Source organism: Hibiscus syriacus, unplaced genomic scaffold (assembly GCF_006381635.1).
Source record: "Hibiscus syriacus cultivar Baekdansim isolate YM2019G1 unplaced genomic scaffold, ASM638163v2 tig00110318_pilon, whole genome shotgun sequence".
Lineage (NCBI taxonomy): Eukaryota > Viridiplantae > Streptophyta > Magnoliopsida > Malvales > Malvaceae > Hibiscus > Hibiscus syriacus.
The window spans coordinates 617,300-689,388 of record NW_024062677.1 but is presented as its reverse complement, the minus strand read 5'-3'; the positions used below and the strand labels follow the sequence as shown (position 1 = coordinate 689,388).

General features: G+C 33.5%; 5 protein-coding genes and 3 pseudogenes across 5 annotated transcripts; 3 read left to right on the top strand and 5 right to left on the bottom strand.

The window, feature by feature from the left end:
• Positions 1-14,279: 14,279 nt before the first annotated feature.
• LOC120117066 lies at positions 14,280-15,991 on the top strand (annotated as a pseudogene).
• A 937-nt stretch (positions 15,992-16,928) lies between these two features.
• LOC120117065 (DNA-3-methyladenine glycosylase 1-like) lies at positions 16,929-21,014 on the bottom strand. Its single transcript, XM_039137403.1, is given in 6 exon segments — positions 16,929-17,587; positions 17,817-17,958; positions 18,042-18,125; positions 18,226-18,283; positions 20,180-20,406; positions 20,408-21,014. Coding segments are annotated over 6 exon segments (999 nt in total). The 5' UTR covers positions 20,557-21,014; the 3' UTR covers positions 16,929-17,248.
• A 29,104-nt stretch (positions 21,015-50,118) lies between these two features.
• LOC120117041 lies at positions 50,119-51,109 on the bottom strand (annotated as a pseudogene).
• A 1,084-nt stretch (positions 51,110-52,193) lies between these two features.
• LOC120117064 lies at positions 52,194-52,691 on the top strand. Its single transcript, XM_039137402.1, has one exon. The coding sequence runs from the start codon at positions 52,203-52,205 to the stop codon at positions 52,674-52,676; it is 474 nt and encodes a 157-aa protein (XP_038993333.1). The 5' UTR covers positions 52,194-52,202; the 3' UTR covers positions 52,677-52,691.
• Positions 52,692-53,999: 1,308 nt separating this feature from the next.
• Positions 54,000-56,551, top strand: LOC120117063 (annotated as a pseudogene).
• Positions 56,552-56,888: 337 nt separating this feature from the next.
• On the bottom strand, positions 56,889-61,313 carry LOC120117031 (putative cyclic nucleotide-gated ion channel 8). Its single transcript, XM_039137373.1, has 7 exons — positions 61,056-61,313; positions 60,329-60,917; positions 59,575-59,787; positions 59,108-59,412; positions 58,500-58,611; positions 57,942-58,178; positions 56,889-57,650 (listed from the first exon to the last, which is right to left on the bottom strand). The coding sequence occupies exons 1-7, from the start codon at positions 61,112-61,114 to the stop codon at positions 56,919-56,921; spliced, it is 2,247 nt and encodes a 748-aa protein (XP_038993304.1). The 5' UTR covers positions 61,115-61,313; the 3' UTR covers positions 56,889-56,918.
• A 930-nt stretch (positions 61,314-62,243) lies between these two features.
• Positions 62,244-64,280, bottom strand: LOC120117093 (pentatricopeptide repeat-containing protein At3g14730-like). Its single transcript, XM_039137432.1, is given in 2 exon segments — positions 62,244-63,062; positions 63,065-64,280. Coding segments are annotated over 2 exon segments (1,902 nt in total). The 5' UTR covers positions 64,196-64,280; the 3' UTR covers positions 62,244-62,291.
• An 892-nt stretch (positions 64,281-65,172) lies between these two features.
• On the bottom strand, positions 65,173-70,456 carry LOC120117014 (lamin-like protein). Its single transcript, XM_039137364.1, has 3 exons — positions 70,254-70,456; positions 69,750-69,880; positions 65,173-65,517 (listed from the first exon to the last, which is right to left on the bottom strand). The coding sequence occupies exons 1-3, from the start codon at positions 70,420-70,422 to the stop codon at positions 65,293-65,295; spliced, it is 525 nt and encodes a 174-aa protein (XP_038993295.1). The 5' UTR covers positions 70,423-70,456; the 3' UTR covers positions 65,173-65,292.
• Between the last annotated feature and the right edge of the window lie 1,633 nt (positions 70,457-72,089).

Here is a 72,089-nt window from a genome sequence, read left to right as displayed (position 1 = left end):
AGTAAGAAAAAAACCAAAAATAAAGAAATATAGAAAATAAATAGAAAAATATAACTAAATATATATATATATATAAAAGAAATGTTAAAAGAGAAATAAAAAAAATGAAAAAGGAGGTTCTTTAAAAAATAATTATTATATTAATAAATAAAACGATGGCTAAATAATAATCTAAATTAGGAATAAAATAATTGATATCTAAATTAGGAATAAAATAATGATATCTAAATCTAAGGATTCAATTTAAAATTAAAGTTCTAGGACCAAAATGAATTGTATGCATAATATAGTGTCAAACTTAAAGGAAAAATAAACTTAAAGGAAAATAAAGTTAATGTAGCTCATCAAATGCCAAGTGACCAAGCAAGTAATTCTCCCAATACAAAAGAAATGGAACATATCAAAACATTTGAGTCTGATTCACGCAGAACTTAAACCCAAAATTAAAAAGAGAGAATAAGCTCTCTGTAACCACCGAATACTCTCGAACAATTAACGTAATTGGGGACCGAGCACCAGCGCCCTTGGGTAATTCGAACCTCTGGCGACCTCGAGTTCCCGACGACCAATGAAAAAAGGTAGGCTCTCGTTCTTTTCCTCAATTTTTTTTGGGTTTTGGTATTCTGCTACTTTGCGACTCAAATTTGCTCTCCCTCGGTTTTCCTCTTGTATTTTCGTCAGATGAATCTGGTATCCACCCCTGTATTTTCACATGTATTTTTTTGCCTCCCTTCCTCGTATTTTTCGTATTTTCTCTGTGTTTACAGGTATCTCCCCCGTCCCCTTCCAATGTATCGATTACATGCTTATAGTAAAAAAGAAGGTATTTTAGTTTGAGCTTGAGTCCTAATGGAACTAAAATTGATTTGGGGTTGTTTGTTTTTTTGTTGTCGAGAAATCGGCCGAAAAGCTTGGGGTCGTTGGCGTGAGGAACGGCGCGTCTTTGGCAAGGTATGTTGCGGCTGGAAAATTAGTGTCTACAATTCTCTTTACAGGTTCTGAGTGTAAGCAGTTATGTTTGCATAATGTATACATTATCAGTTGATTAAGAAAGTTTTGAACAAACACTAATCTATAATCACTTTAGAATATTAAAAAATAAGTAATATGTGTATTTTAGAAATATGCAGTATGATGTAATAATATCCATGAGCTATTTTTTAGTGATTTGGTAGTGAAATGAATCGAACAATCTTCACAAATTAGTTTTATGCCGATCAAGGAGATTGAATACTCATTCATGCAATATTTCTTGTTGAATCTCTTTACCAATATGTACATTTTTTTTAATGTAAAAACATAATTTGTTAAAAAAAATAAATATGCTGATTTGGTTTGAAGATATATTCTTTTTCAAAATTTCTTAGCAGAAAAATCAAAGTAAAAAAGTCAATTTTTTTTTACAAAAGAACTGCATACTCGTTCTTAGGATTTGATTTGGTAAAAATTTAGGTTTTGATTGATGGAGTTTTCAAACAATTCATAAGTGTTTGGTTCATTCTAGTTTAGGTCATTTTTTTATATGAGTCATTTGACTAAAAGTCGTTATTGGTTTTATGAATATATATATTAATTTGTCAAAAGTTGGAATTAATAATTGATTCTTAATTTATAAAAATAAATTAATCTAAATTACCTCATTCAAATTTAAATTTAAAAGTGTTTTTCAAGCCCTAATATTCGATCTTTATTATGGACACATATGATATCTTATCCTATGTATTAATTAATTCTGCTGTCACTCTCCGCATCTTCAACAACTAAATTGCGCTTAACCTTTTTATTAATTTGGGAATTAATTAGGATCATAACAATTTTACAATCAACAAATGAAAAAAGTATAAGAATATGTTTAAAGATAACTCTCAAACTCTCGATATAAAACACTTACACTTTCTGGCATTAGTGCTCGAAGTCAAGTCCTTAAAGAAAACAACAAATCTATTACTGCAAAGTCTACTGATTCATGTTACTCTAAAGATTTATGACTATTGGATTTTGTTTTATTTATCAATGATACGAATAATTATCATATATGTGTATTTTATAAGTATTTATATGAAGGTAATATTTTCCAAAATTGTAAAGTAAATGTTGATCACAGTTTTAAAAAACGTCACAATCGTATGTCGGCCAATAAAAATTCGTAAGAAAGAAAAGAATCCAACTCCGACCATTTTTCTTTCGTCTTATTTCAGCAGGCGATTCTCGTGATTTGAACGTGGACAGGAAAACCATTATTTTACATTCATTTATCCAGAAGGTATGTGAATTCTTGAGGATGCTTATATGCAATTAAAGTTCTAGTCGGAGGCATTTCACATTTGCAATTAATTCAATTCAACTCAAATACAATGCATTATTCACCCATACGTTCTTCATACAATATTCTAAAGATGCATCACATTGACAGAGTAAATTATATTAAGAAAATGAACTTTTAAACTTAAGAATGAATTTATAAATTATAGAAAATGAAAACAAAGTATCAATTAAAATATATTAATTTAAAATTTTTAAAAGAAAATTATTGTATTTTCCGTCCTTCTTCGGTCCATCTATGTGCACCAATGATTATTTTCCTTCGTAAACTCAATAGTTACTTTTGGCATGATTAAGGTTTAAACTGAGAAAAAAAAAAAGGAAACTAGTTAACCAGGAAAAACATTAATTTCGTCAAGGGCAAGCTTCTTTAGATTAATTAATAAAAAAAGACTTGTTCAATGACATAATTTATTCGCGTGCAACAAATGAAAGATAAAAAATTATTTTTTTAAATTTCTTTTAATTTTAACATTGAATTAGTTAAATTTTATGCATATCCCATAAGGTGTACTGTTTATATAAATAATAACGTCGTCTTTCAATATTATTTTTCAATAATATTTATTTTGAAAATATAAATTAATTATTTTATTAAAAATGCTAAAAATGTAAAAAATAAATATGATAGCACCCTTTTACAGGAAGGGTGAGTCAGAGTGGGGCAGTGAGTGGTGAAACTTTTTAATTGGACATAGGCAAGTGCATGAACTCAAGAATTATATATTATAGATGACTGAATTGAAAGATTAGAGGTGCATTGAACTGATCCAACAAGTAATATACATTCCTTTAGTGGTTGAGAAAACATGGTCGACGGTTGAGTCTTGAGGGTTGGAGGTTAGGTGATATCTCCACCGTCCACTGTTTTAGTACTAACATGTGATAGTCAAGCCTAAATACAAATTTTAAAAACTCAGATACTTACTGATATTTTTTAAAAAAAAGTATCTAAAATCTATTTAAAATATTTAAATTTTATTGCATATGTACGTCAATCATGAATAAACATATTGGATCAAATCGTATGATTTGAAGTGTAATTTATTTAATTCATCTTTTTATTTTGCAAAATCGTTGAGAAACCAAGTTGTCATAATCATTTTTCAGGTAAAACAATTAAACATTGTTTTAAAAACTGTCATGATTTTAATTTTAAAAAATTTGGTGATTTTGAAATTAAGTTGGATAGAGTAGACATCGACCTTTGTGTTAGGTAGGTTGAATACCTAAAAAACGTCTTTAAAAAACAATTTTTAAAAAATCATTTTTTAAGACAAAACAAAATGGTCTGCATTTACAAGATTCGATTAAAATGGGTTCGGGAGTCGGTTACAGTCAATGAATGATTAGCACCCTTGAACTGCCCTTTCGATACCGTTTAATTCATCGGTTGTCTTAATTGTGAAAATTTAAATTTAAAAATTCAATTCGAATTACTTACCTTTTATCGATTGAAATTACTACTGAAAAAATCAAACAAAATATTAGATGGTAAAATAAAATATTGAATGCTAAACAAAAAGAAAAAAATTTAGAAGATTAAATTAAAAATAAAAACTTTTAAGATAGTAATAATAATAATAATAATAATAATAATAATATGAAAAAAATGTCACAAGAGAAATAAATAAAAAATAGGAAAAATAGGAAAATAAACAATAATTAAGAAAATATTAATGTCTAAAAGAAATAAAAAAAAGGAAATAATATCAATAATAATTGTATTTCTAAAAATGAAGAAAGTGTTTAAAAATCACACAATAATTAAACAAAACACACAAAATAATTAATTAAAATGAAATCATTTCAAAATTAAGAAATCGAAATAAAAGAAAAGAAAATTATATTAGTGACCAAAATAAAACATGTATAAATTCCCAGGCTATATTCGAATAAAACATAAATTAGGGACTAAAATATAAACATAATAAAATTCGAAATCCAAATTAAAATACTAAAAATTAAATTTAGTGACTAAAATTTAAAAATTACAAATTACAGGAACTACGGACGAGGTTTGCCTATTTTCAAAATTATGCAGAGGTCATTCCCCAAAACGACATAGTTTTGGGGAGAGTATTTATATCCCATGCCTAAATGCTTCCCCCATCTCTCATTTTTCATTTTTTTGCTTCTCTCTCTAAGAAAGAGAAGCTCTGACTTTTCTCTAACTCCCTCACCGGAGAGAAACTGGCTAATGGTCGGCCACCGTGCGCTGCCACCGCCGATCACTATTCACCACCGCCGGTCACTATTCACGATGGTCGAAAAATATAAAAATACATCAAATCGAAGCTCTCACCACCCTAAAGCCAAATCCGACGACCTTTCTTTCTAAAAACCCCTAGATCGACATATATCTAATTTTTTACCTTCGATGTTTCGACTTCTCCGGCGATGTTTAAAGCCTCCGACGGTTGTGGTAAGTCTCTCTTTCTCTTCTTTCTATTTTTATATTTTTTCTTGTTTGGATATTTGCTCTCCGTTTTTCCCCCTTTCATGTTCGAGCGATCTCTTTTTATAATGGTTATGTGTAGTTTCGGTGATAATCCCATATCTTTCGGGATTGACTTTGGCTTGATTTTGGGCTACTGGTGACGTAAGTGATAACGATAGCAGCTTCAAGAAGTCTTGGCGGCCAACTGGAATATCGTTGTTGGCGGTTGATTTTCTTTTGACCCGGACAAAACGGGTGTCTACAGTTTTTGTCCGATTCTCTTTTTTAAAATTTGATGTGTTTGTTGTTGGAGAACAACTGTAATTGGGCTTCAGGTTGAGCCTGGAATTGGGCCTTGGTATTTTTCTCGATTAAAGACTTCAGCTTGAAAATTCTTCCGGAAGGTAGTTCCTCGTTGCTACCATGCGGATATGCCTCCGAACTGAATAAAATCGAACTTGGAAATTCTTGTTGACAGATAGCCCTTCTCGCCTTGAGTTATGCTGTAAATTTGATATGTCCATGAACTGAATGTAATCGAACTTAAAGGTTTGGTGACAGATAGCTCTTCTCACTTTAAGCTATGCTGTAAATTTGACATGTCCTTGAGCTGAATGTAATCGAACTCAAAGGTTTCATTGTTGACAGATAGCCCTTCTCGCCTTGAGCTATGCTGTAAATTTGATATGCCTCTGAGCTGAATGTAATCGAACTCGAAGGTCTTTGATGACAGATTCTCGCCTTGAGTTATGCTGTAAATTTGATATGCCTTTGAGTTGAATATAATCGAACTCAAATGAATTTGATGACAGATAACCCTTCTCGCCTTTAGTTATAGTGTAAATGATGTGCCTTTGAGCTAAGTGTAATCGAACTCGAATGTCTTAGGCAGATAGCCCTTCTTGCCTTGAGCTATGCTACAAATGATGTGCCTTAGAACTGAGTGTAATCGAACTCGAAGGTCTTTGTTGACAGATAACCCTTCTAGCCTTGAGTTATGTTGTAAATGATGTACCTTTTAGCTGAGTGTAATCGAACTCGAAGGTCTTTGGTAGATATCTCTTCTTGCCTTAAACTATGTTGCAAATGATGTGCATTTGAGCTAAGTGTAATAGAACTCGAAGGTCTTTGTTGACATATATCCCTTCTTGCCTTGAGCTATGCTGCAAATGATGTGCCTTTGAGCTGAATGGAATCGAACTCGAAGGTCTTTGGCAGATAGCCCTTCTTGCCTTGAGCTATGCTGCAAATGATGTGCCTTTGAGCTGAACGTAATCGAACTTGAAGGTCTTTTGTTGGCAGATAGCTCTTCTTGCCTTGAGCTATGCTGCAAATGATGTGCCTTTGAGCTAAGTGTAATCGAATTCGAATGTCTTTTTTTGAGGGTGCTTTTGAATCGAGTATCTTTCATTTTGGAGTCAAAACTTGACTTTAAAAGCTGCAAAACATTATGTATGTGAAAAAATAACAAATGTAATGCTCTTAAGTATGCCTAAGATGCATGCAACATGAATTGGCTCTGTTTTATCTTCTGGGTGGAGCCTCATTTTGTATTTCGGTCTTGTACTCGGAATCGACCATGCCTTATTTTCTTCTTGGGTTGCAGCCTTTCACATTTGAGACTGTCATGTTCGAAAACGTTTTTCTCATTTCTCTTATTTTAGGAGGAAAAAATATATGAATTTTGTAAAACATTGTTCCTTAATTCATGCTTGCAATCGAATCAAATCATAAACATGAGTTCAAAGTATATCAAAGGAATCAATAGCTATTTTAATGCTTTCAGAGTTATATCTCTTTGACAAATATTTGAATGAATGAGTTGGCTTTAGGTTAGCCTCCTATTTTCTAAGGTTTCAGCCATAAAATTGCCATTTCTCAGTCATTGCAACATGCTCTTTTTTTAGCTTGGCATTTTAATTGAAGGCGAACAAAATGATACAACTAGCATAATCAATGGCTAGACATATCAGAACACTTCTGTCCCAGTTCTATGAAATCTTTCATTTGTTCAAGCTTTGTAGAGTCACCTAGTCAAGGTAGTGCATAAATATCAGTCTGAAAATGAGATTTCTGAGTGCTCATGTGAGTTTGACTATAACAAGTGTTCCTCAACTCCCTTAGTATATATTCACCGAAACTCCTTATTTAGTAAATTTGATTTAATTTGCCATTATTTGGCTAGCTGAATTTATTCATAAAGCTGAGGCATTTAACCGATTGCTCAAGAGGGACAGCTCAAGCTTTATTGTATATATATTATAATCATCTTTATCAGGCTAGTTGAAGGATTCATATCGTCACAAAGTCTTTGACTTGAAAATCACAGTGGAGCATACACTGAATTGCCAGATACCCGATTAATGTCATGATTTGAATATAATCTATTCATAAAGTCAGGGTTTTCGAGTTTCCTCTATAACCAATTGCTTTAGGGGAATAGCTCAGCTTTATTCTATATATATATATATTATTTTTTGCTGGGTAACCGGATTCTATTTCTTAAGCTCGCTGAGGAGAACCTGTTATAGTCTAGGTGTTTGTCGAATGTCAGAAAATCTCATCGTTAGAGTTCAATTCCCAAGCAACTGACTTAAACTAAATTCACCCAATTGGCCATTCCATCTGAAAAGACCATGATCATTATTGAACGTTATAAACAGATAAAAACTAATTAGATTTGCAATCTCATGTGCTAGTTGTCTCATTCTGTTCGCTCCTAACACATACCTGAATACCAAGCCTCTTGTTCATTCCCTTATGAAAAGAGAAGGCTATGTCGGTTCTTGTAAAAGAAGGATATGGTGTTTGAGTGTGTCTTTTGGGGTAAAACCAAGGGTCATTATTTGATCATGTCACTTTATCAAAGATTTGTAACTCCGATCATTTACAGAGTTTTTAATCCATTTGATATTCAACGAATTTCAAGTCTGCAAATTTTATTCATTGCTCACCATCTTTAAAGTAGCATAAATTCATTTAAAGCTCCTTAAAAAATAATTGAGAAAATAAGAAAAACAAATTCAAACAAAATACTGCAAATGAGAAATGATCTTCTTCCTTATTTGGATGCCCCGAGTTGTTGAAGTCGATCCAATTCTTGTTATGCATTTTATGCATGATTCTCTTGAATGAGGAGTAGTTCTCGATAGTGTGCCTTGTGACACCGCTATGATATTCGCAATGAGCGCTCTCATAATACTACCTGGGGTATGGGGGCTTCATGGGTTTCACAAGGTATAGTGATACTACATGAGTGTCACAAGTTGTTTGTAAAGCTCCTTGTAGGTCATGGGAATAGGATCAAAATATCCCCATTTTTTATGAGACATGTAAAGGTCATGAAAAAGAGAAAAATAATGTGAAATATGCAGGAATGCATGATGCATGAAATGTTCGAGGCATTGATCCAAAAATGTGTATGTTATTATAAATAATCCTTATTGGGATAAAAGTGTTATTTCTTAAGAGATAAAAAACATTTTAAAGGTATATTCTTCTAGACCCCGAACAGCTTCTGACAGGTTGATTCGTATTTCTCCTTTTTTCTGTCACCGATTAAATACCCTATCAAACAGTTCCAACTTCTTTGGCTAAACTGTGCAAGTGACGAGCTGCTTGCCCCAAAAAAGTCTCGAATGACTGCATCTCCGGCTTTAACTCTCTGTTGAGCCTGTTCCTAACGAAAGTGCCATTGGAGCCATCCATCGATAGGAACTACCCGAAGTTTGCTTCTTAAATTTGTCAACAATGGCCTCTAGTTTCAACTATCATTTTTCCATCTTGTTCTCGTTGTCTTCGAAGGGACTCCCCAGGTCAATAACATTTTTCTTGTCTTGCCCCTGTAACTTTCTCCATCCTGTTTTGGAAAAGTTGACTTTTGACGTACTTAGTGGAAATTCAGTCCATTCCGAGTCTTTTCTGACCATAGCTGGACTTCTGAGCTTTTCATCACTTGTATTATAACCCCTTTGTCCATTAATGCATACTATTTACGTTTAACGAACACGTTTTTGGTGGATCAACACCTCTTTTTTTAATGATAAAAATTAAAATAAAAGAAAAAAATGAAAAGAGTCAGGGAGGTAAATCAAAACAATAATGAAAATAAAATGTCCTACCTCACATGATATCTACCCCACATGCTTATTATTCCTACCTGGACATGATCTTTATCCTACATGTTAATTTTGAACCAGTCCTAACCGCATAAATTTCTAGTTCACATGCTTTAAACAGAAAATATAGCAGGAAATAATATCGAAGCAGCCTAGGGTTTGAAATGAGATTTCAGGGTGGGCTCTAATTCCCTATAGTCTCCCGGTTTAGGTTCTAAAAAAAGGGTACCCGAGTTCTCCTTGCTGGTGTCACCTTGGGCTTGTCAGACCCTTAGTCCTAAGCACATTACAAGCTTATGTGGACTAAGTTAAACTCGAGATGATACATTCCCTTATACCTATGCGGTGAATAAATTCACACGAAGACATAAGGTATATGAATCCTGAAGGTTACTTGCTAGGCTTGTGCGGAGAATAAATTCTCACGAAAACGTCACTTTCACCCCCACTTAAAAAGGGTTCGGAGCTCGGGTATAGAGCTAGAGATAGAAACTTTTCAAAAATTTGAAATCATTAAAAAAATGTCAGTACAACTATTTATTTGAAAAATAATCAAAGGTAAATAATTGGAATCAAATAAATAAATTTAAATTAAAATTTATTATTTTCACATAAAAAGACAACCGAAAATTAATTCTAGCATGTCTCGCTTACCTGTCCCCAACGGAGTTGCCAAGCTGTCGCAACCATTTTACGGGTGGAACAATAAAATATTATTTTAAAAACGGTCACGACTTTAATTTTGAAAATTTTGGTGATTTTGAAATTAAGTTGTATATAATTGAAAAAGAGTCGTCATCGACCTTTGTGTTAGGTAGGTCGACTACCTAAAAACGTCTTTTAAAAATAATTTTAAGAAAAATCATTTTTAAGATAAAAAAATTGGTCTGTTTTTACAAAGACTCGATTAAAACGGGTTCGGGAGTCGGTTACAGTCAATGAATGATTAGCACCCTTGAACTACCCTTTTGGTACCATTTAATTCATCGGTTGTCTTAATTGCGAAAATTAAAATTGAAATTTTAAAATTTAATTTGAATTACTTACCTTTTATCGATTGAAGTTACTACTGAAAAAATCAAACAAAATATTAGATGGTAAAATAAAATATTGAATGCTAAAAAAAAAGAAAAAAATTTAGAAGATTAAATTAAAAATAAAAACTTTTAAGATAATAATAATAATAATATAAAAATATGTCACAAGAGAAATAAATAAAATTAGGGAAAAAATTAAAATAAACAATAATTAAGAAATATTAATGTCTAAAAGAAATAAAAAAAGGAAATTATATCAATAATAATTTTATTTCTAAAAATGAAGAAAGTGTTTAAAAATCACACAATAATTAAACAAAACACACAAAATCATTAATTAAAATGAAATCATTTCAAAATTAAGAAACTGAAAAAAAGAAAAGAAAATTATATTAGTGACCAAAATAAAATATGTATAAATTCCAAGGCCATATTCGAATAAAACATAAATTAGGGACTAAAATATAAACATAATAAAATTTGAAATCCAAATTAAAATACTAAAAATTTAATTTAGTGACTAAAATGTAAAAAATTACAAATTACAGGAACTGCGGATGAGGTTTGCCCATTTTCAAAATTACGCAGAGGTCCTTCTCCAAAACAACGTAGTTTTGTGGAGGGTATTTATATCCCATAACATGCCTAAATGCTTCCCTCGTCTCTCATTTTTCATTTTTTGCTTCTCTCTAACTCCCCACCGGAGGGAAACCGACTAACGGCCGGCCACCGTGCCCCGCTACCGCCGGTCACTATTCACAGTGGCCGGAAAATATATAAATACATCAAATCGAAACTCTTACCACCCTAAAGCCGAAGCCGACGACCTTTCTTTCTAAAAACCCTTAGATCGACGTAGATCTAAATTTTTACCTTCGATGTTTCGACTTCTTCGACGATGTTTGAAGCCTCCAACGGTCGTGCTAAGTCTCTTTTTCTCTTCTCCCTATTTTTATATTTTTTTCTTGTTTGGATGCTTGCTCTATGTTTTTTCCCTTTCATGTTCGAACGATCTCTTTTTATAATGGTTATTTGTAGTTTCGGTGAAAATCCCAAATTTTTTGAGATTAATTTTGGCTTGATTTTGGGCTTCTGGTAATGTAAGTGATGACGATGGCGGTTTCAAGAAGTGTTGGAGGTCAATTGAAATGTCGTTGTTTACTGTTGATTTTTTTTGACCCGGACACAATTGCTTAGCTCCTTTATTTTGAAGAGTCCAAGGTCCGTACCAATTAAGGTATATGTTTGTTCTTTGGCCACGGCCAGTTTTAAAAAGTTTGAAAAGTATATTAAATATTTTGTATTAAAAAAAAGTATTTCGTGTTCATCAAGTTTATAATATTATTTTGGACAATATAATTCAATTGTTATGCACCATTTGTCTCTATTTTTTTATGTATATTAAGGCCCATATGATAAACTAGTTTTTCTTTTTCCTTAATTTTTGCGCGGCTTGTCTTCTTCTTTCTTTATCTGGATTGGTTGGTTGTAGCACTAATTTTAGTGCTGTTGTTGATCGTTACTATTCATTATTATTATTTATATGGTATATTTGTTTTTCTTTTGGACACATTTTAGTCTTTTTATTGTTTGTTTGGTTGATCTCATTATTTAATTTTCTCAGGGTTAGATTTGATATCGTCTCGACTTATCAAAGATAATGTTTATTGTTATCCTACCAATCTACCATGTTTTGGACCTTCAGATGAATTTGATATGCGGTTTACTTTCGGAGATCATTTTCTCACGACGTTCGATTCTGATTCATGATCGGTGGTCTTTCAATAGCTTGATCTCATGTTGTGGTTCGTTTGTCGATATAGTCAAATCTATGCGCATCTTTATTTTATTCAAGTTTTTTAGATTTGTTTTTAACTTTTTACTTGTATGATCATTATAAGATCTTAAGTGACTAATTTCATATCCATGATTATAGAAAATGTTTTAATTACGTATTTAATTTTACACTTATAATTATAAATTGTCATTATAATTTTAGATTTTTTAATAAATCTTGTGATTTTTATTTGCTTAAAAACTAATATGAATTTAACATATTTAAATGTTCAATGTTCATCAATTTGAGGGAAGAGGAAATGAATTATATTCCAATCATTGTATAAAAATATCGTTAGTACCCTAAAAATTTCGGTTTTCTATCTTCACATATATATATATATATATGGGCTAAGATTCACTTATATAATTTTTTTTAATTTTATACAAATTTAGAAACGTTTGACGAGTGAAAATATATGTTTAAAATTAACAGTAGGAAATGAAAAATAGTTTTATATATATATATATTATATGTGTGTGTTAAATTCAAAAAATCAAATTATTTAAATATGTTTAATTTGATATAATTTTTTATATTAATTTTTTATTTATTAATCTAGGGTAAGTACAAAATAATATATATTTTAAGATAACTCTCAACTATTTGATATTAAATGCTCACATCTTTAGCAGTTTGTGACCCAATACCTCAATGAATAATAACAATTCTTTTACTACCGATGTTGATTGGTTCATGCGATTGAAAAACTTTTGAATAGATAAAAAATGTAATTTAATAATAAAATATCCTTAATTTTTTTTAGTTTTGAACACACGTACTTCAGATCTAGACCGTTTATTTGAAAATTAGAATGATTGTCCTCAACCAACGAGACTAACCCTGGGATTGAAATGCAATTTATCAAGTTAAATGCATATATTTATTAATGGCTTACTATATTTTATTGATTATTTAAAAGATTATTAGTATTTTAATATCTTATCCAATCTATTGACCAGTGCCCATCCTTTTTGGCAATGATCAAAGCCAATAGTTTCTAAAAGTTTATATGTTGTAATTTAGTTACTTTTGTCTTTATATTCTTTTACGATCTTTATTTAAATAATAATAATAAAATTTGTAAAGTCAGAATTTATTACTAGTTGATATACTATGTATAAATTGTAGACTTAATTCATATATTTTAGTTGTATATAGTGGACGCTTATACTACCGTACATCGTCGTTTATCGATCATTGTTTGCCAACATTAGAAATTAATAAAAATATAATATTTCCAAATGCACTTTCTCTGTTGAATATGAGTCTAACAACCTTTTCCTATAAAAACCAGTCCATATTAGTTAATCTATTGGAAAAAATGATTTTTACCTCCTATGTTCATGGTTGATCACCCATCAATCATTTCTGTTTTGAGATACGCGATTCATCTCGTTAAGATTTAACTTATCGTATGTGTTTTCCAATAAAATTTTTAGTTGTCACGATTCACTAAAAATACAAATATAAGATTTTAGTTTCTGTTTCATTTTTTCAACTTTCTTTCAATAATATTTAAAATTTTCGTTGTAAGTTCTTGTTTTTTTTTTCCATTATAAATCCTATCCTCAGCGTAGAGGGCTAGGATGATTTAAAAAAATAATAAAGAATCGATAATTAGAGAGATAGTAATCGATTAAATATTTAGAGATATGATAGTAAAAGGATTCATAAAATTTGAGATAAATGATTATTGAGATCTAAGAGTTCGATTGAATTCAGATAGTTAAATTCAGACTTAAGTTCATTAGAATTTTGATTAAGTTTTATAAATTGACTTTGTAGGTAAATGTTAGACTTCTGATTTTAAAATTTTACGAATCAACTTAAACAATTGGACTTATAGTGTAATTGCCCCATCTAAAGTTATATCTCAAACAATACTTAGCATAAAATCTGACCCCAAAAGATTACTCTAAAAAAAAGAGGGATTAGGTTTAATGATTTCTTCAATATCTCAAGTTATTTTTATTTAACTTGTTAAATTTATAATTATATTAATTAAAAAATAAACATTAACTTATAATTATTTTTAAAATTGTAAAAATTAAAGAATTATGTTTGTTTTAAGAGGTTTCATCTACTCATTACGGAAACATAAAGGACCTCAACCATTTTTGTAATATTAATCAATAAGAAAATAAGAAAAATAGGGCTAATAGAGAAAGACGATATTGTTCAGGAGAGATTGGTCAACAGCCAACTTCTTTTTTGTCCAGAAACAGTATGTAATGAATAGAAGAGCTCCCAGTTTCATTTACATTATGGTGTGCTTGACTTCGACAAAAATCAAACCTAACCGACAAATAATCCAATCTAATTTTCTTTTTGGAAATAAGTTTTGTTTTGTTACCACTTATGAGCACATTCTTCATGTTTCGACCACTATGTAAATATATAAATAAACCCTCCCTCCTTCATTCATAACACGCAACCTTCCTCCTCGCCTGTTTGTTTAATCTTTCATTTCCTACAGGTTTCCTCAGCTTTTATTTCTCATGTTGTAATATAATTTTATGTATAGCTTCTGGGTTTCATTCGTTTGAGCCAACTGGGAGAACTTCAGCTCAAGGTTTTCAATAGCATATACTATTTTCTTCTTATTCTTCTTTGGTCGTTTTGACGAAATTTCCAGGTATTTTGTGGCTAAGTTCCATCTGGGTCTTTGTTAAAAGATTGAAAAGAGGTAGTTTTGTTGAGACAAAAAGCTATGGATTCTTCTTGGGTGGGTACTTCATTGGATCTTAATCCTTCTTCAGCTAGGCCCCTAAGACTTGAAACTGCGGTACATCAAAATTTGTTCGAATTTTTCTTCTTCATGTTTTAATTGAGTTTCTTAAACTGAAAATCTGTTATCTTATGTTTCAGAAGAAGGAACCAAATGGCAACTTAATTGTGTTTGGAAAGAAACTTTCTGTGAAAGAAGAGGTAAGTTCTATGTATATTATTTTATGGAAAATTTTCAAGCAACAAAAATGAATCTGGAGATTCGACTTGATTTTCTGGGAACATGTGATGCTGTTCTTATTTTGCAGACTGGTTCTTTAGTGGAAGAATTGAACCGTCTAAATGAAGAAAACAAGAAGCTGACAGAGACGTTAACAGCAATGTGTGAGAGCTACAATGCTCTGAAAAGCCAGGTGATGGATTTAAGGAGCAAAACCCCAGAAAAAGAGCTTAGCCATTCAAAGAAGAGAAAATCTGAAAACAGCAACAACAATGATAATATTTACAACTTGGGCAACTCAGAGAGCAGCTCAACTGATGAAGATTCATGCAAGAAACCCAGAGAAGAAATTATAAATGCCAAAGTCTCCAGAGTTTATGTCAGGACTGAAACATCTGATACAGGCCTGGTAAGATATTTCACATATAGTGTAAACTCCACTGGATTCTAAGTAGTTCAAATTTACTTAATTTCTTATGCAATTTTATTTAAACGAATTCAGATTGTTAAGGATGGATACCAATGAAGGAAATATGGGCAGAAAGTCACCAGGGATAATCCTTCCCCGAGAGCTTACTTCAAGTGTTCTTTTGCTCCAAGCTGCCCTGTTAAAAAGAAGGCAAGCCTGCCTCTCATAATTTTCTCATTACATTGCAGTTTGAAGAATGAAAACTCGGTGACAAATTGGAGCAGAAAATGATAAAATTTTGATTTTTTGTTGTTGTTGTTGATGTTTACAGGTTCAAAGAAGTGCAGATGATGTATCAGTTATGATTGCAACATATGAGGGTGAACACAACCATCTACCCCCTTCTCAAATGGAACCAACATTGGGTTCAAGCCATGGTTCAGCCTCATTGAACCCATCGGGACCAACCATGAGTCTAGGGCTCACAAAATCTAAGCCCAGTGGTAGTGGTGAAGCTAGGAAGTGCAGTTCCAGTAAGGCAGAAATGGATTCACCACAAGCCAGACAATATTTGGTGGAACAGATGGCAACTTCTTTGACTAAAGATCCCAATTTCACAGCAGCATTGGCAGCAGCCATTTCCGGAAGAATGTTTTCAGCAAAGTCCAATTGAAGAAAAAAAAGGGATGGGATATCTCAAAGTATAGGATCAAACTAGAGTTTTTCTTTTCATTTCTCTTTTAGGATTTTTATAGTATATATAGCTGGGAGAATATATACCAGCCGACTCATGATTTTGTGAACTATAAGTAATTGTTACCAACTTAGAATGTTGTAAAAATACAGCATTACAAAAGAATCGGGGAAACCAAAGGAAACTGGAACAGAATATGGAATCTGTTCAAGAGCTTCTTGTAAATATTCTTTTCATTTGATTATAAACATCAGCTTCTTGTAAATACTGTCGTAGACTTGTAAAAATAGTAAGTTTGAGTGCACTAAGAAACGCAAATTTCTAGTGTGAATGTTAATTAGTTAAGGATTTGGGAGTTAAGATATAATCTCTTCGGGTTTGAGGGTTAGAGAAGATTAGAATTCTAAAAAGGAAAGATAATAGTATGTTTTTCATCTGAAGATCCTTGGCCTCGCACAGTAATGATGCTTTAGTGTATATAACGAGCTTCTTCATCTTCACTATTCTTTAAAACCATTCATAAAATTATAAAATTTTCTCTTGATTTGATAAAATTTTAATAAGATTATCCTATTACTAGTACATCATAGGTTTGATCTACGCAGAAAATCCTGATTATTGAAGCCTATAAATATGTAAAAGTTATATTATTATTTTAAAGATATTATAATCCTTTTTATAAAATAAAAGTGTTTAATATAAATCGGAAACAGTAAAAAGCAAGTAAAATGAGTAGTTAAGTCGCAATGAAGAAGGAAAAAAAAAAGGAGGGGAATTCAAAGTTGTGTTGTAAAAAGACAAAAAAGATAAAGAAAAGCCATCGACGACCGCAAGGAGTAGGCTACAAGTCTCCGTTCCAAGAGTGTGCGCCACCACATGCAAACGTCCCAATTCCGTACGTGATTATTTAGTCTTGCGCCCGATGACAAGGCCATGAAAGCCAGCTGGTGACTAACATTGCCGTAGCTAGCCAGTCAAGTAAAATACTGAAAATATAATATAAAAAAAAGAACATGAAAACGAAATAAGCACGAATTAAGAGTCTATTAAATATAAAATTATTAAGGAGCATTGGTATTAACTGTGAGTCCATATTCCAAAAAACGTTTGGTTTACCTTGTCCCACCCTGGATTCCATTGCCAAGATTTTCAAACTGAAAATATTCTCGGCCGCCTCACCTGATATGACATTTCAATTCATACAAGTATTCTTCAAACAAGTTGTGGCATTTTCTATTTGATTGAAAAAGTTTCTTAAAATAAACATTCCTCACCGTATACATAGACATTTATAACAAATGCGACATCTTTCTCCCTGGTTCTACATAACGAAACAATTTGTACACAACAGCAATCATCATCCACCATATTTCCAAATGGTGTGAAAACACTCGATCAATGTAACAAAACAAAACATACAAGCTCTCAACCAAAACCCAAATCATATGTCCAGGGCACTTGTCTCCTCAAGTTTTCTAGTTTCGTCATTTGCTTCTTCATCGTTATTGACTTCCCCCCTTGATTCCACCCCTGTTATGCATTCCTGAAACCGAAAGCAACTCATAAGATGGTCATTAGTCAATCCAGCCACTTGCATGAATGAATATACAACTGTCGGCCCCACGCTTCGGAATCCTCTTCTGATAAGGTCTTTGCTTATCGCCTCTGCTTTTGAACTCTTGACTGGAACCTGGCGAGGGTACCGGAATTGACCAACTATTGGCTTGTGGTTCACGAAGCTCCAAATGTACTTGTCAAATGACCCAAACTCATCTGTTACCTGCATATAACAGAAATCAGCTGTGAATCACTTTAAACTTTTTGCGTTGTAAATGAGTCGGAGCTATTTATAATTGATGGGTTTTTTTTCACCATAATATATGCTAGCCAGGGTTTTCTTTGCTAAACACCAGTGATTCAAACAACACTTTAATAGTTTGCATATTACTTCCGCAATAAGAAAGTAGAGATTAACAAATCAGTAATGACTAATGAAAATAAGTCCTTGCCATGCATATTTGGCGTGCATTTTCAATGATGGCTCGAATCTTGAGTTCTGATAGCAGAGAGGTAGCAGGGCTTCCAGGGGTGCCTATCTTTTTCTCACTTAGTTTGGAAACAGCCCTCGGATCAAACTCCAGAAAGGTTTCTCTGCATACGAATAAAGTCAACATCAGCTTCAGTCACAGATGAAAACCCACCAAAAAAAATGTAACATAGAATATCACCAATACCTAAACATGTGTCTTTTGCTAAGGATGGTAGGCCATGTCAGTTCAGCCAAAGCACCAGATAAGCTGAGCAATTCAAACAATTTCCTGCATTTACAAAATAAACAGGCCAAGTTAACATCTAAATTTCATGCATGAATTGGGGGGAAAAGTAACGCCAGATGACACGTGCAACCAGATTACATACTTGTCATCATGAATTGGAACTCCCCATTCTTCATCGTGGAAAGCAACATAACAAAGATCTTTCAAAGTGCAAAAAGCAGTTAGTACTTGAAAATGTTTATAAGATGGTAAAAGTGACTTGAAAAACACACTAAAAGTGAATGGAACATGAACATCAGTAGAAGCCTTAGTAGTATAGGATTTTCTTGGGGAAAGTGAGTCCCAAAAGCCTAAGAACTGCAAAGGAGAGAACTATAGCCGAAGTAAGGACTTAGGAGCAACAAAACAAACTTATGAAAGGGGAGAACATATTAAGTAGCTGGAAATTGTAAAAACGAGTGCAATTCGACATAATTGAAATCAGCCTTAAGCCTAGCTACCAAAATTCTTTTCTCTATTTTACCCTATCACTGAGTTCAAAACCCAGTTACCATATTTTGCATATGAAACACTTGGTAATTGTGCTTAACATTTTGCCCTTTTTGTCACTTAATCTGAAGATAAGCCTTCCTATCCACTGGATCCATACACAAGATTGCCCTGCCATCTTTGGGGTCCTTTTCCTTTATGAAGAAAAATCATAGAATTTGTATTCAAGATAAAATAAATCTGAAATTGCCAAGATAATTGATAACTTTGATCAATCTTTCTCAAATTTTCACTTAATTTCAACCCAATAATCCCTTCCCTCTGAACATCTCTAGTGAAGTTAGTCTTAAGAAGAAGAATATTATTCCATCTCAACCTGGGGCACAGCCCAAAGAGTTCATGCACCCAATTAATTGTTGGAAGCACAGCAGGTTTGGGGTTCAAATACTAGCTCCTGCAACCCCTCCCCAATGCCCAATAGTATATTTTTCTAAAAAAAAGTTCAATCCATCTGAAATTCTATGTGACTCTTGATTAACAGCTCTACATTAGCTTACAAAAACAATAATAACATTTCCTTTATAAATTATATTCATAGCCTTCCTAACATAATTATTTCAATCTGAAATTACAAACTTCAAGATGTGAAAGAACTTAGTGTATAGGGAAAGCAAGCAGCCACTAAGTGACTAAAGCAAATCTTTATTCCCTCATTAATTGTAAAGAATGTACCATAAATCTATTAGAAAGCTATTCACATATTACCAACCATTTACTTCCAGCATATGCGCACCAGTTACCATTTGATGCAGATACTGTAAGAGATTAAGAGTTAAGAACAAGAGCAAATTGACTTCTAACCTAAGGGAATAAAAAGCTACACCTTTCCTAGAAGATAAAATCTTCTGTATAGGTGCCTTAAGTATATAGAATGCGATCCAGTACAATTTGCTTGCATTCCCAACAGAAAGGAAAACAGCTTTCTTATGTAGCTTTGTAAGTACTCAAGAGTAAAAATCTTCTCCAACGGCAGAAATTTTGTTCATATTTGAATACCCTCTAAAATAAGTGCCAAAATCAGCATCGATTCGATACCAAACTTGTTCACTAACCAACAAGCAATCTCTTTTCAACAACTACTATAAACGACACAAAAAGCTGTGTTACTTGCTAACTACCTAAGCACTAACCATGCATATATCTTCAATAAACCTGATGATGCCATCTTATAAAAAGTTGTTTATATTTAAGTTTAAAACTTTTAATGATGTACTGTAATCTGATTCACTGATTGTGAATAGGCATATAGAAAAACACCGCATCAAAATATAACTCAAAAGAAGACTTGACTGGCAGTGTAGCTTGCGTCATGTTGTTTCTCCCTTCCTATATGTGAATATTGAACTCAAACCAACGTAAAGGAGTTACTACATAGGCAAAATATCTCTTTCAGCAGATTGCCTCCAGATTTGTCGAGATGTCTGAATTTGATTAACCTATCTTAATATAATCTACTCCAAAATCCAAAGCATAAAAGATATAAGAATAACACCGTCATTACCAATAATCTCAACTTAAAGAACACCAGAAAGTATTTAAAAACATACCTGAATTGGGTGTTACCCACCCACACCTTTTCTTTTTTACCAAGCAACCGTCTTCCCCTGAATCCACCACCGTAACCTCACTCTCCCCTTTCGATTCACTTTGCTTCCTTCTCACTCCAACTCCAACTCCCCGCCGGCCTCCTCTGCCAGTCTTCCCACTGGAAGACGACCCTGCCGATGAAGACGATGCTCCTCCGTCCGACAAACACGACAAACTCATTGACAAAAGTTCCCACCTTCCTTTCCTGCTGCCTCAAAATTGATGCAGTCAAAGTCAACGGTTGAGAAGCCGCCATTGGTTCCTTCTGTAGACCTAACAGTTCTTTATCCTTCTCTCCGTCTTTTCCCTCAGACAATTGCTGAACTGGTTTTTCCATTTTTTTGGCCGATTTCGGTTCCAGTTTTACCAGTACCTTGTTCCCGCCTCGCTTCCATTTTCGTCGCAATGTTAGCCGACCTTACCCTCTGTGGTCCCGACATTTTCTAATCCTCCCAAATTGCCCTGCAAAACCTTCTAATTTGAAGTTTTCCGGACTAAACAGTGAGCTCCGAATCAGTAATTGAAGTTGTAATGGAGTGAATAAGGAAGGTTTTGAATTGTAGGGCTGAGGTGAGAGAGTGTGAGCGGAGATTCGGAGAACAAAGCCGGGAAGACAGTTCGTGTGATTAGAGAAATTATGTAAATGAAAAATACTGCAACTGGGTCAATTGCTGTTTTCGAGAATGGTGTTGTTTAGGTGGTGAGAAAGTGTGAGAAAATGAGATGAGAAAACCAGAAAATGAAACCAAAAAATTTCTTTCGATGGAATCGGGTTTTCGGTGGCCAGGGGTAGTTTCGGGTATTGGTGACAAAAAGGAAAAAAATCAAAATAAGTGTTTTTGCCCTTTCTTTGAAAAGGTTGTTTTGTCTTATAGTATATATTATTTTTTAGTTCTACAGGTACAAAGGTTTTTTTTAAATGTTAAGTTTATTTACAAATACTCATTTAAATGTCAAATTTTTTATATATTAATGATGAACTATATTTTGATATAACAAATAAGGTAAAATATTTTTTGGATTTGAATTGAATTTATTCAAAGTTTTCAAAAATAATTCAAAGTCCATCTAACTTGAAATTGAGCACAAAACAATTTTCTGGACAAGCAGTATCGATAATGTTCTTACAGTATCGATACCTCATGAACAATACCGATAAAGTTCATATGGTACCGATACCAAGGTAAGAGAAGTATCGATACTATCAACATTGCTCAAATTTTGAAATCCAAAAATGGTACTGATACCCAAAGGAATACCAATATTACTTTACATAGTAGTATCGATACCATCAGGCCCTAACAGCTAGTAACGACTAGTTGATTTAAAAATAACAAAGGTAGTACTGATACTCCCTTTAGGAGTACCGATACCCTCTGCACTGTCATTTTATTTTGCAGAGATTTCATCCCCAAATGGCTATAAATCATCCCCGACGACTACAAACGGCCACAACTTCATTCCAACATATAAATACAAGTTCAAAACACTTGAAGAAGGGTTAGAACACCCATTCAAGCATTCAAACACAAGAGAAGAGTTTTCCAATTTAATTTTATTTCTCTTGTAAATATTAGTGTTTTAGTAAGCTTTAATTTGTAAACACCTACCTTGTAAGCGTTTTCTTGTTTACAATATATTTTCTTTTGTAAAAAGGGGTTTGGTTCTAGTTTAGTCAAGTGAAAAACTAAGGAGTGTAATAGTTATCACTTGATCATTTAAAAAGAAAAAACAAATTAGTGAATTTATTAGAAAATCCTTAGTGATGAGCTAAGATAGTGGAGGTAGACTTGGTTGATAAGTCGAACCACTATAAATCCTTATGTCAAATTTCTCTATCTTTTACTCTCCTTACTCCCTGGTCAAATTATTACCAATTCACCCCTTGTAACTTTTCGGTTTTCAATTCGTGCTTTCGCAAATCCCAACAATTGGTATCAGAGTTTGACTCGTTAGAAGACTCCACATCCTTGAGACAACCTTCGAAGAATCTCTACCGATTCTCGACGTAACTGACAAAGAGAGGCTTCAACTTCTGGTGCTTATTACATGAAAGATTCTCAACCGATCAACAAGCCACCCTACTTCAATGGAGCAAATTATGCCTATTGGAAGAATAGGATGATACTCTTCATTCAAGCCAATGATCTAGGAGCTTAGAACTCAATCATGAAGGGTTACTCCACTCCACCCGGTGAGATGGACGATTGAAGTGATATAGAAAAGAAAAAGTTCTAGCTCAATGCTATGGCTATGCACATTCTTTTTTGTGCATTAGGCCCAGATGAAAATGTAAGAGTCTCCTCTTGTTCCAATGGCAAGGAGATATTGGATAAGCTCCAAGTCACTCATGAAGGAACCGATGAAATGAGGGAAACCAAGATAAGCCTTCTCAACCATAGCTACGAGAATTTTAAGATGAAACCCGATGAAGACATCAAAGCTATGACATATATATTTTTTGTGATTGTCAACGATCTAAAGGGATTTGGAGAAGTAATCCTTAATAAGAAGCTTATGAGGAAGATGATCTACTCTCTTTCAAAGTCTTGGCAATCAAAGAAGACAACAATTATCGAAGTTATAAACCTACATTCTCTTACTCTCGATGAGCTTATTGGTTCTCTTCTTACTCATGAGTTGATGGTGAAGGAAGAGGAAGATGATGAAGAAAAGAATGACAAGAAGAATGAAGAAAAGAAGAAGAAAATAGGCATTGCCTTCAAGTCCACCAATGAGAGCTATCAAGATTCAAATGAAGAGATGAATGAAGACGATGATGAAGAAGAAGAGATGGCCAAGCTCTTCAAAAAGTTCGAGAGATTCATGTCTTCCAAGGAAGTGAAGCATGAATCGACCAAGAACAAGAGTCCCCCGGTGTGCTTTAATTGTTAAAGAATGGGCCATGTCAAGTATGAATATTCCCTCCTAAAGAAGAAATGAACATCCAAGAAAAATGCATTTGTGGCAGCTTGGAGTGATGAAGATGACTCCAATGATGAAGATGAAGCAGCCAACCTATGCTTCATGGCCATCGAAGAATATTCAATGGTATCTTTTAACTCAAATAAATTAAATTCACATTCTTTTGATGAGTTACAATATGCTTATAATGAGTTGTATTTGGAATTTGAGACAGTGAATTCCAAATATAAGAAATTAATTTCAAAACTTAAAGCTGAAAATGATTTAGTTTTGAAAGAAAAAGTTGATTTTGAAAATCAAAATGAAATTTTAAAAAATGATTTAGAGCTTTCAAAAGTCAAAATCAATGATTTAGAAAAAGAAATTTTTGATTTGAAAGTTAAGCTTGAGAGCTTAACAAAAGAAAATGAATTAATTTCTAAAAACAACTCATTATGTTTAAAAATGGATAAATGCTCACATTGTCATTTTCATGGTCATTTGGAACATACTTATCATTTGAAGAAAGGAAAATGTTTTAAAATTAGATAAGTATGGGTTCTCAAGGGAACAAGGGGCATTGAAACTAACGTCCTAGGATCCAAAGAAATTTGGATACAAAAATCCAAATAAATGTCTCTTGTAGGTGTGTGGGAACAATGGTGATGAAAGTGATGATACTCAAATGCTCTAGTCACACTTGAAAAATGAATCAATAACCTCTAAGCTTAATGCTTTTATTTTGGTTATTTGGTTGCTCATTTAGTTTATGCATGCATGAGTTTTAATTTTAAATGATTATGCATTGTTTTTAATCTCATGTACGTTGAAAAATGCTTTATTATGAACATTCTAAAGTTTTAATGATTTTTTTCATAATTTTTAGTTCATCATAATGAATTTTGGTCAAATTTGATTTTCAATGCAATGATATATCTCTAATAATTGATATCAACTTTTCAAATGCTTTGATTTTACAAATTTTAAATTTTTTACCTAAATTTAAATGTTTATGCATGCGTTTTAAATGCAAAAGATATCTCTCTAACAATTGATATCAAATTCTTCAAATGCATAACATTTTTAAAGCTTTTTGCACATATACTTAAATTTCAATAATTGGTATTACTTAAAGTATTTTAGACTTAGATATATTGAATTTCATGTGCTACTAACATGTTTGTTATTCTTTGTTGAAATTTAATTTTGTTTAAATGTCAAGCTTTTAAAGTCAATTTTTTATTTGGAATGCACTTTTTGAGGGAGAGTTTTGATTTTCAAATGATTTTATGATAAAATTTAACACTTAGGGGCCGTTTGTTTACTGCTGAATGGAACCATTCATCGCTGAATGCTGAACCGTTTAACATTCAGCGTGTTTGATTCTCACCTCTGATTGAAGACTATGTTGAATGAAATAACAAAACACTGCTGAATGATTCAACATTAAAGTACATTCTGAATCATTAAGCACTCAGTATTTTACCATAATACCTATTTTTTCACATGTTGTCTTATTAAACAATCATATCTTATAATATAATAAATCAATATGAAGGTAAAAATGAAAATATTCATAATTCAGATTGTACATTCATAACCATTATCAAACAGCATGTCACATTCAGAGCCAATTGTTGAAAACATTTTGATATTTCGATATAACAAATTAAGTTAAATGAATTTTAAGATTTTCCAAAATGATTTTCTAAGTATATTCGATATAATTATTCGAATATCAAAACATTACTCAAAATATTTCAAAAATCATTTTTAATCCTTACTTAAGTGTAAAATTAAGTTTTAATCTTAAAACAATTTCAAAATAATCTTTCAAAGTATTTCGAACCATTTCAAAGCCAAAAATTCCAGATTGCTCAGAGGGAACCGATTCCCCCCCAAGGGGGTACCGATTCCCCCTGAATGGTTTGGCTCCGAGATTTCCAGAATGCTCGGAGGGAACCGATTCCCCCATAGGGGGTACCGATTCCCCCTGTTCAACGGTCGAAATATTTGAATTTTACACTTAGGGAACCGATTCCCCATAGGGGGTACCGATTCCCCCCACGCTCCAAATTGTTTTATTAATTGTTTTCACACTAAAACGGCTATATGATCTTCACTAATCATCCCTAACGTTCAGAAGAGATTCAAGGTGTATTTAAACAAGTTCTGAAGCCCTTGATCAACAAGAAATCATAGAGAAACAAGAGAGAAAGCATCAAACATCAAGTTTGTGCAAATCAAGCCAATTTTCCTTTTAATATTCATTTTGCTTTCAAGAACACCATTTGTGCTCATTTGTAATTATCTTTGAGTGTTCTTTTCTTGTTCTAGAATTGTGAAAACATCTTACCTTGTGAGGTTTTCTTGTAAGTTTGTAAATTTGTAATATTCTCTTTGGGAAAAAGAGTGTTCTCAAGAGTTGGGGTATACTCTTGAGGGATTTTGTAAGGTTATCTCTTTGGCCTTAAAAGAAAGAACAAATTAGTGAATTTGTTGGAAAATCCTTAGTGTCGATAGCTAAGGTAGTGGACGTAGACTTTGTTGAGAAAGTCGAACCACTGTAAATCGCTGTGCAATTACTTTCAATTTTTCTGCAAAAGCTTCCACGGAATTTTTAATTGCCAATTCACCCCCTCTTGGCCGATTCCGTCGATCGATTAACTCAATAATTGGTATCAGAGCCTAACTTATTTGAAGGTTTAATCGCCTCTTGAGTCGATTCGGGAAGAGTTATATCGATTATTAAAGTCATCAATGGCCTCCGCTTCAAACTTCGACTCCGGTCTCGATTCGATGCCCGTCAACAAGCCTCCTTTCTTCAATGGAGCTAACTATGCCTATTGGAAGAATAGAATGATGTACTTCATTCAAGCAAGTGACATGGGAGCATGAAATGCTGTAGAAGAATGATACATCAAACCTCTCACTCATCCAAGGTTGTGGAGTGAAGGAGAGACAAGAATGTTCCAGCTCAACTCCAAAGCCATCCATATTATTTTTTGTGCTCTTGGACCAGATGAATACGGAAGAGTTTCATCGTGTACAACCGCCAAAGAAATATGGGACAAGCTTCAAGTCACACATGAAGATACAGATGAGGTAAAGAAATCAAAAATTAGTATTCTAACGCATAGCTATGAAAAATTCAGGATGAAACCAAATGAAGACATCAAAGCTATGACGGATAGATTTTCAACGATTGTCAATGGTCTCAAATCATATGGAGAGATCATCTCAAATGAAAAGCTTGTGAGGAAGTTAGTATACTCCCTCCCAAAATCATGGCAATCAAAGAAGACGGCAATCATCGAGTCTAAGGACCTATTGTCCTTAACTCTTGAAGAACTTATCGGTTCACTCCTCACTCATGAGATGATGCTTGAAGATGAGGTGGACCTTGATAAAGTTGAAGAGACACCAAAGGAAAAGGAGAAGAAGAAAAATATTGGAGTTGCTCTCAAATCCACAAAAGATGAGAGTGATTCTAATAATGATGATGATGACGAGGAAATGGCATTGTTTGCCAAACGGTTCAGAAAAATGATGAGACCTTACCAAGGAAGAAAATTCAAACGAAACGAAGGCCTCAAAAATGAACCAAAAGATAAGGACCCAATCATTTGCTATAAATGCAAAAAGTCGGGGCATGTTAAATATGATTGCCCACAATTGAAGAAAAATGGTCAATCAAAGAATAAGCACAAGGCTCATGTGGCTACATGGAGCGATGAAGAAAGTTTCGATGAAGAGGAACAAGAAGTAGCAAACTTGTGCTTGATGGTATTCGGGGAAGATTCTAAGGTAACCTCTAACTCATCCGATTTTGATGATTTATCTTATGATGAGTTATTCGGGGATGATTGTTTTTAAAATATAAAAATGATGTTTCAAAATTGAAAAATGAAAACAAACTCATATCCACAACCAACAACGATCTTGAAAGTAAAATCAAAGATTTGCAAATCAAACTAGAAGAGTTTGAAAAGAAAAATTTAGATTTGCAAAATTTACTTTCAAAGATCAATGATGATCATCAAAAGAAAATTGATGATCTTAAAACTTCTTTTGATAAAGTTGGAACAAAACATTTTGAAAAAGGTGGAAATTCAAAATCCAACTTTGTTAGAAAAAGTTTTAGAAACTACAATCATAGAGGTCCCCAAAGAACCTCTAATAGAAAAATCATTAGAAGTATGTGGGTTCCTAAAGAACTCATTACTACTAAAGATAAAAATATCCTACACAAATGGATACCTAAGGGGACTAGGATTTTGGAAACTAATGAATATGGACCCAAAAGAATTTGGGTACCAAAAATCAAAAATTAATCTATGTTTGTAGGGAAAGGAGCATTGCTACAAGGCACGGGAAACAAATTCAAATTCATGGTACCTTGATAGTGGATGCTCAAGACATATGACCGGAGACAAAAGTCGGTTCATTGAGCTTAATGCCAAAAATGGAGGAGAATTGACTTTTGGAGACAATTCAAAAGGTCACATTGAAGGTATTGGTACAATAGGTAATACCTCTTCCATACAAATTAAGAATGTTTTATATGTGAATGGATTAAAGCATAATCTATTGAGTATTAGTCAATTATGCGATAAAGGATTCAATGTCTTATTTGAAATTAATGGTTGTAAAGTCATTGACATTGCATCTAATCGGATTATGCTTGTTGGTCATAGAATAGGAAACATTTACATGGTGCATTTAGATTCTATTGATATGACTAATTTATGCCTAGTTGCTAAGGATGAGCATGATAGTTGGTTATGGCATAGGAGACTAGGTCATGCTAGTATGAGTGTTTTGCAACGGTTAATTCAAGGAGACTTAGTAAGAGGGTTGCCTAAGCTTAAATTTGATAATGATAAAATCTGTGATGCTTGTGCTAAAGGAAAACAAAAACGAGTTTATTTTAAATCTATTAATGATGTATCAACTAGTAGAGTATTACAATTGATCCATTTAGATCTTTTTGGGCCAACTAGAACTACTAGCTTGGGAGGAAAACAATATGCATTTGTCTTGGTAGATGACTATTCTAGATACACTTGGGTTCTATTCTTAAGTACTAAAGATGAAGCATTAGAAAATTTCATCACATTTTCAAAAAATAATCCAAAATGAAAAAGGTTACTCTATCACTAGTGTTAGAAGTGATCATGGAACTGAATTTGAAAATCTTGGATTTATTGAGTTTTGTAATTCTAATGGTATTAGCCATAATTTTTCAGCACCTAGAACCCCTCAACAAAATGGAGTTGTTGAGAGGAAAAATCGAACTTTAGAAGAAATGGCTAGAACCATGCTTTGTGAAAATAATTTGCCAAAATATTTTTTGGGCAGAAGCCACAAATACCGCTTGTTATGTTATAAATTGAGTAATGATTAGGCCAATATTAAAGAAAACTCCATATGAAATTCTCAAAAATAAAAAGCCTAGCATTAGCTATTTTCATCCTTTTAGATGTAAATGTTTTGTTTTAAACAACGGTAAAGGAAACCTTGGCAAATTTGATGCTAAAAGTGATGAAGGAATTTTTCTGGGTTATTCCTTAAATTCTAAAGCTTATCGTGTATTTAATAAAAGAACTTTAGTTGTAGAAGAGTCTATACATGTTGTTTTCGATGATAATCCCCTTCCGAGGAAGGATTCTTCTGTTAATGATGATGTAGGTATTATACAAGCAAATGACGTTAGACATGACGTTGGAGAATCATCATCAAAGGAAGAAACAAAAGATGAGGAAACTCATGATCCCCTCGAGAATCCAATCAGTGAAGAAAAGGAAGTATCTTTTCCAAGAGAGTACAACTATGTTAAGGATGGTGAAATTATAGGTGATCCATCAAAAGGGGTAACTACTCGATCTTCTCTTAGAAATATCTGTAATTATGTTGCATTTATTTCATGCATAGAGCCTAACAACATCAAAGAAGCATTAAAAGATGAACATTGGATTATGGCTATGCAAGAAGAATTAAATCAATTTGAGAGAAGTAAAGTATGGACATTAGTTGAAAGGCCTAGTAATAAATCTATTGTAGGTACTAGATGGGTTTTTAGAAATAAACTTGATGAAAGTGGTAATATAGTGAGGAACAAGGCTAGACTTGTTGCTCAAGGCTATACTCAAGAAGAGGGCATAGACTATGATGAAACATACGCTCCCGTAGCTAGGATGGAAGCAATTAGAATGTTATTAGCATTTGCATGTTTCAATGAATTTAAATTATATCAAATGGATGTTAAAAGTGCATTCTTAAATGGTTTTATAAAAGAAGAAGTGTACGTGGAACAACCTCCAGGTTTTGAAGATTCAAATTTTCTGGATCATGTTTTAAAATTGACAAAAGCTCTTTATGGTTTAAAACAAGCTCCTAGAGCTTGGTATGAAAGATTGTCAAATTTTTTAATTGAAAAAGGTTTTTTAAAAGGAAAGGTTGACACTACATCGTTTTTAAAGAGAAAAGGTAAAGATTTATTAGTAGTTCAAATTTATGTTGATGATATAATATTTGGTTCTACTAATGATGTTCTTTGCCAAGAATTTTCTAAGCTAATGCAAAGTGAGTTTGAGATGAGCATGATGGGGGAGCTCTCATTTTTCTTGGGACTCCAAATCAAGCAAAGAAAAGATGGTATCTTCATTAATAAAGCTAAGTACGTCAAAGATATGCTCAAGAAGTTTGGACTGGAAAATGGGAAACCTCATAACACTCCAATGAGCTCTTCAACAAAGCTTGACTTAGATGAAGGAGGTAAATGTGTAGATGTTAAATTATATAGGTCAATGATTGGCTCTTTGCTTTATCTAACCGCAAGTAGACCGGATATTATGTTTAGTGTTTGTTTGTGTGCTAGGTTTCAATCATGTCCTAAAGAATCACATTTACTAGCTGTTAAGAGAATCTTTAGATACCTTAAGGACACTCCTAGTTTAGGACTTTGGTATCCTAGAGACTCTAGCTTTAGCTTGCATGCCTTTTCTGATGCGGATTATGGAGGATGCAAATTAGATAGGAAAAGCACCTCCAGTACTTGCCAATTCCTTGGAAATATGTTGATTTCTTGGTTTTCAAAGAAACAAAATTGTGTTGCATTATCTACCACTGAAGTGGAATACATTTCAGCCGGTAGTTGTTGTGCACAAGTTTTATGGATGAAACAACAACTTTTTGATTATGGAATTGAAGTAGGTACCATTCCTATCAAGTGTGACAATACTAGTGTTATTTGTCTCACTAAAAATCCCATCCAACACTCTAGAACTAAGCACATTGAAATAAGACATCACTTCATTAGAGACCATGTCACTAAGGAAGATGTAGTTCTAGAATATGTTGATACTTGGCATCAATTAGCGGATATCTTTACAAAACCCTTAGACAAGGAAAGGTTTTGGACACTTAGAAGAGAATTAAGTTTAACTAACCTATCTTCACTTAGTGTTTAAAATAATTTAGCACTTTTAATAAATACTGAAAAATGCTTATAATAATAATTTTTGATTGCATTCTTGCTATTAGTTAGGGGGAGTTTATGATTCTTAGTGAAAATTAATTTTATGTTCAAATAATGTTTAAAGATTAATTTAATTGTTTGAACATAATTATTTTTCAATATATGAGTTGCCTATACCACTAGAGAAGATTAATTTAGCATTTTATGTGCTTAAAAGTCAGATTTTAGCATTTTGGTGCAGAGGGAATCGATCCCCCCATGAGGGAACCGATTCCCCCTTTGAAGGGGAACCGATTCCCCCCACAGGGGAACCGATTCCCCCCACAGGGGAATCGATACCCCCCTGGGGTTCTGTTAAAATCGGGCAAGAACACCCAAAACCCCAAAATCCCAAAACCTATTCCGCCGTTTCTCTCCCTCAAACACTCAAATCTCCATTCTTGCCTCAAATCATTGATTTTAATCAGAAATCACTTCAAATATCATCTCCTAAACTTGCAATCATCATTAAAATCGTGCAAACAACATCTAAATCCCCTCAATCTTCATCTTTCAAGGTAAATTTTTCTAAACTCTCTATTTCATTGATTTTGAACATAGGATTAGTTTTAATTAGTTCTAGGTTGAAATATTGATCGGGCATTGATTGTTTAGTGATTAGAAACTAGATGTTACAACTAATTTCATCAAAAACACAAAAAAATTTTAAATTTTCGAAATTAAAAAAAAATATATTATTGTTTTTCAAATCATTGTGTTTTGATTAAATTATGTTATTGTTATGAAAACTATATATATATTGTTTCTCAAAACCATATTTTTTTAAAAGTTTTTCAAAAACTTTGCCCATTAGGATTGATTTAGAGAACCTTGAAATATTGAGGACTCAATTGAGTTTTGGGATTAATTGAATTGCATACATTTGTTTTTAAAATTGCAGGTTATCCAATCTATTCCGATTTCCTTCACCATGTCTAATCCTAAACGTGCTAGGTCTTCATCTAGTCGTTCACATCGACAACCAATCCACCTCCAAATCCTCCACCTATTCCAATTTCTAATCCTAATCCTATTGATCCTAATTTGACTATCCAAAATTCGTGTTTCAATCATCCTGGTCCTAGAAATCATCGTTTTTGGTATTATCAATATTTCGACTCTTACAAAATCCGGGAAGAACGTATTCCTTCTCGTCAAGCTATGTTAGCTATCAATTTTAAATATCTTCCTCTTTTACAAGAGTGGAAATTTGATAAACTCTTTGACCTTGAACCCATCGTTTACCATCAACTTGTTCGTATTTTCTATTCTAATGCCGTTTTGTGTTAAAGACCAAACTGAAACCGAAACCATAGGAATTCGTTCCTACATTCTAGGACAATTCTTATATATTGACTCGTCTTACATAGCCAATACATTTGGATTAGATAATGAAGGGATTTCAAATGAAAAACAGGTTTTAGGATCTCGTTATAAAAGAAGGGATAGTGCAAGTGTCCTAGACCTTCATGAACGTTTTCTTCATTTAATGATTTCGTGGTGGTTTCGACCATCTGGAGGTCGTTATTCTACTCTTAGAGCCTTAGATCTTTGGTGGTTACATTGTTTCGAAAACAATATTAAAATCAACCTACCTCAGATTATTTTTGCTGAAATTGTTGAAACCGTAAATCTTGTTCCTAATAAAAAACTTTGTTCATCTCTTGTTTACGGTTGTATTTTGAGTAATCTGTTTTCCAAAGCTGGGCTTAGAGTCGGTCTAGATGTCGTTTTTCCTCTTAAGAAACAAATTAACCTTCTTTCCTTAACGAGAGCGGGATGGATTAAGGATAAGGAAACTGGGGAATGGGTTCGATCTTCTGCAACTACTCCGGGAGCTAGTTCTTCACAAGCTCCACCCGAAGCTGACGAAGATCTCGAGCTTGAGCAACTAATGCGAGACATCAATGAAGCTGAAGATGAACCTGAGCAGGCCGAGGAGCAGCCTGAAGAGCAAGCACAACAATCGACTCAAATGCCTTCATATTTTCAATCTTTTATGGAGACATTTGATTACCGATATGCGACCATGGATTCGCGCTTTAATTCTATAGAGTCCCATTTATCCACAATGGGAGCTCAATAATTAGAAATTCTTCGGGAAATGCGTGCAAATAATGAAGCAACCAACGCACGTATTAATGACCTCACTAACGAAATGGCCGCTATGCGAGCTCGTTTTCCTCCTCCTGATCCAGATATATGATTAAATGTTTTACTTTATTTTCCAAACTTATTGTTTTAACATTTTGAATATTTTGGGATGTTTGAATTTGAGGATTGTGAATTTGTTTGGATTTATGGATGGTTTGAACTTATATGTTTGGTGTGATTTATTTATTATTGCATCATTTACATCATTATTAGCAATATGACCAATTTTGCCATATCACATTATTTATGAATATTGATTACGGAACTAATGGCTAACGTTTCTCTTAATTGTGATCTTAGCAGCTTATGCATACATATACCTAATCAATTGGCTTAATATTTTTCACGTTTATTTGAATCTTTTTGATTTAACAAAAAGGGGGAGAAGTGTGTTTTAAGTGTGTTTTTTAAAATGATAAATGAGAGAAGTGTTAAAGTAAGGGGGAGTAATTTCAAAACTTGATTTCAAAATTTTAAAATTACTAAAATGTTTTGTTATATCAAAAAGGGGGAGATTGTTGAAAATATTTTGATATTTCGATATAACAAATTAAGTTAAATGAATTTTAAGATTTTCCAAAATGATTTTCTAAGTATATTCGATATAATTATTCGAATATCAAAACATTACTCAAAATATTTCAAAAATCATTTTTAATCCTTACTTAAGTGTAAAATTAAGTTTTAATCTTAAAACAATTTCAAAATAATCTTTCAAAGTATTTCGAACCATTTCAAAGCCAAAAATTCCAGATTGCTCAGAAGGAACCGATTCCCCCCCAAGGGGGTACCGATTCCCCCTGAATGGTTTGGCTCCGAGATTTCCAGAATGCTCGGAGGGAACCGATTCCCCCATAGGGGATACCGATTCCCCCCTGTTCAACGGTCGAAATATTTGAATTTTATACTTAGGGAATCGATTCCCCATAGGGGGTACCGATTCCCCCCACGCTCCAAACTGTTTTATTAATTGTTTTCACACTAAAACGGCTATATGATCTTCACTAATCATCCCCAACGTTCAGAAGAGATTCAAGGTGTATTTAAACAAGTTCTGAAGCCCTTGATCAACAAGAAATCATAGAGAAACAAGAGAGAAAGCATCAAACATCAAGTTTGTGCAAATCAAGCCAATTTTCCTTTCAATATTCATTTTGCTTTCAAGAACACCATTTGTGCTCATTTGTAATTATCTTTGAGTGTTCTTTTCTTGTTCTAGAATTGTGCAAACATCTTACCTTGTGAGGTTTTCTTGTAAGTTTGCAAATTTGTAATCTTCTCTTTGGGAAAAAGAGTGTTCTCAAGAGTTGGGGTATACTCTTGAGGGATTTTGTAAGGTTATCTCTTTGGCCTCAAAAGAAAGAACAAATTAGTGAATTTGTTGGAAAATCCTTAGTGTGGATAGCTAAGGTAGTGGACGTATACTTTGTTGAGAAAGTCGAACCACTGTAAATCGCTGTGCAATTACTTTCAATTTTTCTGCAAAAGCTTCCACGAAATTTTTAATTGCCAATTCACCCCCCTCTTGGCCGATTTCGTCGATCGATTAACTCAACACCAATTCATACAGAGCCTTTGAATCATTCAACGCTTAATCATTTTATTTTATCAAACAACCCCTTACTCTCCAAAGTTATTTTAGAACTTTAAAGTTGAGTAATTTTAGATATAACAAAAAGGGAGAGAAATACGGGTTTGAAAAATTTAATTTCTTAATGAAAAAGGGGGAGCTAAACATTTTCATATATTTTCCAATAATTGGTATCATTTTCATTAAATATTTTATTAAGGGGGAGTTTTGCCAAAAAAAAAATTTCAAATGTTTTATTATATAAAAAAAAAGGAGATTGTTGAACTATATTTTGATATAACATTTAAGGCAAAATGTTTTTGGACTTGAATTGAATTTATTCAAAGTTTTAAAAAATAATTCAAAGTCCATCTAACTTGGAATTGAGCACAAAACAATTTTCTGGACAAGCAGTATCGATACCTCATGAACAATATCGATGACTTAGTGAGGTATTAATTAACTTAAATATAAAATCTCAATATTAATTCCTACCATGCACACTTCATAAAATCATACTAAATTATCAAATACATTATGCATCACAACATAAATACATATATATATACATATCATACCAACTCATTTATTCTTTTATGTAACAGTTACACATATGCACACATATCATTATTTACTTAATAACCTTATCATATATTATTATCATTTATCCCTTTTTATCTTATCATCTTATTCTTATATTTAACACACATACACATCATATGATATCATATCACCAAACAAACATATAATATCACATAAAGTTTTCTCATATAATATCTTTTTAATGGCCCATGTACACATGTGAGAACTACATATATGTGAGTCTATAGAGATTGTGCACATATGTTGTCACCATAGCTTGTATAAAATCCCACTAGGGGCACTTAGACGTTGTCCCGAAGGACCGCGTAGAAATATCCCGAATGACCTATCCATATGTTTCGAAGAACATAGGTAACCTGTCCATATGTCCCGAATGACATAGGTAAACTGTCCATGTCCCGAATGATAAAAGTAACCCTCGACTCTTGGTATGCCAACTATACCCCTAGCTCTCATGACATATAACATGGGCATTATCCTTTATATCATTTCATATACTTACATAAACACGTAATTCACTTTCACATTTTACGTAGCTTATGTCACATAACTTGAATCACATATACACATAGTCACGTAGATCATTTCACATTTCTTGTCACACAGCTTATATCTTATTCTTATGTCTTCTCATAGACATATATTCACATGTTCATATAGTCCACCATTTCATCACTTAAATATGTACTCATATAATTCATTTCATATATAGTCTCATAACTTATCCCGGTATAAATCATATAACATTCTTATAACTCATAGTCATATATATATACATATATCATTTTACCTATATTTGTATTCACATAGTTTATATTTTTCTTCTCATAATCACATATCACATCTATTATTTCATTTATATATTAATCTAATATATTTACTTAGTTCAATTTCATATAACCCATATGTTATAATTTTATTTAAGCACATGAATCTTTCTCTTATAGCTTATCTTATATGTTCGTATCATCATTTTTGTTCAAGTCTCCTAATTGGTATACTATTCTCATATCCTTCTATAAGTCAATCTTGTTTAGCTTATCTCACTTCTCATTTAATCATACAATTCTATTATATTAATTCACATAACATGTACTCACCACAATCATATAACAGTTGCAATAGAATGTATCACACATACTCATATCAAACACATGCTTATAATCATGAATTCATGCATTCTAATATAGAAGATAGATTATCGCAAGTCTTATTTCCCTTCATTATCATATATGAACTAACATGCAATCACCTGACCTCACTAGTCAATATCGATCTCTTATATTTTTCTCGATGACCATTACTTGTTCGATTTGTCCAGACTTTACTCTCGATCGTTATCTACACGAATACATTGTAACATCCTCAATACCGGGTTAGTGATCAAATTGTAAAGTTTCAGAATTTGATGACTAAAGTAGAAGAATGAAATAATTCAATGATTATTTGAATATATATTGAAGGTTATTTAGTATTTATTAAAGGAAATTAAGGGTATTATGGTCTTTTCCTTTAAAAGATATTCTTCCCCCTTTTATAAGAGTGAAAAACGTGGGAAGAGAGCTATCTGGAAGCTTTCTTCTTCTTGCTTTCTCTTCTTCACGTGGGGCTTAGCTACAATAGGTAAGTTTAATTTTAGTTGGTTAATTCTTGAATTTATAAATTAGTTTTGATTCTTTGGGTATTAAATAAGCTTAAGGAAAGCTTATATGGGATTTAAACAATAAGATAAAGGAATTATGAAGGAATTTGCAATATGACTTTTAAGATGAAATTTTGATATGGTATGGTTGTTGAAGTTTTATGGATGAATTTGACTTGTCATCAATCTAATTAAGAAGTATGAAGTGTTAGAATTGGAATTAGAACACATTGAAAATTTGTTATGATTTTTGAATCTCATATGGAAGATAGGATTTTGAGGTTTAAGATGAAATAAATGAATATAGATTGGTTTAAGTATGTGTACTAGAGTTAAGAATGAAAAGGGGATGATATATGAAGTATTTGAGAGGAAATGAAGTAATTTTCGAGTTAAAAATATGATTTTTGGGCAAGGGGAATCGGTACCCATTCAAGGGGAACCGATACCCCTTCAAACGAACAAAAATTTCCAGAATGTCATGAGGGAATCGACACCCCCTTAGTAGGGAACCGATTCCCCCTAAAGGAAATTGTGAATATGGGTTTAATAAGTTCGTTTAAGTTGCTAGTATCTAATTACAAGGTGTAGGTATCTAATGATTACCTCAAAATGTACATTTATGTAGATTCTGCGCGTAAAGCAATTCCAGAACATTTGGCAAGTAAGATCAATCAAGGGAAAGATAAGAGATTGAAATTGACTAGTGAGGCCAAGGTGAGTGCATACTAGTGATATGTAGTGTTTAATGGAAATAAGACTTACGATGAGTCTATTTCCTAGAGTAATATGCATGAAGTCATGGACATGATTATGTGTGGTTATAATTATATGTGATTATCTGTATTACATTGATTGTATGTATGCATGACTAAAGATAATGATATGCTTTGTATATGCTATATGATGTATGTAAGACTTTAACATGTAATAATGGAAGAACATGAGATAAGTTATATGATAGAGTCATAAGAAATGAAATGAACATGAGAGAATAAGATAATCAAGTATAAGTTATATGATATGGTATAAGTGATTATACGAGAAATGTTAGGAGACTCTAAGAGAATAGTATGAATTCGAAGGCATAAATAAGGATACATAAGTAATATAGGGAAGATTGATAAATTAAAGGAAACTATGGTTTATGTATTATAGTGAAGAGCTACAAAGTTTTATTAAAGAGTATTGTGGAAGTCATGAGAAATTGAACTAAATAAATAGATGGTTTATGTGAATAAAAAGGGAAAATGATATAAAATAAGTTATGAAATTATAGGAATATAGAAGATAAGTCGAGAGATGTAGGGAAATAGAAATATATGTTTATTAAGGGTCATAGGAGAACAAGTATATGTAATATGATAATGAAATATAAGACTATGTGGATACATGGTTATGAGATAGAATATGTAATAATAGGAAAATATGATGAAAGTAAGTTTATAAGAAGTGATATGAACTAGGTAAACATGGGTAACAGTATATGAAAAATGGAAACATGAGTTGGACAAGTACCTAGTGGTATGATTTATTATGAGAATTAGTATAATGGAACTATATGAAAAGTTTATAATGAATATATGAAATTGAATTAAGTAAAGAGATTAAATTAGTACCTAAATAAAAATACTATTAAATGATATATGTTTAGAAATATGGCATAATTTATAATCTATGGGAATACAAAGAAATAGAGCATAAGGTAGATAATATGATATCCGTTATTATATATCTATATGATATATGTCATCAGGTAATATGAAAGAACTCTGAAAATTGATATAAGCTAGGAGAAAGTGTTATATGTGTTATATGAAGCATATATGATCATATGTGAACAAGATATGATATGTATGTTTATATGAATATCTGAGAAATGATCTAAGCTATATGATATGATATGTGTGATTATGTGCACTTTGTGATATATGTTTATATGATATGGATCTATGTAAATACGTAAGAAAGTATATAAGCTATGTGACATGTAAATGTGACTCATATGAAAATGTTCTATGAGTAATTGAACTATGTGTTATGTGAAATGATAAGTATAAAAGAAATTGCCCATGTTATGTGTCTTGAGAGCTAGGGGTATAGTTGGCATGCCAAGAGTAGAGGGTCTACGCGGTCCTTCGGGACTATTCTACGCGGTCCTTCGGGATATATATATATTCTTTGGAACATGTGTGAAGTCTGGTGAGACACATATATGATCCCTAGCATATGTATATGATTCTTAAGGAATTCTATGTGGTCTTTATGGACATCATTATATGGCACTACGGTGCAATTCTACGCGGCACTTCGGTGTATTTATACGAGCTGTGGTGACAGCATAGTGCACAACCTCACAATACTCAGATACCTTAGGTTCTCAATATGATATCATGGGCCAATAAACTCATTAATACAAATTCATGAATGTTAAAGTAATATGCTTACAGGTATCGATATTGGTGATATGAGAACAATGTATGTGATATATGTATATGATTTGTGATATGATGTGTGCATGATATGATATATCTGTGATAGGGGTAATGGTATCTGTTACATAATATGTACGAATATATGTTGATGTATATGTAAATGAGTTGTATAATTTGGTAGCATAAAACAGTCATGCATGATTAGTGGGTATGAATTCCATTAGATTTGTTTTCTTTATGCCTCACTAAGTCTTCGACTTAGCGTGTGATTGTTTCACACGTAGGTTTCGAGAAGAGTAAAGAGTAATGCGGAGCAAGACAGGTCAGTTCTCCTTACCAAATGTCAGATCAGAAAATATATGTACTGTTTATAGAGTGTAGTTGACATGTAGTCTAAAGATATAAATTGTATGAACTCTGATATATTTTGTAAACGTTTTGAATAAGTTAAATGTTATCAAAGTTTTTAAATTACTCACTATTTTATATGAATAAATGTTTGAAAAGTCAATGTGACACTTCGGACTCGTATCCGGGTCGGATACGGGTTGAGGGTGTTACATTTAATGGTATCAAAGCTAAGGTTTAGCCGATTCTCGGCATAAACCGAAGTCCAAAGTGTTATAAAAGGTGTACATGCCAACCTAGATTGAAAAATTTTGATCTGATAGTGTAAGGAATATGTTGTCTTGCTAATAGAATAAGAATAGTTTAATACAGTAGAAATCCGATCGTGATAATTTCGAAGTAAGTGAAAGGTGATATTCCTGATTGTGATAGCTATTCACCTGCCCTGGCCAGGCAGGATGAAGAGCGGACACCTCAGGAAATACCTAGTAAGATAAAAAGTTGATTTCAGAAAGCTGAAATCATATCTGAATAATGATAGAAAGTTTTCATCGTTTGGAATCGGAAAAACGATATAGAGTAGTTTTGCTATTATGTGGATAAGATAGAATATGGTGAACAGGTGTCACCATAAGAATGTTAAAAAGATCTAATGACGTGGTGAGTACGTATAGAAGAACTCAAGGATAAGTGTATCAATGACAAGTGTATAAGATGTATAAAGTCAGAGCTTATGAGTTTGAAACGAAGTGATAGTATAGCGCATAAACAAGAGTATGTTTATGATAAGGGTTTGCAGTAGAGATAGAAAGAGTTAGCATTGGCTAACTAGAGTATGTGATAAAAATGTACTGGAATTATAAGATTATAAGATATTGTCAGGATATGATAACCAAATCTGCAATGGATCTGAATACAGTTGCATATTTGGATCATAGTAATGTGGTATAGTAAAGGAAAAGGAAGTAAGAATTTGTATATTTAAGTAAAGCTGAGGATTGATAAGAAGAGTATGAGAATATGTATATCGATGATCAGATTATAGGACACAGGAAGTCAGAATGTTGAGTTTGAGTAAAAGAAATTTCAGGATGTATGAGAATAGAGGTGAAATTGATAAGTTGAGTAAGCGAATGTTGAGATAATTTAGATTGGAAAGGATGTATATGATTGGTATAATAGGGCTTGTGCCCTAGATTGAACAAAAGTTATTATCTAGCTGTCAGAGTAAAGGTGCTAGAGTTATAAGATTGGAGGAAAGATAAAGTGGAGTTAATTGATTATGATGTGAATTTGAATATAGTTGTATATTCTGAGCAGATAGCTATGAGGTAGAAACAGAGATAAGTATTTGCATGGAACCTTCAGGAAGGAAAATACAAGTATAAGAAATGATAAAGAATGAAGTTATGTATAAGAAATGGGTTATTAGAGTAATGAGGATGCAATGAAGATTGGTACATAAAGATGAGTATAAGTGATAAGACAAGAGTATGTGAATATGAAAGGAAATATATGATTTATGTATAAGGAAGAAGAAATAAAGAAATGAAAGGGATTGATTTAAAGGATCAGATACGATAAATATGGAAGTACAGAGGACAATTTGATATAGAAATAAGACAAGTGTGCAAGGTGATGTGAAAATATTGTTTGACTCCTTAAAGTATATGTTTAATCACATTGAAGAAGATTTAAAGTTGTGTTTTGGGTCAAATGATGACGAAATACAAGTTTGGTATGGTTATAAGGTAATTAGAGAGTTATGAAGAAATAGATGGATTTATGATATAGAGATAATGTATAAACGAAAAAGATAGTTGGAAAACTAAAGGATTGAAAAGTAAGTTTCTGATGATGACAAGAAAGAATAAGTCAGGGAAGCAACATAAGAACATTAGAAGATATGTTCCTATTAAGATGTGCAGTGAAAATTCGAGGACGAATTTTCTTATAAGGAGGGGAGATTTGTAACATCCTTAATATCGGGTTAGTGATCAAATTGTAAAGTTTCAGAATTTGATGACTAAAGTAGAAGAATGATAATTTGAATATATATTGAAGGTTATTTAGTAATTATTAAAGGAAATTAAGGGTATTATGGTCTTTTCCTTTAAAAGATATTCTTCCCCCTTTTATAAGAGTGAAAAACGTGGGAAGAGAGCTATCTGGAAGCTTTCTTCTTCTTGCTTTCTCTTCTTCACGTGGGGCTTAGCTACAATAGGTAAGTTTAATTTCAGTTGGTTAATTCTTGAATTTATAAATTAGTTTTGATTCTTTAGGTATTAAATAAGCTTAAGGAAAGCTTATATGGGATTTAAACAATAAGATAAAGGAATTATGAAGGAATTTGCAATATGACTTTTAAGATGAAATTTTGATATGGTATGGTTGTTGAAGTTTTATGGATGAATTTGACTTGTCATCAATCTAATTAAGAAGTATGAAGTGTTAGAATTGGAATTAGAACACATTGAAATTTGGTATGATTTTTGAATCTCATATGGAAGATAGGATTTTGAGGTTTAAGATGGAATAAATGAATATAGATTGGTTTAAGTATGTGTACTAGAGTTAAGAATGGATGATATAAGAAGTGTATGAAGGAGTTAAATATGAAAGGGGATGATATAAGAATGAGGGAATCGATCCCTTAGTAGGGAACCGATTTCCCCCTAAAGGAAATTGTGAATATGGGTTTAATAAGTTCGTTTAAGTTGCTAGTATCTAATTACAAGGTGTAGGTATCTAATGATTGCCTCAAAATGTACATTTATGTAGATTCTGCGCGTAAAGCAATTCCAGAATATTTGGCAAGTAAGATCGATCAAGGGAAAGATAAGAGATTGAAATTGACTAGTGAGGCCAAGGTGAGTGCATACTAGTGATATGTAGTGTTTAATGGAAATAAGACTTGCGATGAGTCTATTTCCTAGAGTAATATGCATGAAGTCATGGACATGATTATGTGTGGTTATAATTATATGTGATTATCTGTATTACATTGATTGTATGTATGCATGACTAAAGATAATGATATGCTTTGTATATGCTATATGATGTATGTAAGACTTTAATATGTAATAATGGAAGAACATGAGATAAGTTATATGATAGAGTCATAAGAAATGAAATGAACATGAGAGAATAAGATAATCAAGTATAAGTTATATGATATGGTATAAGTGATTATACGAAATGTTAGGAGACTCTAAGAGAATAGTATGAATTCGAAGGCATAAATAAGGATACATAAGTAATAGGGAAGATTGATAAATTAAAGGAAACTATGGTTTATGTATTATAGTGAAGAGCTACAAAGTTTTATTAAGAGTATTGTGGAAGTCATGAGAAATTGAACTAAATAAATAGATGGTTTATGTGAATAAAAAGGGAAAATGATATAAAATAAGTTATGAAATTATAGGAATATAGAAGATAAGTCGAGAGATGTAGGGAAATAGAATATATGTTTATTAAGGGTCATAGGAGAACAAGTATATGTAATATGATAATGAAATATAAGACTATGTGGATACATGGTTATGAGATAATATGTATAATAGGAAAATATGATGAAAGTAAGTTTATAAGAAGTGATATGAACTAGGTAAACATGGGTAACAGTATATGAAAAATGGAAACATGAGTTGGACAGTACCTAGTGGTATATTTATATGAAATTAGTATAATGGAACTATATGAAAAGATTATAATGATATATGAAATTGAATTAAGTAAGAGATTAAATTAGTACCTAAATAAAAATACTATTAAATGATATATGTTTAGAAATACGGCATAATTTATAATCTATGGGAATACAAATAGAGCATAAGGTAGATAATATGATATCCGTTATTATATATCTATATGATATATGTCATCATGTAATATGAAAGAACTCTGAAATTGATATAAGCTAGAGAAAGTGTTCTATGTGTTATATGAAGCATATATGATCATATGTGAACAAGATATGATATGTATGTTTATATGAATATCTGAGAAATGATCTAAGCTATATGATATGATATGTGTGATTATGTGCACTTTGTGATATATGTTATATGATATAGATCTATGTAACTACGTGAGAAAGTATATAAGCTATGTGACTTGTAAATGTGACTCATAAAATGTTCTATGAGTAATTGAACTATGTGTTATGTGAAATGATAAGTATAAAAGAAAATGCCCATGTTATGTGTCTTGAGAGCTAGGGTATAGTTGGCATGCCAAGAGTAGAGGGTCTACGCGGTCCTTCGGGATAATATTCTACGCGGTCCTTCGGGATATATATATATTCTTTGGAACATGTGTGAAGTCTGGTGAGACACATATATGATCCCTAGCATATGTATATGATTCTTAAGGAATTCTATGTGGTCCTTATGGACATCATTATATGGCACTACGGTGCAATTCTACGCGGCACTTCGGTGCATTTATACGAGCTGTGGTGACAGCATAGTGCACAACCTCACAATACTCAGATACCTTAGGTTCTCAATATGATATCATGGGCCAATAAACTCATTAATACAAATCATGAATGTTAAAGTAATATGATTACAGGTATGGATATTGGTGATATGAGAACAATGTATGTGATATATGTATATGATTTGTGATATGATGTGTGCATGATATGATATATCTGTGATAGGGGTAATGGTATCTGTTACATAATATGCACGAATATATGTTGATGTATATGTAAATGAGTTGTATAATTTGATAGCATAAAACAGTCATGCATGATTAGTGGGTATGAATTCCATTAGATGTGTTTTCTTTATGCCTCACTAAGTCTTCGACTTAGCGTGTGATTGTTTCACACGTAGGTTTCGAGAAGAGTAAAGAGTAATGCGGAGCAAGACAGGTCAGTTCTCCTTACCAAATGTCAGATCAGAAAATTTATGTACTGTTTATAGAGTGTAGTTGGCATGTAGTCTAAAGATATAAATTGTATGAACTCTGATATATTTTGTAAATGTTTTGAATAAGTTAAATGTTATCAAAGTTTTTAAATTACTCACTATTTTATACGAATAAATGTTTGAAAAGTCAATGTGACACTTCGGACTCGTATCCGGGTCGGATACGGGTTGGGGGTGTTACATACATAATCCAATAAATATCGAAATTCGGATTTCTTGCAAAGATTCTTATCGAAACAAACTAAATAAAATACCAATTTCACTTTCCCAGCTTAAGTAGTATTGGTACTACCCTTAGGGTACCGATACCTCTGCTAGGGTACCGATACCCTATCTAGGTACTGATACCAAAATTTGCTTCAAACTTCCCCGGGTATCAATACCCTCCTCATAGGTATCGATACCCCTTCCATATGGTATCGATACTATTCATACAGGTATCGATACCCCATGAATCAATTCCTCATAATTTTCCTTGTAGTATCTGTACCTACTCAACAAGTACCGATACCCCTTGCCCAGATTTCCATTTTTAAACCTAAAAATTCAAGCCTTTGCCCCCAAATTCTACTTGTTAACTTTTCCTTATACCTTAAAACTTATATATATATATATATGTAAACCCTCTTAGAACACTATAACACTTCATCATCTTTCATAACTAACCATAATTCTTGAATCAAAGAATTTTATCAAATTTTCCATGTGTTCTAAATTCATTTCTAATGCTTCATACTTCTTAATTCTACCGATGACAAGTCAAATTTAACTTCTAATTCTACTTATTAACTATATTCCAAGTTTTCATTCAAAAACTTCAAATCTTTAATCTCTTCTAACTCCTTCATCCTTTGATTTTAAGATAACTTAAGCTTTCCTTAAGCTTAATTATCATCTAATGATCATAAATCTACCTCAAATTCAGTAAGAAATTAACTAACAAGAAATTTCACCTTTTCTTGACTCTCACGTATGAAGAAGGAAGAAGAAGAAACAAACTTCGAGATTTATTTTTCTCTCAATTCTCTCATTCCACGTGTATATGTCTTATATAAAGGGAAATACAAATCTTCCTTGTAAAATGACAATAATACCCTTATTATTTTCAACCTTTACTATTAAATCCAACATCAAAATTCTCTAATTAAATCCCTAAACTTTTTAATCTTTCAAAATTAGACCTCAAAGTTTTAAAATTTCTATTTTAGTCACTAGCCCTGATTTTGGGATGTTACAACTATGACCTCTTTGAGTTAATCGATCGACGAAATAGCCAAGAGGGGGTGAATTGGCAATAAAATTTTGGTGGAAACTTTTGCAGAAAATAGAAAATAATTGCACAACGATTTAAAGTAGTTCGACTTTCTCAACCAAAGTCTACTTCCAATACCTTAGCTATCCACACTAAGGATTTTCCACAAATTCACTCATTTGTCTTTCTTTTGAGGACAAAGAGTAACCTTACAAATCCCTCAAGAATTATACCCCAAATTCTTGAGAACACTTTCTCACAAAGAGAACAATACAAATTTTGCAAACTTACAGAAAAACCTCACAAGGCAATGTGTTTGCGCAATTCTAGAACAAGAAAAGAACACTCAAAGATGATTAAAAATGAGCACAATATGTGTTCTTGAAAGCAAAATGAATATTTAAGGAAAATTGGCTTGAAACGCACAAACTTGATGTTTAATGCTTTCTCTCTTGTTTCTCAATGAATTCTTATTAATCAATGTCTTCAGAACTTGTTTAAATACATCTTGGATTGATTCTAGCTGTTGTGAATAATTTGGGTGATGTTAGAGCCATTGTAGTGTGAAAACCCTCTTGAAAAAGACTGTTGGGAGCGTGGGGTATCAGTACCTCTTCAATGGGTATCAGTACCTGCGGTGTAAAATTCAAATATTTCGACCGTTAAATGGCTAGGGGTATCGGTACCCATAGGCATTCTGTTTTTCTCGGAGCCAAAATTTGCATAGGGTATCGGTACCCTATGTGGGGTATACCCTATGAGGGGTATCGATACCACCCTATTTAGAAATTATTTTTGACTCGATTAAGGCTTGAAATACTTTGTAAAATTTGTTTCAAAAATATTTTAAGATTAAAATACAATTTTACACTTAAGTAAGAATTAAAATTGATATTTAAAAAACTTGGAGTAATATTTTGATATTCGAATAATTTAATCAAACATATTTTAAAAATGATTATAAAATCTTAAAATCCAATAAAACTTAATTTGTTATATCGAAATATCAAAATGTTTTCAACCTCTTTCCAAATTAGTCCCAAAACTTTTGAATATTCCAAATTGGTCCAAATATGTAATTAGTTTCAAACATAATTTAACCTTAAATTTATTTTTTCAAACAATATAATAATATAACTTGGCCTAACGATTTTATTAATAATAGATATGATTAGTATATACATATAGTTTGGTATAAAATTAGAATATTAAAATGGTTTGGGGCCAATTTAGAATAAAGGTCATAGTTTGGAGATGAAATTGATGTGTTCAAAAGTTTAAGGACTAACTTAGAATGATAGTCATGATTTAGGAATGAAATTGAAATATTTAAAATTTTAGGGACCAAATTAAAATATGGGTCATACTTTAAGGACATGTGATGTAATTAACTATATTATTAAAAGAACTGCGATTTAAGAACACTAGAAAACTATAGATAGTACGATTCAAAGTATAAACCTATAGCATTGATTAATTAATTAGATTAATCGTAGGTTCAGCCTCATAAGGGTGCAATTGAAATTACTTACAAACTCGCAGTACTGTTCTGTAATTATTCCACAATAAGCAAAAGAGAACTAAACGGCCTATGTTTTGGTCGGGACCCACTTATCCAAGCTCCTTCCACACATTCATACCCTAAATTGATTCTCCTTTCAACAAGAAAAACCATATAACAGAAGTAAAGGGAGAAATCATTATTAAAAAGAAAATCAATGGCTACTGCTGTAGTACCCAAAGCTGTTTCTCCATTTCTTACTAATCCATCTTCACTTCCTTCTGCTCACTTAACCACCAAGACACCATGTTATAGGCCACTAGACCACTCTCCATGCACCAAGACTAGACAAAGTGTTCGAACCCATGCTAAGAAAAAGAACCCATGGCTGGACCCTTTTGAAGATGATGTGAACACTTATATCCCATGACGAACCCGGTTGATTATATGTTCATCTATGGAACAGCTAAAGAGTCCTTGGAAGATCATATCCTATAAGTAATATCCAGATAAACATTGGACATGAGTACTGTCATAGCCATTTTTCTTAAAACAATTATATATCATTTAAAAAAAACAAGTACAACTTTATTTGCAAAATTTGAGATTTTTGAATTAAATTGAATGTGAATCCCCATCGACCTTTGAATAATAGATCGAATAACTAAAAATATATTTTAAAATATTTTTAAAAAAAATCATTTTTAAGACAAATAATTGATCTGCATTATCCAAAAATTCATTTTCAAAGGTTCAAAAGTCGATTACACGTGAATAAAGATAACACCCCCACAGTGCCCAAAGATTAGTACGCTTATATTTTATCATGATACTAGAAATTATAAATCGAATATAAAATTAAAATATCATCCATTTATAAAAGTTTAATTAATTTACTTTGAATTATTTATTAGAGAAACTTTAATTCGAAAGAAATATCGAGATTTATTCATCCTCCGATAAGAAGAATATTCATTCTATTTCTTGTTTAAAAAGAATATTCCCTCCTCTATTGATCAAAAAATACAAATCAAGTATAAATTGATTATCCCCATTTGCATAAGAAAAATTACTATTAAAAAAACATGCATTGATCATTTGAATAAAAACGAATTAATTAGTAAAATAAACTCGATTTATTTCAAGTTCATATTTTGTTCGAATGTCGTATCGGATCACACTACTTCGATCAAATAATACTTTCTACACCCATTCAACAAACAAGTATTCTCAAAAATATTCGAGAAGGGATATGAAAATATTGACAAATAGATATTTTACAAATTAAAATAAATCAGACAGAATAAAATAGAATAAACATTAGTAATATATTTGTATATATATATATGAATATACAACGGTAAAAATAAATATATGTATATAGGTATATATTATACGGCATGGGTATGTAATGAAATAAAATAAAAGTAGATAAATTAGTACATACGCAAGTACATTTGAAACATAATATGTAGATGAATATTATAACATAGGTTAAAATGTAAACATGCAAATATGACATACCATAACAAAAATAACATAAAATAAATAAGTTTATAAACAAGTGACTAAATGGAAAAAAATAAAAACTTCGAGGGTATAACAACGAACATAGCAAGAAACATGGAAAATGCAAATATCATGAAGCAGGAGCACTGGAATGGCAATAAAACCAAAGCAACTTGCAGGACTAAGACGTAAAAATACTAAAATAATGTGCCAAATATGAAAAAAATGAAAATAGAGGCATAACAAGTGACCATATTGTAAATAAGCAGAACAATGTATCAAAATTAAAATAAACAAAATATAAATAAAAGGGTCAAAATATAAATAAACAAAAACATCACATCAAAATTAAAATAAATAAAATATAAACAGGTGACCATAATGTAAAATAATGAAATTAATATGCGAAAATCAAAATAAAAAAAATTTAAAAAATTCGGTGACTAACATGGAAAAACATGGCAACACTTGGGGGACTAAAACAAGATTCACCCTATTTTAAACCTGAGCATTTTCTAAACAAAATAATAAGGGGAATAGCACATTAGATCTAACAATTCGAATTAAAGATCAAAACAGCCCGAACCAGTGGCTAAAATGCAAATAAAAGGTGAAGCCTGGGGTACTATTAAATTATTAACCCAAACAAAACTAAATATAAACTTAAGGCTTTTTAACCTTAACTAAAACAAAAATCAAACTTCTTCACTCTTACCTTTTCTTTTTCCACGAGCGGCAGCCACACCAAAGGAGAACCAAGGTTCCACTGGCCGGCCACCACTACGGTGGCCTCCTCACTCCAACTCCGTCGAAAAAGGCCGAAACTTCTGCGCCTGGCGACCCGACTACACGGGTGACGAAGACCCCCAACGAGAAAGGTAAAAAACGACCCCTCTTTCTATTTTTGATTCGAAAACAAAGAAAGAAAATGCACACAAAAAAGGGGGGAAATTCAACCGTTGAATGTTGTACTGATTTCCAATAATGGGAAGAGAAATTACAAATGCTCACCCTTTTTTTTTGGAGGAACCGGCGAGCCAAGGCCCCTTTACTACACACTTTTTTTTATCCGGTGAGAGAGAGCCCCCCTTATAATCTGTTTTTGAGGTTTTATAACCCATCCCTTACATGAAAGAAAAAATTATACATTGTTGCTCTGACTGCTGATTTGGTAGGCGTGGAGTGTTGGATTTGGTGCTAGTGGCAGGGCATGGTGGATAGCCGTTGAGTTGGTGTTGGCAGCATGGGGGCTACAGTTGAGTAATTGGTGGCTGTGGTGATTTGTCGGAGATATGGCAGGGTAGCTAGGGATGGGACTGCTTCACGTGGGGGTGCTGCAGTTGGTGATATAGCTGCTGCTGCTGCTGGAATTCGGTTGTGCTGCAACAGAACAAAAACCAGACCAAATCAAGGAATATGGAATCATATCATACAATAAATCTTAAAAACAAAGTATCATATGGTATAAGCTCATAAACCATTAGTTATCACATCATATCAACTCTTTCTCTTTCTCCCTTCTATACATATATATATATATATATATATATAGATGATATGTATATACATATATATTCTTTCAGCTAAACAAAATACTATGGCTTTGAATATGCAACCATTTCAATTTGACCATTGTCGAGTCACTTATACCGCTTGATGACTGAAGCTTGTTCGCCATATTCGAACACATGGAATCCTAAATAAACCCAGAATAAACTCGGTTGGAGAAACTGAGGTTCGCATCATTATCTAACTGTTGCAGCAATGGATTATTGAGATTGGATTCGGCTTGATGAGGTTGAGGGTGTTAGGCCTGGGATTTCATAACTGCAATCTCAGCTTGAGTCTTAACTAGCTGACTCTCTGCAGCATGTATCTGTTGCTGCAACAAAAATGAGGCCAACACAGCCATAGACAGGGTCTTCAAGCCGACAACGTGGCTCAAAGTATAAGGAATCTGCTGCTTCAGCTCGCACATGGGTTGGGAGCCGCTGATTATCCAGTGGAAAGCAAGTTAAACAACGTGTTTCACTCATTCATTGTCAAGATCAGTATAATTCGTTAAAAAAACTAATAATTCTATGCATAAAACAACCATCTCCCGTTGATTGTCCTATGATACTTGATATCCAAAATCTTAATCGAAACCAATGTCAACAGATAAATATCAAGCAATGTCACCCTTTCTGTTATTATTACCAATAATAATTGACAATAAATCTTGTATTCTATTGACAATCGTTACTAAAACATTTTTAAATGCAAAGGAATTTAGAATTTGCAAAGAAAAAAAATGTAATAAAAGGAAATTGACTGTTAAAATCTAGCAATAAATCCAAAACCCAGGATGAGAAAATAGATATATGTAGACCTGGAGTAGTTTCGAGACATTACTAGCACCGTAGATTAAATGAACAGTAACAAATCTTTGGGGATTATTTGACGGAAAATAAGGTGAAAGAATGCAATCTTCTCAAATATCTGCAAGCCGCACAACGACCAGAACTCATTGCTCAAGAATCTATTGAAACCCAACAAAATGATTTTCAAAATCTATGTTGTTGGAAAATTAATGGATCGAAGATTATTATAGTTAATAATATATAAGAGAAAGGATTAGGGGATTGAGGGAGAAATAGAGGAACGGCTAGCATTTTCAAAATTTGGGATTTGAGAGGGAAAATCTGTAATGCGAAGGGTACTGCCATATTTGCAGAGAGATTGGACTTGGTACTAGAAAGTATGGCAACTTCTTCTATTTTCCAAACTCTCATTTTAAATTAATTTAAGAAATTTATAAATATTATAATTTTCTAAAAAAGTCATAGTTTTGATATGTACAATGTAATGATATTATTGAAGATTTTTTTTAAAAAAATTATATCACTGTTTTGTTACTTTTTATTTTTAAAACTAAAACATAATGGGTAGGGGTGAGTAAAACTCGACTCGAAAAATAGATCATTTTAATTCAATTTTACTTAAAAAATTTGAATCGAGTGAACTCGATTCATAATTTTATAAACTCCATTCAGCTTTCAAATTCAAGTCAAGTCATAAAATAAAATTTGAATAAATTGAATAGTAACTCAAATTTTTATATGATATACGTATATGACATACGAAAAAATGTGAAGAAATATACATGTATTGTATATGATTATAGAAAATCATATAAAATGAAATAAAATAATATCATAGTATTTAAATATTTATAATTAAATTTAAATAGAAACTCAAATGACTCTGCTCGAATTTTATAAACTCGATTTGACTCGAAAAAATTCAAAAAAAATTGAGTTATAAAATAGAACTCATCAACTCGAATAACTAAATTTTTTTTGACTCTACTTGGTCAAACACTCAGCCTTAACGTTAGGTATGATTTTGAAGAAAATAGTTAATTGACTAAATCAAAACAGATATAATAGTTGGATGACTAAATACTTAGTTTATCCTTAAAGAAATTATGATTATAAAAAGAGATACACGTGGCTGAAGCTGGGTAACATATAATCTCATCCATTTTAGACAAAAGTATTCCATAGCATATTTCTGTTGTCTTCGAGTCTTTCGGTAAAACCAACTCTGCTCAGCAGCTCCATGGCCATGGCTTCCAGAGCCATCTCTTTCTTTCCACATCTCTCTATCTCTCCACCTCGCCATTCCTTCACTCCCATTTACCTACCTTCTTCTCATCGTTTCCTCACTTTCTCTCCCAGACCAATAATTCAAATCCAATGCGCCACCAAAGACAACAAGGAAGCAACACCACCCGCATCAGCACCACCGACGCAGAGCTTCGATCCCAAGAAAGGAGTGGCGCTTTACAAGCCTAAGTCATACGATGTTCTCGTAACGGATGCCGCTAACTCTCTTGCTTATGCTATTCAAGATGGCCAAACCCGTCTCGAGATTGATTTCCCGTACGTTTTCTATCATTCTCTTAATTTAAGATTTGTTTCTTTTTTGTTTGGGTTTTTGAGGCTTACAAAAACTTTTTCCCGGATTCCCATTTGCCCTTTAGTTATCGAAAGCTATCCCATTTTTGCTGACTACGTAATAAGTTCAATGTGACAAACAGGCCGGTCCAATAAATTTTAATGCTTGGGCGAGATGATAATTTTATGCCCTGGACGAGATAATAAGTTATGCCCCTATACTTGTACCGTATAATAGATAAAACATAAATATTTTTTTATAAGGATGGGAAATAAAAGGAAGGTTGCATAAAAAGAAATCATACTCTAACTAAATTTCCTTTTTTAATCAAACAATATTCACTTTGACACGATTTCTTTTCTCAATGTCTTTCATAACACACTTTTTTAAAAAGGTACTCTTTAGTAATGAACGCTGACTAAGTCCAAGCAATGCTCAAACTTGATTATAGGTAACAATTTGGTTATCATAATCGTAGGATTATCACACATGTTGACTTTGCTCACAACAATATCACCCCGAGCAATTACATCATAATTTTTTAGAACGATGGAGAAACATATAAATATCGTTGTGTGATTGGTGAAATAGGGAGATATAACATTTCAACTCTGGACATTGCGTTCTCTTACAATTTATACATTCATGCATATAATCATTGGTAATAAAAACCTAAATCCTTTGATAATTATTGAAACTTATCAAATTAAAATATAATTATTATTATATAGTTCAATTGTTATGGTATGAATTATTCATTTGTTTTTGAAATTGTAACTATAATTTATTTATTTATTTATAGTTCATTTGTTTTTTTTATTTATCTAAAAAAATTATGAATAATAAAATTTAATAATTATAATATTAATTGTATTTTCAAATCAATACAAATTTTAAATTAAAATCTATGTTTTCGATTGATTTTGAACTATTTTAAGATGAACTGTAATCGTTTACCGATTTATTTTAAATCAAGTTACCTGTTAATGACGAAATCATTTATTTATGTTTTTTATGTTGAATTGGTCTTCAAGCATTTTTCTTTCAAATAGAAAAATAGGCGGCTGATATGTTTGTGCATGAGGATGGTTGTATGGTGAACAACAGAAACACGTGGGAGCCATGTATGAACTGTTCAACTGGGGATGATTGGGCCTAGGATGAGTTGGTGGCTGCTGATGGAGAGTTTCCACAGCCTAAGCAAGTGTTGAATAAAAGGGGTGGGGTCCAAAACCCAGGGGTAGTGGATCGGGCAATGAAAATAACTTTCGAAGATATAATGGATATGGATCTTGTAGTTGAAAATAAAGAAGGGAAGGTTGACTTCACTGTGGGTGGCCTTAATGGTGAAAACTGATGCCCCTACATGCTGCCCTGGGCCGTCGCCCATCAGGCACATGTATTGGGCCGGCCCTGATTTTTACCCTTCTCAAATGAGTTGAACGACCCTTAATGGAGTTTAGTAGTGCTTTCATAAATCATAATATGTTGTACAATGATGAGGATATTCAAGGAGAATTGTTATAGTACATAATTTGATCTGATGTCTAAATATGTGAAGGGATCTTCAGATGATTTCATTGATGCCAACATTCAACTTGCCTTGGCTGTTGTCAGGAAACTCCAACAGAAAATGGAAACTCGAGCTCGCATAGTAAGAAGATACTTTCACTTTGCTGAAAAATTGTTCTTTCCGTTTCAAAGATTAGTGTAATTTCTTACTTCTTGTTCAGGTGTTTCCTAATAAGCCAGAAAAACGCTGGGCCTCCGAGCTTTTCAAAGCAGCTCTTGACTTGCTAATAAAATGAATTACTCTATATTACTTTCTATTTCTCTGTGCCACTCTGTCAAGGTGGACTCTTTCCATCTCCATGGAAAGGGTTTTGTTGTTTTCAGCCACTGAATTACACATGGTGGTGTCTCATTGGTCATTTGGCCTCGATATGCATTTCATTCCTTAGATGGTTAAAAGGTCGATAAATTCTGGCACTTATATTTAAATATATAACCAGTTTATTCATGCAGTTATAGCTTTTATATAGGGACTGTGTAACTTTTAACCTTATGCCTTAAACTCATAGTCCTTTATTTATACGCATGGTTGCCTTTGGAGTTGAGGGATTTTAGTTCTTGATTCTTCCTTTCAGGTTGATGGTATATCTATAGGCTCCCTTGATGATGTCCCTAGTGCTGCTGTCACCACATTCTTCAAATCTATCAAGAACACTCTGGATTTTGATTTTGAAGATGAAAATGAAGGTTTGTTCCTGGACGTCAAGCTTTGTGTAGGAATTTTCCTTTCCATCTACCAATGAACTGGGTTACTTTATAGCTTCAAATTTTCATATCCTCTTACCCTGTTTCTATTTACACACAAGACTTTGAACATTCTGCAATTCTACAATGCAGGTCGTCGGGAACCCAAGGAGCCACCAACTCTGTACATATTTATTAATTGTAGCACACGTGAACTTTCTGCTATAGAGAAGTATGTGGTACGATTCTTATACTTTTGTACGCCTTTCACCCCTTTGACGAGCCTATTTATTTTTCACGTATAGCTTGCTACGTACTTGACCTTCGAATGGTGGCTTTTTGAAGTTACACACTTCTGCTTTCTTGGTTCTGCAAATCTGATGAGTTGATATACATGAATAATCAGGTCTGATCACTGATTATTTCAAATAGGAAATAACCTTAATGGTTTTCACCGAGATATATTGAGTCAGTACATGGTTAAAATTTAGCCTAGGGGAATAACACATCGATGACGTCTTTATTTCTTCCTGTTTGTGTGACCGTGCTTTGATTTTGCTGGAAAAATATGCTCCGTCAACCCCAACACTTCTATTCAATCTTGAACTTGACACTTTGCGGTATAAATTTTACTACTTTTCACCTTTTAATGAGGATTCAATAATGATCAGTGGATTTACTTTTGATTGGGGCTGCTTATGTTTGCAGTGCTGACTTGGGTCTTTTGGGATTTCCTCCCAAAGATTTGCACTATCAATTTCTTTCTCGATTCATCCCCGTGTTCTATATACGAATCAGGGAGTACTCCAAGGTAGTTGTTAAATACATTGTTTTGCTCCATTGAGTTTAATTTCTGACACAGTTCTAATGACCATTTTCTTTCTAAATGTTGTAAGACTGTAGCTGTTGCACCTTTTGTTGTGAACTACGGTGGAGCACTATTTCGCCAATATCCTGATGTGCAAGTAAACCTTCTTGAAATTTACCGTTGAACTGCTCCATCATGGTCGTTTTGTATTGCATTATTTCCGATGACTAATATTGGTTTTGTCTAGACCAAGGAAGAACTGCTGCGGGTCCTTGGATTGCAAGAGGAACAAGGAAGACAACTAGAATTTCTTCGTAGAGGCTACAAGGTTATTCGTCTGTTTTATTTTCTCTTTTACACTACCATGTGTATCATTTGAGATTCTTAAATTGAATGCTCATAGCAATATCCTCTATTCCTGCCTAAACAAACTTCCAACTTTCTTTTCCCTTCCGGTTTTACATCATCAGGCCTTAATGTTCCATAAAACTTCAGCTTGGCATTCTCTGAAATTAGTAGTATTAAAAAATACAAATAATTTGGAAACATAGTGTGGATATATATATTATGTAGCAGAGATTATAGTAATTAGGATAACCAAACTAATGAAGTCATCTATTATTGCAGACTTCAACTTGGTGGGAAGAGGATGTTGAAGTGGAGGTATATTCTGCATGGCATAGTTGAGTAGCCGAGTGAATGTTAAATACAACGAGACATCTCACATATAGATGGTGAAGTTTGATGATGCATGGAACATTTTTTTTCTTATAGAATTCTTTTAAACCCTTAATATTACACTCCCCTGTATCTAAGCCCCTTCTTTACACAAGTAACAAGAACTTGTTATTGCGGTTTTTTGTAGTCTTTGATTCAGACTACTGGAGAAGACAGTAATGAGGAAATAAAGTGAAATTCCAGGTTGTTCGTATGACTTCTTGATAAACACCAGTCTTATGTAATGTTAAACTTGTTCAAGGTTAGTATTAAGAACAAAGTAAAAAAATCAAAGTGTCATGCTCAACTATAAATATAAATATGATCAATAGTATACAACTATTTTTCAAGCAACATTAATCTCATTGTTCTAACCCAAGACTTATGTCTTGGATACATGTTCTCACCATGTAAAATCCAGCAGATTTAACATTCTAATATTGACTTTTGTTGTGTCTGTTTCTTAAAAAAAAAGTTAGCAGGCAAATACATGAGACGAAGTTAAACGAGAATAAACTAAAGTACATAATTTGTTTCTGCATTCGTAACAGATGCCAAAACAGCTTGAACCCGTTCAAGTATGGAGCCAAAATAGCTCAATTGATTTTACCGCCGAACCCATCAGAATCAAGATCGGAGAAATCAGGATCTTTTGGCTTTGAAACCTTGAGCAAACTCTTTGAACTAGTCGAGCCTCTACCCTTTTGGCCGCGAAGATTAGCTGCAAACCGTGATGCAAATACAGTTGCACGAAGGCTGTGGGATTCTGCAGTGCTATCAGTTGGATCAATTAAGGCTTGCTGATCATCATAAATATAGTCTAGATCCTCCTCTTCCTTGCGTCTAAGTTCCACTTCTTTCCTTTTCACATGCTTGCGCCATGCGGTTTGGATGAAACAGGCAGCCCAAGTCTGCCATTGCTGCGAGTAGAACCGGAAGGTGTGCTGAACCTGCCTACTATGGAGACGCCTGAACTGACTCGAAACGAATTTCAGCTCTTCCGCTACCAAAGCAAAAGCCTCCACCTCGGTTAAAGCCATGACTGTTCGAGTAGATAATGGCAAATTGGAAGCAGCTTTGGGGTCCAGCGCCCAAGTCAAGAGCTCCTCACCGCAAAAGTCCCCCTCTTTCAGCAAACCTCTGTTGTAAAAACCGCTCCTCCCACCATCTGTCGTCACACTTTCGAGGCGACCACGTATAACAAAAAGCATCTCGTTTACTGGATCCCCTTCACGGACTATGTAAGTGTTTTCTGTGTATAAACTTGGTTTGAGTCTCTCACAGATTGCATCAAGCAATCTCTCATCCATATTGGCAAACAGAGGAACCTGCATATACCATAACAAGAGTTTAAAGAAACTCAAACCTAACCTCAAAGTTAACTAATAAGGTGGAGAGTCTAATGGGAATACAATTTTGGCACTCCCTCTTGACAGATACATGACCAAGCAGATGTTGAACGGGCAAGGAATGGTAAGCAATGCACGACTTTTGACATGTAAAGCATGAAATTTACATTAAGGTCACCCACGGAAATTCTCTAATGATTCATATGTTGCCCAAAGAGACATTAACAGTTGGTTGATGGAGAGCAAGAAAAAATGCATAGAGATCCTTACCCTTCGGACCAGATTCAAACATAGATGTCGCTTAATGTCCCTCCTCAGATCTTTTGGTAAACTCTGGACTAAGTTTTCTTCGTCAACTCCACGAGTCTCCATCCATTTGTATTGGTCATAGCGCCGAACTCTCTCCTTGAGATCTTCGGGAAGTGCACGGTGATGCATCCATTGCTCAGAGTCACGCCTTTTGATCCTCATTTCCTCAAGACGAACTGTGAGAGACTGAAGGTAGGTCTGTTGCAATCACAAGAAGACTTCAAACTTCAGAATTGCAGTATAGGCTAAAGTTTTATTTTGTTTGTTTTCCTCTTCCTCCAAAGGTAAACGTGTAATAATCACTTGACAGTTAATTTCCAGCCATTTCTGGAAGCTTTGAGAATCATGCTCATAACTGTCCAAGTGCTGGTTTGGTCCTAATCCTAGGTTCGGGCACTTCCAGGCTTATGACTTCCAACTACTTAGAGTAGCATGAAAAATGGAAATTCAAGGACTTAACATTTTGATGACCAAAATTATTTTGGAAATTAACAAACGTTGCAAAGTTTTTCAATTTACCTGCATGTTTCCAATCAAAAGTGCCATGAGGATAAGCCCAAAGATAGCTATTGCTATGGAAAAGAGAATCTCTCCTGAATATGTGCTGGTTTCAAGTCCCTGACCAAGTGTACTGCAGAAAACAAAATGAATGTTGATCAGTGAATGCAACTCCCAGGAGTAGAATAAAAGAATCTAATACAAACTATACGAAACTCAAACATCAAACAAGCAGAAATAATTCTTTTATCCTGCAAGAACCAACCACATATATAGCCTGAATATCGTTTGAAATGGAAAATCATAAAGTTACCAAATAAAATTAAGAGAAAAATCATTATCCATTTAGGCAAGGCCTGATGTTTTGTTTCATTCTTTGGAATGTTTGTCAAAAAAAAATCATATGTTTCACACTCATATCCCAGGTATGTTTGTATATGGGTATCGAGATATGACACTTCAAGGATCCTCCAAATACATGGGGGGGGGGGACTTCAAAAAGTTAACATACTCAACCCAAATTCAAGTATTTTGGTAGCTTGCTAACAGAGTTTGTGTTTTTCTACAAACATAAAATAGATAAGACAATAAAAATGCGTGGTTATGTGGGTTGAAAAGAAAGTGCCCACCTTAGATTCTGTAAACCCCACCAGAGACAGAAACAAAATTTAGGGAAAAATTCGGTGGATGAAGTAATCTCTGATGTTATAGCTCGTGTGTAGATCCCATAATCGAAAGGTGCATCATTAGATTCAAGAGAACATTGGCTATCAAGTTCTTTGTTTCTCACCCTTCGCCATTCTGGGAAACCATGCATATGCTTGTTGCCGCAGTACAAGAAATCTATGCTGCACTTTTCACTTTCTTGACAAGCAATTCGCCAGCATGTATCTTTACGCTCTATAGCCAGCAGGTACCAAACTGCACCAACTATCTGCATATTCCATCTCAAACTAGTCAAATCAGTCCGGTGTCGTATATTAAATAGACCAATGCAACCAGTTTGAGGAAGAAAATACAACAATATGCAGAAGCTATTTAGTTTTTAGAATTGCAAAAAATAACAAGCTCATGTAATAGCAAACTGATAACCTACATGACTGGCAAGCATGTACCATAGCAGATAATATGCAGCACCAACCCAAGCACTATCAGCGAAAGTACCGGCTGTCTTCTTCAATTCTGAAGTTAATGGTACAAAGCGAAGAAACCTAGGAATATACTGAAGAAATACAATGATTAGCAATGCCTGTTTCGTCGCCCATACCTCCGAACCTTTTGTCTTGTGAAGATATTTCCACACCACAAACTGCAGATAAGGAAGCAAATAAGAGAAAGAACTATTTCTCCTCCTATGCAATTCAAAACAGACAGCTGCATGCAGCATGTTGTGCTACCATAACTTCTCTTACAATGTTAGCCTCAAGTTTTCATGTAAAATTGCTTTTTTTCAATTGATATAAGAATAAATCAGGACCCTTGATAAAATGCAGTAAGGATCTATCGAGTAAATGCAACAAAGCCTACAGTGCAGGAAAGTATGATCAGATCAGCAACATAAAAAAATGGGATTTTTTTTTTAAATTTTGTAAAAGTATTGGAGATAGTTTATTTGAGTAATATACTTATATTATTCTTATATATGTTGTACAATGAAGCACCACATTCTTATATATAGGAATCCAAGTCTGCAAAGCAGATAATCTTATCAACTGCGAACTACCACAAACATGAAATTCAGTGATTAAACTTTCAATAGATTTTTCAAAGTAGCTAATGGTAATAGCATTTTCTAAACTACTAGCACAAGTCTAGGTATAGAGATTGTTGAAGCAAGTAGTTTCTCAAACCTGTGGCAGGGGGAGCACGGAAAGAAAATCAACAATGAAATAACGACTTAAATATCGTGTGGCTATCTGTGCAGGATCTATCACAAGTTCACCTCGTCCAAAAACCCTTGATGATGGTGCAATATATGCTGTACGGAACTGCAGACCCATACGAATGAGGTAGAGAGCATCGATAATTGTCCGAACGGTAGTGGTTGTGATTCCCAATCTTACATCAATTCCAAGGCAATGTGCTCGACCATTAAAGTTGGGAAGATAGAAAAACAGTGGATCAATAGATACTGAAAGAATGCAAGACACAACAAAGAATCTATTCCATAGCAAAATAGATTTATCTTGGGGATCAAATATCATCTTATCTGACACTCGGAGATCTTCCGGGAACACAACTCGCGTGACCTCAGATTTGAGGTTGCGACTGAGTGTTAGTAACCCTCCTGGTCCTTTCATCATCCCTATATTAAATGATTTTTTTGATGCCGCCTTCTTTCCATGCTCTCTGTATTTGTAGCCATCTACATTAAGTCCGCACATCTTCAGTCCTCCTGTTCCAGACGCCATTGATATCGGAGAGTCTAAATCATCCAACCTATAGTCAAGGATACAGGCATTAGTTTAGAGATATAGATTGTAACAATAATAGCCTAAAACTGCATCCATACTAAACCATTTTCTGAACCATAAATTCAAACGAAGATAAAGTTATATACCGTATATTGATTAGTACCTAACAAATTTCTCCTTCTGACCTCCAATAAGCTGAGACTTGTAAGCACCACCAAACATTTTGCAGAAGGATCATGTGTTTCGCCACATCGAGTCCCGTTAGTCTTATAGATATATCAAAAATCACACCCAATCTTGCCTGACAAAATTTCCCGAAATTTGTCGGAATGATAATGAGGGAAAGCAAAAATAAAGAGGGTTGAGTTTCAGCCATGAAAGTTGTGATCCTTAAACAAGATGCGGATACTGCAATGCTTTGGGGGAGCTGATAAGGCGAACTTCTTTTAAGTACGCTGATCATTAATAAAATAAGATAAATACCAAAATTCCCTCCATTTTGTTCTTGTTGGACACTTTTTCTAATATATATGTACAAGATTTTAATTATTTCTCAAAAATTGTTTGCGCATATTTTGTTGTTATGCAAACCACGGGTTCCACTTCACATTGATCAAAATTTTGGTATTGGTAACAAAGCTTATGTATAACCAGAAAGAACAAACAAAAAGAAACAATATAATGTAATTCAGAGAATTCATAAACTAAACAACGTAGCAAATTATTAAAAGAAAAACAAATGAACTACGATATGACGTTATATTGCATGCACTACGTTGTATTAACTACATTCTTAATGAAAAATTAAAATTACATATAACTTACAGTAATTATTTCCTGGTTGGTGCCATGGGAATATACAATGCAGGAGGATCAGAAGAGGAGAAAGGAAAAACAAACGCAAAATTAGGGCTGGAAGAAGCCAAGGTTTTGACCAAACGAGAAAGAGAAGAAGAGATTAGAGAGAAATTTATGTTATATTCTGGGGAGGTTTAACGGTTAGTTATTACGGTTATTGGCCTTTCCAAAAGTAAAATATTTAAATGATGGTGCGTTTTAAATTGATCTTAAAAGACTAAGTTTGGAATGTTAATATAAGCTTTGTGATTTATTAATAAATTCGTCTTTTATTATTTAGCCTGTCCATGATTTCTATAACAAAAGATGCTTATAACTCATGTACATAACATGTTACAATTTTACCTAGCATACATATTATTCATATTCTACGTTATCAGGACTCACATCAGCAAAGAATTTGATCAATTCTCTCACTTATTCAAGATGTGCTGAACGGATTATTGCAATTCCAGAGCATAAGATGCATGTCAATTATGTTTCGAATACGAGTACTTAAAACGAACATGTATATGAGAATATATCCTGCACGAAGTTGACCCTATAACTCTGGCACATAGTCATGTTCCTGCAAAAGAGCTGTCAATGAGTGCAATCCGTCATAAATAGAGTTTGATCTAGGATGTGTTCGATCGCCATTAATAAAGGCATGTATTCCATTCTTGACTTCAATCCAGCTACACCCTGGTAACTTCCTGACATTTTGTTGCCTCATCATGTTTCTAACATCCAATACTTCTTTGTATTTGCCAGCTGCCACATAAACATTGGACATTAATACATAACTACCACTATGCTCGGGATCAATCTGAAACACATGCTTTGCAGCAGCCTCAGCTACATCTGAATTTCCATGGAGCCGGCATGCTGCCAACAAGGCCCTCCATACAACAGCATTGGGACCAGTAGGCGATGTTAGAGCCAGCTGATATGCCTCCTCAAGCTGGCCAGCCCGACCAAGCATGTCAACAACACAAGTAAGATGGTCTATGGTAGGAACAACGCCATATTTTGACTTCATTTGCCCAAGAATTTCATGTCCTAGGCTCACAAAGCCAGCATGACTGCAGGCTGACAGGATACCCACAAATGTGACATCATCAGGCTTAAATTCATTCTCACACATGAGCGAAAACATATCCAATGCCTCTCTTCCACAGCCATGTACGCCATAACCCATGATTAAAATGTTCCATGATGCAACATCCTTGTGGCTCATCTTATCAAAAACCAAGTGAGCCTCTCTCATAGTCCCACATTTGGCATACATATCCATAATCCCATTGTTGATAAGAACATCATTGATATCTTCAGCATTTCCATATTTGTCAACCCATTAATAATCATGTGGGCATGAATCTCCCTACCATATATCAATGCTGCCAAATGAGTGCAAGCAGGAAGCACAGTGGTCAAAGTGATCAGGTCTGGCCGAATGCCACCCCTTAACATTGCACGAAAAAGTCTTAATGTTTCATCATGGTCACCGCATTGTTCGTGAACAAACAATATTGAATTCCAAGAAAAAATGTCCCTGTTATCCATCATTTTGAAAATCTTCAAGGCTTCACTGACACACTTACACTTCCCATACATATCAACCAAAGTATTTGACACTATGATACTCGAACCATAACCCATTTTCACGACAATCCCATGAATTACCCTCCCATTCTCAATGTCTCCTGTCATTGCAAAAACGGACAAAACACCGGTAACAGTAAAACTACTCAATGCTACTCCTTCTAAACACATCTTCTTAAACACTCCCAAAGCGTCATCGAACTGCCCAACCTGCGCGTACCCATTAACCATAGCATTCCAAAGCACAACATCTCTCACAATCAATTCATCAAACACCTTTTCAGCATCTTCCATGAATGAGAACTTCAAATAGCATTTGACCAATCCACTCCCCACATACAAATCCAAGTCCAACCCAAGTTTAAAAACCAACCCATGAATCTTCCGAGCCTCTAAAACTTCCACAATATCACAGCAACCTTTAAGCAAACATGGAAACGTGTATTTGTCAGGGAAAATACCAAGAACCCTCATTTCCCTGTAAAACTTCAACCCTTTAAAGGGATCTTCGTTCGTGATAAACCCAGAAATGATCGCATTAAAAGAAAATATATTTGGGCATTGAGGGGCAGATTGCAATAAGGAGAGGGCATGTGTCATTTGGCTGCACTTGGAATACATGTTGATGAGGCTGGTGAGAGATGCAGGGGAGGCTTGAAGGAGACCATTCCTGAGCATGTAAGAATGGAGTTGCTTGCCTCGTGCGAGGTTCTTTTGATGGGCGCATGATTGGAGGGAGGCAATGAAAGCAGAGACATGATTAGGCTGCGAAGTGGGTGATGACGAGAAGCAAAATGGATGAAGTAATACAAGTTTGTTAGTGTTGATTGAGGATTTGGAGAAGATACCTCGTTTGTTCATTAATTAACTGGGAAAAAATACGAAGATAAAACTCTAATCATAGGTTCCTTTGCAGTAGTTCTTGATTGAGAGCCAATATTTTCAAATGGCAGTCAGGTGGGGAACTATGTTAACCAAAAATCTATCAAAAGCTGTATAAAATAATTGTAAACTACATTTTTATCTCTTTCTTTTTTCCTCTTCTTATTTTGGTTTTTTTCGATTTTTTTATTTTATTGAATCATTAATTTCAATTAGTTTATTAATGTGGCACGTTAATAAGATTAATTGAATTTTAACTTGATCTTTGTATTTTAGATAAAATATTAATTTGATCCTAAACTTTAGATAAAATATTTATTTAACTCTGAAATTTGATTGAAGTCCTATCTTCGATCACTGTCGTCGAGCATTATCATTTGATGTCATCGGCCATTATCGACTTTCATCGTCGTCCATCGTTAAATCCAAAGTTTCCAATTCACTTTTTTTAACCTACTAAATATGAATTTAATATCGACTTCACAAGAAACTATTTTAAACTTCACAAACCTAATCTAAAACTAAAGAGTAAGGACCCTGTCTTCCTTCCGAGGGGCCAAGTCCTCACTAGAAATATTAATAAAGCTGTTATCTCGTGTAACCCAACTTTCAATGCATCTTTTCATACATAGTGAAAAATTATTTTAGAATTTAGAGAATTATATCATATATGACACGATAAAGATAGAAAAGTGATTTTTTAAGATAAACTATTCTAAACATTGAGATATTCCAACTTGTAAGCACTTTCTCAGTGCGGTTGGTAAACAACTGCAGATGGAGGGTCCATGGGCTCTTGAAAAATTATGATTCAAGTGTAATCAGTACCAGGAGTTTACATTAGGGTTAATACTACATTTATCACCGATGTCCTTGTAGCAAATTATGTTGTTTTTCACGATTACAAAACACAATGAATATTATTACAATCAATGGTGATAAATAACGGTAATAAATTAGTAGGAATTCAAGTTGATCACTTCCATCACTGAAACACCACACAGTTTGACTAAACAATTACAAAAAGAAAAGGCAGTTCTTTCAGAAAAGCATAAACAAACGAGCTGAAACTCCTGCTAGATCCACCCAGATCCAAACCAAATCGAAGCTAATGCCACAGCCAAAGCCCTTAAACCAGCCAAACCCCTCGGCAACACAACCAGTCCAGCGGCACTGGTGCTGTTTGATGCATGGTGGGGAACGGGTGAGGCAGTGGGGGAAGGCAGGGGTTGAACAAAGACCGAAACCTTCATGCCATTGAAGCACTGGCCATTGCCACAAATGAAGTAGTACCACTGGGACTGTCACACCCCAATATGGGGTTAGATTTCTTATGGTTTAAAATGTGAAATGATATAAAGTTGGTTGGAAATAATATATAGTAGGTATAAATGGACAAATTTTTGGGTGGATTAGATTAGTGATAATGGCATTGTCTGGAACCCATTGCTTCCAGCTTTCATTTTCGGCAAGTATCCTCCAAGCTGGAAATCAATTAAAGAAATTAATTGCTTTGTCATTTTCCAACAACAATATCTATTTTTATAATAAAATAGAAGGTGACCTTATTATTCCATTTAAATGGCAGCAAATATCACTGATTGTTCTCAACGAAACTTTTGGTTCTCGGTTCCAATGGTCTGGACGACCGTTGAGAAATAGTATCGGTGGAGATGTTCCCAACAACAAGGCGACCAACATATCTCGGAAGTGACTCTATCCATCGGCAAACAAAGGAGATCGGGGAAGTTGAAGCTTGCGATGGCCGAAACTTCTCTTGTAGATTTACGATTATCCAAGGAGTTTCTTGATGATTGGAGTCCGTATTCTTGACGAGGAGACCAAGATTCTTAAGTGGTGGAGTTACAGGTTAGACCGACAACCGGCGACGGCGACCATCGTGGTGGTCAACGCGTTTGGCTGTTGGTCGTTGAAGCTTTCCTGCTTCACTTTGAGAACACGGTAAAGCTTAAAAAAAAATTGAATATATTAAATGTGTTGAAGTATAAAAGTTTTGCATTTGTTCAGAGCACACGTGATTTGAAAGAATTATTGATAAAGTGAAAAAAACGGTAAATTACTAGGTGAATCATCCAAGTTTAGTAAAAGCTAACCTTGTTTTCTAGTTTCCATATTGTTATGATTATGACATAATGGTTTCAATAAGATCAATTTAGTCCTTGATTTTAGTAATTGAATATATATAGTGGCTCCATAAGTTTTTAGTTTTATCAATTTGGTTTCCAAATTTTTAATTAGATTCTAATAAGTTATTTTTTTATGGCAAAGAAAATTATTGGAAGTCGTATTTTTACGATAAATTATCCGTGTTCGTTAGAAAAAGATTGGAAGGTAGAAATCAAGTTGGTGAGCTGGAATTTAAGACTACTATTAGGGGTTTTGTTGATGTTCCGATTTTGAGGTTCGTTTCGCCAAATTCAAACCGATAAGTTGTTTTTCACTGATTAATCATCCGATTCGATCCATTTTTTCGGAATTAAGCCTCGTTTTTTTATGAAATTTATATTGATATGTATCTGAGGAATTATTGGAAGTTGAATTAAAGATCAAAGGCGTTCGAATGGAATTTTTATGGTCGATCAGTATTGCACGGAAATCGAGGTAATACTTTACTACCTCTTTATGCTTTATGGAACATGTTGATATTGGTAAATGCATGAATAAGATAATGTTAGTTTTATTTGGAAATTATGGATAACCGGTTTTAATCCTATGAGAGTTTGTGAAGGAATCATTTCAAAATCAAAGAATGTTCGGGAAAGCAATTGATCATAGGATCTCTAAATTATAATTATTTTCGTTAAGAGCTAATATTGAAATTATCTGGTTAAGAAATTACGAAAATGCCCTTGAGGGATAAAATAGTCTGAATTGACCCTGAATGAGAGAGTACTTTGAGGATTTGTACTTAACTCGATTAAGTACGAATTTAATTGTTAAGATCCTGTCTTTGTACAGAAAAATTTATAATATTCCGTTTGTAAAATCTGAGAAGACACTTGACCCGAAAATATTCGAATAAGGAGTAAATATTTGAAGAGTAATTTATCGGAGGTATTCTGCTGACAGAATTGTTCGAAAGGACTGAAGTAAATGATAAGATTGAATTAAATAATAAGACCGGATGGAAGGAAATGATTGAAATATTCTAGAATTATAAAATGACCAAATTACCCCTGGAATGGAAATGACTCAAGAATGTCACCAAGCTCAGGAATGAATGGATATACTCAAGCTTTGAAATGAATAGAAAAAAATGTTAAGCACCAAAATGACCAAAATGCCCTTATGACCTAGAATAAGTAAATGTCTTGGATTAATTAAGAAATCCAAATAAACATGGATGTTGTGCTACCAGTAAAAGTTGTGGAACGCAACTTAAGTGATTAACCAACGTTAGTACTATATCATTACCTGAATGATATAAGTATCACTTGAATGTTTGTTCATCTTCTCAAATTTGGATCGATGATAATTCTGGAAGTACTTGGCGCAGCTCAACTCTAGAGCGCATACAGTACTAATAAGTGGGTAGTCGTTAGTCAAATCAACCACGAATACCAGAATGACTTATTATATGAATAAATTGAAATGAAATGAAGTACAACCTGTATTTGAAATTCAGAAACGTCTGAATTATTCTGGAAAACTTTAAAGTAATCGGGTTAGACTTGCTTACCAACGAACTAAGTAACATCAATGACTAAGGATTAAATAGGTGATTTGATGAGTTTGGAAACACTGTTGAACTTACATGATGAATTGTCATTATGGGTTATGAGCCATGGATCAAGTACGTCAGTATTTCCTGATATTGTTGAAACATGGAAATGAAATAAAGACCGTTGGAAGATTTATTCAGTGATGATTATGGGGATGATCTATGGATCTGCACTATGGTATTAAAGAGTGAATACACTGGAAGGATAATGAATTGACTTGTTGACATGCATCAGTTTGAGAGTTGTGTAACTCGAGTTGTTTGATAATATGATCGATAGTCGTAGATTGTAAATGACTTGAATCTTCGATTCTATATTTCATCTAAAATCACTTCGATCATGTTTGAAAAGAAAAAAACAAGTAACGCAGATGGAAAAGATTCTGAATATCTCATTTGGTTCAATTGGGCTGAAATCCTATGAATTTAAAGTATATTCCTGAATACCCCTGATTGTTTGGGTAATGGAATCACTCGCAGTAAATCTGAATTTAGAATTATTATGTATAAAGGTTCCTGAACGTTTTCCTAAAGCACACGAAAATATAGTGGGATTCTAATGTATCAACATTAAATGTCTGGCTAGATCGGTTAGTAATCGATTCTCCTCAATAGGACCTTGTTCCAGGAATTCGTTCAAATTTCATAAGTTTCATGTTATCCAAAATGATAACTACAATGGCCTCTGGAAATACTTGGATTCTCTAGTGTGTTCCCTACTTATTACTGAACTGTTTTATTGGTTTTAATATGTGGTACACCGAATTCATTGGTTATTGTTTTATGGATGCACCAATTTTATGTGACAATTTATGGAATATGGCTGCTATCTAATTTTTGCTTTGAAATGGTATATGATTACCATTTTTTTGGATTTATGGAATTTATGTCACGGTGCAATTGAATTTTGGAATTGAATTACGATGGAATAGCTCTGATCAAGCTAAATGGGCCTAATGTGACTCTTGAGGGCCCCCAAGATGTTTCATTAGGTCGGCTTTCCTTTGCTGTGTGCTTAGGGTAAGCTATATGGACTTATTGACTTGGGCTTAAGGATACAAGCTTCATAGCCTATCCTTAAGTCGGCTTTCTTTTTGCTATGTGCATAAAGTAAGCTATATGGAAAATAATTTTTGGGAACTACTGATAGTGTACCAGAAAAGGGTTTAAACTATGATTTTCAAAAGTTAAACTCTTTTACGAAATTGTGAGATTTACTGGACTATGATTTGTACCTATTATGATTTTATTATACAGTTGGAACACACTAGACATCCTATTCGATCTCCTGAAAATGTCATACTTTGAAAGGTTTCTTATGAATTGAGATTTATGGTTTCTACTCGATGAACTTCTAAGGGAACCCCAAATTATTCTGCAAGCTGGTATACGTATGATTCAATAAGGAAATTATATGACTTTCCATTTATCTACATGTCATGTAGCATCATCTGGTAGTTCTGTATTACTGAGCTTTCCAAAGCTCACTCTATTACTCACATTTTCAGGTTAAAACAATTGTACCAATGCATCTATCGACTTCAGTAAGGGAGTTCTACCGGCGTGGTTGCAGAGTATGGTACTTGTGATTAGGGGGCATGTAATTGTATTTTGATTTATATACGAGTTTGGAAATCTGTTTTATTTTTAAATAGTGATAAATGATTTTATAAGTTACATGTTCTGATAAAAAGTTTTAAAATTTTCGCTATTTTTACGGTGGGTCGCTCCGGTGGTCCTAATGTGACTTCCCGAATCGGATCGGGCTACTCGCATCGGTTTGGGGTGTTACAGGGACTTATTCAGAAGTATAAAATCCTTGCCATTGCTCCAGTTCCCTAATGCTCCTTCCGTTGTGCAGTTGTCATACCCGGTCCGGTTCACCTCAAACACATTGTATTGTGTCTTTTGGTACCTGAAGGCTGCAAGGAAAGGCCGAGTAAATATCATAGTATTATGTATTGCGTTGATCCAATATAAGCAATAGTTTTGGATTTTCTAAGGTATTCTAACTAGATCTGATAATAATAATAAAAAAGTCATACACAAACTAGTGCCAAACTGCAAATTGAAAATGCAGATTCAGGAAAGATGGCTACTTCTGCAATAACCCCAAAACCACTGTTTAGCAGTTGATATTAGTACACCCACCACAAAAATTAACTAGTGTCTCATTTAGGGGGGAAACCCATTACCCATTTTTCATATTCCCCTTATTTTCGCTAGAAAACAGGAAAGTGAAATAGTAGAAAACCATAGATTCAAGGCAAACTGATAGTTAGAGAGAGAGAGTACAGATGAAGTCTCCGACATAGAAGGTCTGATTGTTCGCCCAAAGGGTGTAGTTGATGCCAGGGTTCCAGCCTTTGTTAGCACCAACGATGTGGTCAGTGGCGGCGACAGTGCCAAGTACCAGAAGAACCGAGCACACCCGGAGGAGCAGATTTGAGGTTGAGGACAACATTGTTGGGTTTTGGTCTGGGTCCTGTCCTTTTGGGGAAGTGGGAAAGAACATGACGCAGACAAGATGGGGAGTGGTTTATCATCCCACACTTGACTTGAATTAGCTGGAGCGTTCCAAAACAATGCTAATTGGACTACGGTAGAACCGCGGGGCCCTCTTTGTCCGCTGTATTTAAATTCCATTTTGGATCCAAATTTGAGCAATCATTATTTATTTATTTATTTTAATTTCAACTGCCATTTTGGATCCAAGTTACATAATCCCAGCACCCTATCGGTTTTGACATTGTGGTCAGGAACGGGGTGAGAGATCATGGATGAAGAATACCGTCTCCCTTAAAGATTTTAAAATTTTATATATTTTAAATATTTTTTTATTAAAAAATTATTTTATCCTTATAAAATTTTATAGGTTTATATTCTCTTAAAATTGGTTGATTTTTTAGATAATGCATTTGGTTTTTTTATTTCGTAAAATAATACACTCTCAAAATTATTTCTTCAAATGGGGTAATTGCTACAATACACACGAAATACGCATTGCACTCCATGCGTCTCTCCCTTTCCCCCCGAAGACGCATAGCACTTCATGCGTCTTTCCCAACACCCCGAAGATGCATTGCACTCCATGTGTCTTTCCCCTTTCCCCCTAGACGCATTGCACTCCATGCGTCCCCCCCGTGACACCTCCCTGCATGGCAGTCTGCATGCTCCATGCATGCAGCATTTACAACAGCAATAATGTTGCAATCAGGTTATTTGGGTTGGTTTCCACGTGTCTCTCCCCCAATCCGTGACACTGCTCTGCATGGCAATCCACATGCTGCATGCAACTTTTACAACTGCAATAATAGCAACAATAATGCTGCAATCAGGTTGGTTGGGTAATAATGGGGTTGGGTTGAGATTTATATAGGGGAGTGTATAGGAGGGAGAGGGCACCGGGAGAAGAAAGAAAAATAGGAGAAGGAAAAAAGAAATGAAGAAGAAGAAAGAAAAGAAGAATGAAGAAAGAAAAGAAGAATGAAGAAAGGAAGAAGAATAAATAATCAAGTAATTTTTTTATTGATTTTTTAATCTCTTACCGAGTTTAGGTTAAATTAGTTTTGTTTATAATAATGTTTATATTTAAATTGTTAATGTTATTAAAATTATTTTTTTATACAGATTCGTTGAAATAACAAAACAAAATCAACTACTTCATCTTGACACTCAACATATTTCTAGTCATTTGGGAGCAATTGTGTTACTATTATTTAATAAAATATTATTAGTAAATGGTAGAAGTTTATTTTATGATTAATCGTGAATATTATAATTGTAGGAAGACGAGCAATGAGTCCACCATCATCGGATCAATATTCCTGCTAAGCCACACCCTTTGATTGAAGATCACCTGGAAGAGGCTGGATTTTATTATGTTACATTTTTTCGAAAGTATAAGTTGGTCCCGTGTTTGATAAGTGCATTGATTGAACGTTGGAGACCAGAAACACATATATTTCATTTTTCGTGCGGAGAATGCACGATAACCCTAGAAGATGTGGCCTTCCAAAAAAATGGGATACTGGTGGTGATGAGAAATGATTACAATATCGTGAAAACACTTTGCAATGAATTTCTTGGGCAGACAACAGTAAGCCCAAATTTAAAAGGGTGGTGTTTTGA

Bases quoted from the DNA above. Each gene is read 5' to 3' on its own strand.
- LOC120117064 (XM_039137402.1), top strand. From the start codon at position 52,203: ATGGCCATGGCTTCCAGAGCCATCTCTTTCTTTCCACATCTCTCTATC.
- LOC120117031 (XM_039137373.1), bottom strand. From the start codon at position 61,114: ATGTTTGGTGGTGCTTACAAGTCTCAGCTTATTGGAGGTCAGAAGGAG. The intron at 59,413-59,574 runs GTAGGTTATCAG...TGGAATATGCAG, and splicing joins GGTACATGCTTGCCAGTCAT to ATAGTTGGTGCAGTTTGGTA. The intron at 58,612-59,107 runs GTGGGCACTTTC...TGTTTTCTGCAG, and splicing joins TGGGGTTTACAGAATCTAAG to TACACTTGGTCAGGGACTTG.
- LOC120117014 (XM_039137364.1), bottom strand. From the start codon at position 70,422: ATGTTGTCCTCAACCTCAAATCTGCTCCTCCGGGTGTGCTCGGTTCTT. The intron at 69,881-70,253 runs GTACTCTCTCTC...CTTTCCTTGCAG, and splicing joins CTATGTCGGAGACTTCATCT to CCTTCAGGTACCAAAAGACA. The intron at 65,518-69,749 runs TAACACCCCAAA...GGGGTGTGACAG, and splicing joins TACTTCTGAATAAGTCCCTG to TCCCAGTGGTACTACTTCAT.